Source organism: Dryobates pubescens, chromosome 25 (genome assembly GCF_014839835.1).
Source record: "Dryobates pubescens isolate bDryPub1 chromosome 25, bDryPub1.pri, whole genome shotgun sequence".
Lineage (NCBI taxonomy): Eukaryota > Metazoa > Chordata > Aves > Piciformes > Picidae > Dryobates > Dryobates pubescens.
This window is the reverse complement of record NC_071636.1, coordinates 14,557,494-14,623,167: the sequence shown is the minus strand read 5'-3', so window position 1 is coordinate 14,623,167 and position 65,674 is coordinate 14,557,494. Positions and strand designations below refer to the sequence as shown.

Here is a 65,674-nt window from a genome sequence, read left to right as displayed (position 1 = left end):
AGATGATTTTCCTACTCTATGATTTGATTGTTCAAAGCATTAAGAATTTTCTTCATCTGATTTTGTCTTGGGATGAACAACAGTAGTAAAAAGATTAGGACAAGATTTTGGTCTCCATGTTTCACAGCTCATTTATAAACCCTGTTGTGCTGGAGCTTTCTGAAGTAAGTTACTAGTATGATCTGAAGAGGTTATGCCAACATATCATGACAAAGAACCAGAACTGAAGGTGACCTAAAATACAGAGTATTGTTAACTTTTTAATAATGTAATTTTTGTGAATTATGGGAAGAGTTGACAGCAGAAGTTGACAGTCATCTCTTGTACTGCCAATGCTCCTGCCACTTCTCTGGTTTTCTGAAGGGTAGCTGAGTTGGGCAATGCAGCAGGGACAGTCAACAACCAAGTGAGGAATGCTGTTATTCCACTTATTTTAGAAAAGATCCTTTCCATAAAGCAAATGGGAAGAGCCAGGGGCTGGGAGACAGACCAGTCCAGTGTGGCATCTGTTATTGGATTACTTTCTGTTTCAGCCTGGCTCAGCACTGCTCTGGGTGATTTCCACTGAGCCAGGATGTGCCCTTCCCAGTGGCAGGCAGCCCAGTTCATAGCTAATACTCAGAACAGAGCACAGCTCACTTTCCTGACAGTTGCTGCAAGCTGGTATCTAACCTGTTTTGTGGCTGCTGACCCATGGCTGAGCCAGACTTTTAGGCAGCTGTATGATGCCCTCCCTCCTTCCTAGCAGGTGCTGCTAAACCAGTCAGCTCCTGACATCCCCATGGCTTCCTTACAAATGGCACAGAAGCCACCACCAAGCTGCCTCTGCTACTGCTCCTCCTTTTCTTCACCAAGCCTATATTTGTGACCATTGCTAGCTCTGAAGCACCACATGGTTCCTGTAACTCTTGGTTGTCAAAAAGCCTTTAGAGAATTCTCCAAACCCTTTCTCTGTCGCTTCAGCTCACTATCTTTAGTAAAGATCATGGTGGTAAAAGATGAGGTCTCTACACCTTATTGAGCAATTAGTGCAGTGAGAGTTCAACTTTTTTTTCTGTTGTAATGAAACATACTCTATAGCGGTGGGCTGGCTGCATCAAATAATTTTAAGGATTGGAAACGATCTTTCTAGAGTTTATTTGCTGTAACAAAGAGTTTCAGTGTTGCTTTTAAGTGCCAGTAGTGTTGTCATCTGGCCCCTCTTCCTCTATGCTCAACTTCAGATATTTTGTTGTAACATTCAAAGTACTTCAAAAGCTTGGGGAGTTTGGTGTTTGATCTGTTTCATTGGGGTTTGTTTGTTTGTTTTTAATTAAAGTAACACTTCCGGAATGAAGTGTTTCTAAATATATTTGTCCGAGGAATGATCACTTAACTTTCAAGTTTGGCTCAGAACTGAGCCTTGCTTTTACACAGGCTTTTGCCAGCTGGAGGCAGGTATGAAAATGTGCATCAACCCGGGGCGGGGGGAGAGGGGGTGGGAAGGAAGAAAAATCACTTCTGGTAAAACAGAGATCGGTTACGGTTCTCATCATCGCAGCTGTGAGAAGCCCAAGCCCTGTAACACAAGGACCAGCCCCGCTCATGTCGCAGCCGCTGAGCACCTGCGAGCGCTGGCAGCCCGCGGGTGGCAGCGCAGCCGTGCGCGTTGTGCGGGCTCTGCTGCCACCTCATGGTGTCCCCGGCACCGCTGCGGCCGCCCGCCGCAGGTCCGCCTTCTGCCTGGGCTGCCGGGCTTTGACAGCAGGGTTTCCTTTTGTTTCCTTTTTCTCTTTTTATTCAAGCGGTCTAGCAAAGGACTGAGTGTCAGCGAGCGATACTGATTCTTGTCACGACAGGCAGGGGTTAGGGACAGCTTCTAAGACATCCAGCAGCAAGGAAAGCGGTCGTTTGCCAGTAGTAAGCTTCAGATTGCTGTACTGTCCACCTCCCTGCAAAACTAGCTGTGGCTCACAGATTGAGAGGGTTGACAAAGCATGTTGCAAATTTCTGATAGGTCTTTAGGCAGTCAGACAGGTAGGAGCTTTCTTACCTTTGCTCTCCTCATTCTCTTTCCAGTCCCAGTGGGGAGGGAGAGAATACCTGTGCACTGTTTAGATCCTTGCCAGGATCAACCCTCAGCAATGATGTCTGCAAGCCCTGTGCTCACGAGGGAGAGAACTGGTACAGAGGGTGAGCAGAGGTGGGATGTGCTGGGTGATTAATTAGTCTGGGTAGTGCCTGGGTATGGGAGTCCTGGCACACCCAGATACTAAGTTTACCCCAGCATTGGTGAACTACTGGACGTGCTGTTGTCTCTTTCAACCAAAACAATTCTGTGGTTCTGTGGTTCAATCCAGATAACTGTACTGCTCTTGAGTATTTGTGACTGTGCTGTTATTTAGACATCAACAATTTGTCTGTAAAGTGATTGGTCTGGTGTTTGTTACTGTATCCTGAATTATAACCCAGCAGAGACACCTAAAAGGCTTACATCAACACAGCCCTCCCACCCCAAAACCAGGGCAGGAGAGAGAGCAAGTCCTCAGGCAGTGAGGCCTGCCTCTCTGTACTCAGAGAGGCCTCAAGATATCTACAACAGCATGCAGTCATGTGGTAATCTAGGACATGGCCCACACTTTTCAGCTGTTCTGTTTCTTGGATTACTCTGAGAGGCGTGCACCACTGGCTTCTCAGGCTTTTGCAGTGAGAGGTGCTCTTTTTCAGCGTGATATTCAGAGTGTCTAGTACTGTGGGACCCTATTCCTGCTAGGGCTGATAGACACTAGTGAACTATGAATAGAAAACTTGCAGGGTAAAGTTCACAGTGGAGTTGCTTTAATACCTGATACATTCCCCCTACCATCTGCACATCAGTTTGCAGCATCACACTTAAACAGTTACTGTTGAAACACAGTGTAATTTGGCAATTATCTTCTTAAAGCTATTTTAAAATATTTTTCTACCCAAATCATGTTAGTGCAGTCACATAGCCACGAGAGATTGTGAATTTCTTCCCCTTCCATCCATTTGAAAAACAAAATTAAGAAGGGAAGAAATCAGTCATTAGCTGCATTACCTGTAGTACTTAAAGAGCTTGGGCATCTACTAGTGCTTGTGCAGAGCTAACTTGAACTGGAGTCTATACTGTTGTACAAAAGAGATCAAAAGAATGTCACCAGCCCCCACCCCCTTTATTCTTCTTGGGGGGCAAAAAGGGACTTAGTGTATTTAGTTTTTCATCAACAGTTAAGATCTATTGCACTCAAGAGGAAAGGGGTCTGCACTGGACAGAATCACTCTAACAAAGTGCATGACATGCAAAATGCAGGAGGAAGAAAATTAATTTATCATTCTGTTGTGGATACTTAGCTGACAGAACAAATGTCAGATAACAATCATCATGCATAATTAATGGATTTTAAATGCTTGTCATTAGAGATCCAAGAAACTGACAGGAAAAGAAAACCTACACAAAAACTTTAGTTTGTTGGCAATTTTGTAGGCTGGAAGATTGTCCACACCGAAAAAAAAACAACAAAAAAACAACATATATATATAAATATAAATTAATCTATCTTCAGTTTTAAAAATCCATTTTAGCTGTAACACTGCCACTGGAGAGGCATATCATGGCTTATGGCATTAACTACTTTTGCAGTTTTTTCTGTTACTTGCTCCTGGAGATGAACTTTGCCCTTGTGGATTGTAGGTAGATCCCTTTGATGTTTTTTGAATTAACTAGAATCTGTTTGCAAGCTGAATTCTGTCTATACTCCACAAGCCAGCATATCCAAGGAATCCAAAGGAAGGAGTGTCCTGTTGGACCAGAAGAAAGGTCCAGCTAGCCCACTGCTTTCTCCCTGTCTGTGGCAGCAGAAGACCCAGCATGCAACCCAGGGTCTCTTCCACTCATCCTCCCAAGCATCCATAATTACAACTAGGCATCAATTAAAGATGTTAGTTGATGATTCCATGATTATTTTTTTTTCGGTCTGTTTATAAACCTGTTGCCCAGTCTGAGCAGTTTCTTTCAGAACCTGCTGACTATTGCTTTTACTACAGGCTGTGGTAGGGAGTTGCAGGCGTTAATTACCTGCTGTGAGAAAAGGCTCTGTCTCCTGGCTGTTTGTACTGCCCAATTGGTCTCACTGCATCCACCTGCACTCCAATATTGTCAGATCTGACAGACAACAACTGCATATTCACCTTAGCCACTACTGCCTTTATGATTTCATAAGCTATGATCACACCTTTTTTTAACCTTCTCTGCAGATGGGAGGGCCTCAGCCATTTTAGTCTCCCTTAAAAGAGTACTATTCCACCCTCTTGATCATTGCCTCTGTCCTTCTCTTTACCTTCCCTAATTCTGTTGCATTCTGTGTCCTTATCATATGAAGGACACAGAACTGTTGTAGCAAGTCCAGAGAAGGGCACAAAAATGATCCAAGGGTTGGAACATTTCTGCTATGAGAACAGGCTGAGGGAGCTGGGATTGTTCAGCCTAGAGAAGGCTCGGGGGGGACCTTAGAACTGACTTCTGATAGCTGAAGGGATCCTACAGGAAGGCTGCAGAGGGACTTTTCTTCATAAAGGTGTCCAGCAATAGTTTGAAGCTGAGGGAGAGCAGGGTCAGATGGGATTTTAGGAAGAAGTTCTTCAGTATGAGGGTGGTGAGACTCTGGAATAGGCTGCCCAGGGAGACTGTGGATGCATCCTCCCTGGGGGTGTTCAAGGTCATGCTGGATGAGGCCTTGAACAGCCAAGCCTAGGTGAGAGGTATCCCTGGCCCATGTTAGGGAGATTGGAGTAGATGATCTCTGAGCCAGCCTAAGCCATTCTATGATTCTCGATGTGTATAGACCTGTTGATCTGGTAAGCAACATGTCAGGGTGCCAAGGTTTCATACAGCAATAAAATTATTCTTTCCTCCTCCCCTTCAGTTTTCATGAGACTTTTTTCTTTCAGATGGCCACCTTGTAACAGTAAAGCAACTAAATTATTTTTTTTTTCTGAAAGTTTTAAGAGCTGGGCTGTTGTGGCTCAGAAAGTTTCTTCAGAAGGTCTACTTACACAATTTCTTTTTTGAACACTTCCTTAAAACAGTGAAAATGTGATAGAAAGTTACCTTTGGGAGTGGGCAGGCATAAATATAGTGTCCAGTCTGTTGAAGATATTGCAAGATAAGCACTAAAATCTGTATGTCAGGGTGCTGGAGCCCTGGAGCAGGCTGCCCAGAGAGGTTGTGGAGTCTCCTTCTCTGGAAACTTTCAAAACCTGCTTGGATGTGTTCCTGTATTACCTGCCCTAAGTGGTCCTCCTCTGGCAAGGGAGTTGGACTGAATGATCTTTCAAGGTCCCTTCCAACCCCTAATATTCTGTGATTCTGAACACTCTTAATAGTCAAGTAAAATAGTGGATACAACCTGGAAACTACAAAAATGCAGAAGCATCTGAAACTCAGTCTGACTAATGACCTGGGTATTGTTGCTAACAGGAGGTCACAGAATCACAGAATACATCTGGTTAGAAGAGACCTCAAAGCTCATCCACTCCAACCCTCAACCCAGCACTGAAGGGTCAACACTAAACCATGTACTCAAGCACCAGTTCCACACATTGCTTAAATACTTCCAGGGCTGGTGACTCCAGCACTGTCCTAGGCAGACCATTTCAATTTCTATGAAAAAATATTTCCCAGCATCCAATCTGAACCTCCCCTGCTGTGGCTGATGACATGTCTGAAAGGAAATTCCTCCAAGACTGTATGACAGCATCATGGCCGCCAACAACCAGCATCCAAGAGTGATCCAGAACCAAGAGTTTGTAAACAAGATCAGTGTAGCACTGTGGGATGTGCTCTGCATCCAGTCTGAAGATAGATATTGGCAGGAGGTACATGAAATGTGACCAGTTCTGTGGAAATTTCTCAAACCCCCTGCTGTAATAAAGGATTTCTGCAATTTGTGAGGACAGCTACAGTCAACAATTTCTTCAGAAGTGGCTGGGCTATTGTTAGTGATAGTGTGGGTGGTGATTCTTGTCTTGCCAAAGGAAATGCAGATTATCTTATAATTATCCCAGATACTTCTGACTCTCTCTTACAAGCTCTAGAATCATGGATTAAAATTATAGATAGGAAATGCAGAATCCCTTGTGGCGCTTTAGTATTGTTTCTTGTGTGAAGCAGCTATGTGTCTCTTGGAGGGAGGGAGGGTGGAAACAAACCAGGGGGGGTTAGAAACAAACCACACAACAAAAACCCAAATAAACACGTTTAGAGAATATGATGGTCTTGGAAGATTATGCAATCAAATAAAGATAAGAACAGAATTTTGGCAAATAAAGAAATGAAGACAGTGTCTGAAGCAACTTGGGTTTTGTAGCCACAAAGAAGGTGGTCATAACTCTGGGAAAACTGCTTGTGCCTCCTGGCTCCTGAAGGCTCCCCAGGCTTGCAGGTGCCCAGCAGCAGGCAAAAGCAAAGATCAGAGTTGGGCATTAATCCCATGGGCCTCTTTCTTTTTCCATCGCCACTGGTTTGCTGGCTTTGCAGAAGTGGTTACATCAATTTTGTACCCATGCAGGGTGTTGTGTCTCATCACCAGCCGTGCCACAACATCAGCCATGCCAGAAAAAGCAAAGCTGCATGTGGCCACTGCACTGGGCACCAAACAAGGAGGGAAAAGTGATAGACCAGAGTGATGTTGTGAAGTTTGAAAGCGTTCTCCTTGGCCCATCAGGCTATCCTGTTCCAGCAGCAGCTATGCCATGGAAATGAATTGGTGCTGGTGAAGGTGTCATGACTATGTGGGTCTGGATTTACCTGTGGGATACACGCAACAAGTGACAGCACAAGAGGCAATGGCCTCAAGTTGTGTCAGAGGAGGGTCAGGTTAGATACTAGGACAAATTTCTTCACAGACAGGGTTCTTAAACATTGGAACAGGCCGCCCAGGGAGGTGGTGGAAACAGGGTGGATGTGGTGCTGAGGGATGTGGTTCAGTGGTAGTGCCTTAGCAGTAGTGGTGGGATTGTGAGCTCTAGGCAAGTGGTTGGACTTGATCTCAAAGGTCTCTTCTAACCTCAACAGTTCTATGGTTCTGTATTTGTAGACATCTGGAAAATAAATTGTAAGAACTGTTCTTCCAGGTTTCCATGGTATCAGATTTAGGTATTTCTACATTTCAGAATCATATCTGAACTAGCCCATTTGTCAGATATCAGCATTTTTAAATCATCATACTCTCAAGTACCTGCCTGGCATGTAACTCCACCAGACAGTCAGCACACACCTTTGCTTTAGGTCTCTCTGCTACTTCAGCAGGATGGGCTGCCACTTTCAGTTTCTTCTGACTCCATTTTCCTTGAGAAAATGAATAATCTTTAAGTATCTGATAGAATAAAGTTATGACAATCTTCAAACATGTTTAACATCATAACTGTTAACAAACCATTTCATAATACCCATCTGAAGTAGGTATTAAGTTGGTTGTTGGTGATGCTGTGTAGTTTACTTGATTAACAAATGTTGATTGAATTTTGGAGCAATAAGCACTATATTAATGGAAAATATTGACTATCCTTCAGAGAGCCATTTTAAGGTAAGATACTAAAGTCCTGTGCTTCAGAATTAACAGCTGTTGTTGCACTGTTACAAGCTGTTGAAAGCCTTCTGTAATACTCAAATTATCTTCTTCAGATTGTCTGAGTCTGTAATGCTTACTTTAGAGTTTAGCATTTTTACAGGTGACACGTTCCATAGAGCAAGTGAGGACATAAACCAACAGGAGGCAGAAGGGAAGGGCAAATAAGGCAACACATTATTGGAGTCAATCGTGAGTACACTGACTCAGCTGGGAATGTTTTAGGGAGTCAGGTGCCTGGACACAGATATCTGGTGGCATTTTAGATGTCACATAGTATAGTAACTTATGTCCTGTGCCATATCTGCTAGCCCTGTGTCTTGGATACCTTAGGGCACCTGATGGGACATTGGATGCCTTTGGTTAGACATCTGAACTGCTCCTACAGTGGTTGCTAGAGGCCAGCTGGGGAGGATCAGAGCTGGAAAGGAGTTGCAATTAAAGCACACATGGCAACTTACAGTCTTGATTAAAACTGACAGTGATGTTATCTCCTCTTCCAGATCTTTCTTTTCTCTAAGAGATTCTGGCTGGCCACAGCAGACTAGAAGCTCAGGAGCAAGGCTGAGTTGAACTGGTCTTGGTAAAGCCGGTGATGGAATTTGAGAGGTGGGAGCAGCTCTGGGATGGCTTCTCTGGGCAGGTACCTCTTCTGGAAGCTTGCTCTCTTCCCTTTTCAGAGTATTCTAAGAAACTATGAAACAAAGGTTGTAAAGGCCTCTAAATGGAGTGCGAGCTTGCATGATGAAACCTGCAACTACAGGTGGTTGTCCTTCCCTAGAAGGCAGCCAATGCCGAATTTGGGCTGATGCGCAGTAACTAAAATAATACACACCAGTATTTTAAAGCATTGATGATTTAAAAATGTATTCGGACAGAAGACCGAATATCGAAGGAAGGCCGGCAACTGGTCCTCAGAGAGAGGATGCTGCAGGAGTCTTCGCCGCCTAGGGGCTCGCCAGGCCGCAGCAGGTCCGAGCCTGGTGGGCTGTGGGCCGGCACGGAGCCTTTCCTGCCTTCCCGCCCTACACCGGCACTGCCCAAGCCGCTGTGAGGAACACCGCCTCGCGCTCGCGCCCCCTCCCCGGCTCTGACAGGGACACGGGGCACTGGAGTCGCGCGCGACCCGTCCAGGCGGGGCGGGCCCGAGCCGGCCCTCGCCCGGCGCTGCCGCCCCGCCCCTACCCACCAGCCCCAGGAAGCGCAGGGCTTTAGCGCCCTGCCCGCTGCCGCCATGCATTGTGGGGCGGCAGTAGCAGAGCCAAGATGGCGGCCAGCAGGAGGCTGATGAAGGTAACAGCCAGCGCTGCGTCGGGAAGGGCTGGCGGGCGGTGCCGAGCACCTCCACTCCGACTCGGCGCCCCTCCAGGTGTGGGGAGTCGTCTCCCCACCGCGGCCCAGTGGGGTGGTCTTCTCCGTTACTCTCGGTGGCACCCTGGGCCGGAGCGACCGGAACGAGAACAGCCGGCACCTAGGCCGCGGCCGTGAGGGGCCTTGCTGTTTCCCTCGCCGCCTTCCTGGGCTCCGGCGGCGCCTCGCGGCCCCCTAGCCGTCGCTCGGGGCTGGGTGGGGCGTTCGGCGAGCGCCGCGGGCCGCCGCGTCCCCCTCCCTCGGGGGGCTCCTGCGGTGACTAAGCAAAGAGGAAGGGCTGGGGGGGAAGGAAACGCCGTTGTTGGGACGCCTCGGCTCCTGCCCGGGGCCGGGGCAATCCCCGGGGCGCCGTGAGGGGTCCCGCCGCCGCAGGCGGTGCCGCAGTTGCGGCGCGGTCCTCAGCTGGGCCCGTGGTGAGGGCTCGGCGGGGAAGCGCCCTCTCCCCACTTCCTAGGGGTGGGGGTTCTCCCCTTTCCCCGCACTTCCTTTGGTGAGGAACATTCCCCGAACGCTCTGGGTGAAATAATTTGATTTTCGTTGTTTCGGAGAGTAACTTCTTCCTTGTATGAGTAAGAGGTTTATCACACTGAAATGTGGACTTGGGTTCAGAAGTTTCCTCATTCACTGCAGACGTGATAATGTTTTTGTCTTCATTTTATTTGTGCTAAAGTGCGGGTGATACTTGTAACCTCGGCCTCAGCTGGAAGAGTAGGCATAGTTTATTGCAAAACGCTGTTTGGGATGTGTGTTCCCATCGTTTTGCTTGAGGAGTAAGGTACTTCTTAGAAAACGATGACCACAATCCCCCTCAAAGCATAGAAGTTTATTTTATGTCTTGTATATAATTGCCAATTAAGGTCACAAACTGTACGCAGTAGGGTTTGCCTAGGACGTGCATCCATAGTGGCGTGAAGTTTAGTCATCTGTAAAATGCCACGGCAATACCTTATGGTATTTGCATGCAAAGTGCCTGTAATGTAAATCAATGCACTTGACAGGGCAGTCCTGTGTAATGTAGAGGAAAGGCCCTGTGTATCTGTTGGGTGGTGTTTGAGCCCTGATGAAAACCTGAACCTGTGGGGTGCAGTGTAGCTGTGCACTAGGCTTTGACAGGTGTATGATGATACTATTAAACTTCTTATAGTATCCTGCCTTAAAGGGCGTAGACCCCTCATAGGGCTGGGATTTCACTAGGAGGTGTAGGGCGTGTTTTGAAATTGCATTTCCTTGATTGTGCAGATACATAATTAACTGTTACAACTTGGTTATTTTCTAAGAAACCAGTAGCTCAGCAGTGCTTTCATGAGGCAAGTGCTGGTGTTTTAAGTGTGCTGTGGAGTGATCACAAATGAAATATGGTAGAAAGAAATTCTTCACCATGAAGGTGATGAGACACTGGAACAGGTTGCCCAGGGAGGTGGTGGAAGCCCCATCCCTGGAGGTTTTAAAGGCCAGGCTGGATGTGGCTCTGTACAACCTGATCTAGTGTGAGGGGTGGGAACTAGATGATCCATGTGGTCCCTTCCAACCCTAACAATTCTACGATTCCATGAAATAGTCTCTACAGTCATTCACATATATATTAATTCAGTAGCATAAGCCTTTAGTTCCCCTAAGGATCTTGATGAGCTGGCATTCGTTTGTATTTTTTCCCATTTTTAATATCTGTTGTGTTTTATTACAGCTTTAATATCATAATAGATCTGTTGCTTTATACTCAAATAAAAGTCCTTTTAGCTTCAGATAGTAATCAACTATTTAAATGTCTGGTTTCATAGGGCAGCTTTCCTGCCTGTTCTGAAAAAAAAAATAAGGAGGCATTACTTGTACAAAAGAATATCACTGTTCCTCTGGTAGGGGAAAAATATTTCCAATTATTTCTTCTCTTTAAAACAGAACTTAAGAATCGGAGAGGCAAGAAAATTTGTTCTTGTTATCTGCAGTGCTGCTCACTTTTCAGCCCCCTCCGCAGGTCCCCTTTATTTCTAAAATGTTAGGATTTTAATCTTTCACTAAAATGCCATCAAAATAGTTGTTGATTATGTGACCTTCTTTTCTAGAAGGGTGGTGTGGCAGTTGCCTCTCAGAGGGAGTGGTGTAGGAAGGAGGGAGACATTGATAACTTCCCTCTTACATTTTTACTTTCATTTCTGTGTCCTGATGTTTGTGGGTTGTGCATGTTATGTGTGGTTTCTGTGCTGGTTCCAGAACTGTGAGATGCTGTATCATGAGACTTGTGAAGGCTGTTAAAAAGCAGCCACCTTCCTGCTTTCTGGGAAGTCAAGTCAGCCCCAGTGGCCTTGAGTTTTGCCATTCATCTCAGTAGGAACAGAGTAGAGCTCTCTCCACCAGATGATGTCATCTGAATTGCTGCAGCATGATGTTTTGAGGGTCCAAACTTGCATGTGGACCAACTTGATACAATTAAGTTCTGAATTCACGGATTCACTTTTAAAAGTCTTTCACTTGAAGTTTTGCAATGTAGAAGAGTCTGTGGGTGCCTTTCTCCAGGTCATAAGATAATGAGTGATTATAGCTAAAGGAAATGGACTATTCCAGTATGTCACTCAATTATGTTTAAAATAATTTAGGCTAAGCATTAACTGTCTTTGAGCTAAATATCAAGTGAAAATAAACTTTGAACCTTTTGCAGGTCACATAAAATAAAGCAATTTCCATTTCCTTAAGGTCTTGCCAACGTTTTTAAGTAGAGCATTTTTTCTGCTCTCGTGTCATGCATCATAGTTATTCATATTAATTACAGTGGCTCAAAGTGACTGGATGTAGTTAGTTCATAATAACTGACTGTCTGCCTGTCCCAGGAAACTGGGAGTAGGAGTGTAATTTCCAGCTTCCAGATGGAAATGGGTGTCCTTGTCAGATTGTGGAAGCCACATGTATTGCAAACCTCCTTGTGACAGACTTGCTACATGTTTGCCGTTGTACTTGGACAGTTCGTTTTAAAACACAAAGTCAGGTTATAACCAGAACAATTGTCTTGTTATCTCAGGGTCTCTGTTAGCAAAGCACATCTCCTAGGCCAAAGGCCTTATTTGTGGCCTGTTTCTGCCATCATATGATCTCACTGAAGTTTTCTCTACTGATTTAGAGAAACATCTGTGGAGGTTTGCCCTTCCCAGGAGCACACCTAAGTTAGTGAAATCGTGAAATAAACATGAATCATATTACAGTGACATCTGAGGTGGAGTTTTGATCTATGAGACGCCATTACACCTCTTCAAAGAGCCACAGTTGTTAGCTCTTGACTCCTCATGTAATGTGAGAGGTGAGAATAAAGCAGTCTTTGTCAAGGATATGTTGTTACGGACAATCTACCAGGGTAAAACCAGGCAAACGGAGTAAATATATTTAGGTAAGGGTGGGAGGTTTCTTTTTAAAATACAATTATTTTGCTTCATGACCCTCTCTCATAAAAAAGCGAATTGTCTCCAAATGTGTCTGATTGTGGACACTGATCTCCAGGAGCCATGCCAGAGATGTCAGTTAAATACTTTTCACAGTTGCTACCCACCACCGTAAACCAAGCCGTTCTCTGGGCGAGGTCTGTAGCTACACGCCATGTGGAGAGCTAGTGGCTAGCTGCAAAGAGGCTATTTTGGGGCTGGACAGTCATAGTACAGACTCAGTGTAATGCTACATGCTGCTGAGGTGCATTTTCAGTAGGTGTTTTTAGGTAGTCTTTGAGAAGGCTGTCCTGGCCCCGTGTGCCGATCTGCCACAAGACTGAGTGACTGTACCTGTGAGATCTGTGCTTTTGTTCCCTGATTGCTCCACATCCACAAGTATCTTCAGTGTTAAAAATTGAAATCGGATTTGAAGAGCAAACAACGCTTCACACATCAAGTGAGCCATGTAGAGAATTATTTTAATCTTACTGGTTTTACTCTGCTCCCATAATTGCACAGTCAAACATTTATGCAATTGTTGAAGTCCATGATAAAACATAAAAGACCAGGCCACACCCAGGTACCTGCTGTGGATGGCCTGTGATCTCCAGTTTGCTGTGGTCCTGTCAACTCTCCAGCCCTTCAGATAAAGGGATTTGACATTTGAAAACTAGTTCTGAACTGGCCAAACATTCATTCCCAGTAAGAATGGTAATACAGTTTTTGAGCATTGTGTGTTTGTCATGCAGAAGTGAGAATTCTGATTCATTTTCCCTTTTTGAAACTGGGAATTGACAAAAGGATTTTTAATGAAATGAAAATACTTTGCCAAAACCTAGAATTACTCAGTAAGTAAAAGGCATATGAGTATGCAGGAGTTGTAATGCTGCAAAGGAAAGTTAATAGCCGTTCTTATGAAAGCTAGAAGCTGTTTGGGTTTTTTGAGTTAGTTTTGCCATTTTTCTGTGTGTAAAATTTTCTTCTAAAGTATTTAAACCTCTCTATGCTGTGTGGGATTTCAGAAGTAAAACTGGTTTCTTATCAGTGTCTTGAAGCCTGTTTAGCTTTGTGACACTTGATTTAGAAAAGGTGTTTATAAACAAGGTAAGCATAAACAGCAGGTTTGTGGCTTGGAGTTACTGCTGTAGACTTGTTTTTCTTTGTGCATTTAATAGCATTCTGGGCTCAATACAGAGCTCACTGAAGTCAGTATGAGCTCTTAAGCTTATTCCTGTATTCCTGGGTTGCACTCTTGCAACTCTTCACCCTGTTTCCCCATCTGGTTTGGTTTTTTTTGGAGAAGTCCCAACACTTGAAAGCTGTATGGGCAAAGCAATTGGAGGTGCAGGGCTTTTAAAAGACTTAACTACATTTTAGGCTGATGTCACTTATTTTAATTTCAAGCATTTAAGTTTTGCTTTGAACAGTGGAAATGATTACACAACATTGAAAACAAACATTTTAAATCCTTATTGAGATGTATGAGAGGTAGTAGATACTTCTATAACTACCTTCAGCATTATACTTGAAGATCAGATACTACCTCTGAAACATTTCAAGTGCTGCGTCTAATGCTTCCTCTGAGCATATCCAGACTACAAACATCACCTCTCCAGAGAGCCCTGTGAAATGTGACATTTTTGTTTTACTGATGGGGAATTGAATGCAGCAAGGTTATGTGCAAGGTTGATAACAGAGTGGGGAAGGAAAACTGATTGAAATTTGTACTGCAGTCTGCTAGCCTTTAGTTACACTCCTCCTGCATTCCTTTAACTATGTTACTTGACAAAATTAAGGGGTGGAGGACAAGAAAAGGAATTAATCTGTTTACTGTCTGCATAGGCCCTGAAGTATTATTTTGAAATTAATTTCTGGATGGTATCCTCTTACCTCATAACATAATTTTTGTCCCTTTGGAGTTGCTCAAGATGATGTTAGATGCAGTATTAACTTCTAATCTGTACTGTTTGAAAGTATCCAGTAGCTCATTCACTTTTTTTAACAGTGCGTTTATACTGTAGTTGTGTCTGCCTCTGTACCTCTGAGGCAGTTAGATCTTTATTAAGGGTTGTGGCAGGTGTCAGAGAGAAACCAAAACCACCCCTCCTCACATCCTCAAATTGTGAATGCTAAATCTCTTGCTACTCCTGATGCGCTAGACACAAAACCCCTGAAAGTTTAACTTGAGCATTACATTGCATTTTTGGGAATAACAGTAAGGGAAAAAAGAAAGTACAAAACCAACCCCAAAATGCCAGTAATAACAAAACCCCTCCTGTTTAAAAATAAGAGAATTTATCTCAAACACTTCCAGTATAAAAAAAAAAATCATTTCTTTTACCAATTTGAATCTCTTAAGGGTGTAGTTTGGGCAAGTCCTCTGCTAAGATAGGCTTGATTGTCTATGATCTTCCTGTGTGTGAGAAGAGTTGCCTAGTTTGTTCCCATCTGTCCCATTTTTTTGCTTGTCAGTTACTATCACAGGACTCAAGGCAGCAGAAAGGAAACATGGGATACAGCCCTGATACCTCAGCATAATTCAACACTGGTTTGATTTTGAGAGTGAATTCCTGCAAAGGCTTCATGTGTCAGTTTGAAGAGAAAGATGTCCCAAATAATTTTCAGCTACTGCTTTAGTGTCTTCTAGGCCATTTAATTCCCTCTGTCATGTGGTGGAATTGAGGGGGAAATGGGGAGCAATATGCATATTTGGTTTAAACTTTGCTTTCATACAAAGATTTATCATTTTGTGATCATCTCTGTGCTGGTTTTGTGCATTTCTTAATTCAGCATCCACTTTTTTTTCTAACCTGAATCTAATTATAAACTGTAGGTGTTTAATTTTCCAGTGATGTGAAGCCATGCTCTCCTAATTTGTTTTATTAGCTTAGTAACATACGTGAATTAGAGTTATAGTACTCCCTATTTTCTGTGTCTGGGCAATTGTTCTCTGGGCCAGAAGTGTAATGAACCTGTGAGAAAAGGTGTGTGGAAGCTGCACACCTCCTGGGACATTATGGGGGAAATTTCTGTTGTATGTACTGTGGGTTTAATAACAGTAACAAGAAAATTGTCAAAACCCATTCTCATTTCCTTGTTTTAGAGTGAAGGCACTTGTGGTGCATGTTTATTCGTGCTTAAATACCTACTGGTTAATTAGCTTATTTTGCTTCCAGTGTTTGATGTGCTACATCTAGTGTGGAATGGGATTTATCCCTTTTACAGCCCGTGGGGTAGTGGTTTGCCAGGACTTTGCTCTCCTGCCCTTATCAGGGGACAATTGGTCTGGAGTGGGTCAGGCTCTCCTGAGCTGCTGCTTTGTGTGCACCGAGCATCCAAAGCCAGCTGTAAGGCACTGTGTGGATTTGCAGGTTTAGGGATCATAAAGGATCTCTTATAGCTGTGATAATAAAGGTTATTTGCTTTTGAATAGTATGGTTTTCTCTGTATCCTTACAAATGTGCTTCATGGGATTATTTTTGGTAGGTTTTATGTTTTCCTGCTCTAAGGAAATAAAATAATCCTCTTAGGCTTTTTTAAAAAAGCACCCAACTGTCTGTGATGTTGCATAAATCTAGCAGCAGTGGAATTTGAGGATTAATCCACAGGTCTAGACTAAATAGTCCATTTTAGAGTCGTGAGGATTGTGCTGGGCATCAGTTCAATATTCAAGACTCCAAGGTTAAACTGCTGTGTTCCCAGTGTGCCCTTGCTTTCATAGGTGCAGTGGGTGGGAATGTAAATGTTCATCTGATGTGTGGCTGTCATGTGCTTTGTTTCATGTGCATCTGGAAATCTCATTTTCCCTTTGGGTTTGCATTTTATCATGATGATAAGTTTATGCAAGAGATTACTGCAAGTATTAAATCTCCCGCAGTCAGATGCAGAGGGGTTTGATCTAAGATGAACACAGAGGTTCCCTTGTATTGGGAAAACTGCTGGATTTAGTTTTTCAGTGTGTGGTGCCTTTGCTTGTAGTTGGTGTTTTTATTATCATCATATACAGCCCAGCTTTGCAAATATGCCAGCAGCCAGGGAAGAACTGTGTGCTGGCAGAGGGCACCAAGGTTGCTGTATAAGCAACATTTTTCCTAACCTATGTGGACATGCAGGCGTGTGCTTCAGCTTTGAAAGCACTGGGAAAGTTTTATAGCTCACTGTGGATGACTTTTGAATTTGAATTCAGTTAAATTCTCTTTCAGGCTAACCCTTCTGAATTTAATGCGAAAGGGCTAAAACTGGGGGGGAGGTGTGGAATGAAACAGTGAAACCTTGTTTGGTTTTAGTCCAGGAAGCAGTTGCTGCACTAGGGATTATATATACTTTTAAATATTAAAATGTTTCAATACTTGTTGTGGTGCTTCCTAGATCTCTAACAGATCAAAAATTGTTTGGTGAGGAATTGGTGCAGAAACAGCTTGTGCAAGTGTGATACAGCTACAAAGGTACCTTAATGTGTACTGTTAACATTGAGGTACAAAAGCAGAGATAAAGCTGTGTCTCTTGAGTTCTTGATCTAAATAGGGACTAGTATGGCTTAGATAATTGATGCAAACCCAGAGAAGTGAAGCTGAGCATGCAGGAATTCAATTTTCAGTTGAAATAATGGGCCTGTTCACTGACTTTATCCATGTTTTAAACTGTTACCAAATAATTCTTCCACAACACTAGTTTCCTTCAGGCAAGCCCTATGTTGAACTTTATTCTTATGCTTCATAGTGAATAGGATGCTACCAAAGGCACTAACTTGCACTGGAGGTATAAAAGCATTTTAAATGCACTTTTTAAATACTCCTGTGTCTGTAGTGATCTTAAGAACAAGCAACTTCTGTATTTTCATGACACCGTAAAAAAAAAAGTTGGGTGGTTTGTGTGTTTTTATCAGAGGATTTTAATTTCTCACAGGTACAAAATTCTGTTTCTCATTTGTGTGGATTACCACCACTGCAACCTCCAGCTGCTTTAACAGTAGAGAAACCCGTACTGACCACTAATCATTTTGAAAACTAAATGTGAGCATCTTCACTTCATGCTGTTATTCACTTACCTCTCTGGTTGCTTTCCAGGAGCTTGAAGAAATCCGCAAATGTGGAATGAAAAACTTCCGTAATATCCAGGTTGATGAAGCTAATTTATTGACCTGGCAAGGGCTTATTGTTCCTGTGAGTATAGATTGTTCCTTATTCTAATGAGCTTTAAAATAGACTGAGGACCATTTGTATCTCCTAAATCCAGAGTTTAGTAGCATTGCTGGTGACCAGGAGATCAATTCTGAACCCTGGCAAAAATCTTTTTCTTATTATAAAAACCTGGCTTCCAGAGTTGGGGCTTTGTGCAGAAGGTCATTGTTTATAACTACAAGATGAGTTTTATATAGATTATACTGCAGCACTGGAAACCTTCTCTGAGTGGTGAGATGTGCTCCTGGATTTAATTCTTGCTTCTCTTCAGGCATCTTGTGGAATCTGGAGCAAACACAGTAATCTTCCTGTCACATTTTAGTTAGAAGGAACACCTACTGACATTATCAGACTTTTCTAGAGCAAACCACAGAAGACACTCAACTAAAGAAAAATCCACCTGTGATTGCAAGGAGTTCCAGGCTTCTCTGATCATTTTCTGCACGTGGATGGTTCAAAATTGTAGGCTTGATCTGACACAAAATTGCCACCAGCAAGAGCTGTGGACTCAGTGGTGGCACTGGGTTACTTGGAAGAGGTGTTGGAAGGGGAAGGCAAATTAAGTTTGTAGTTTATTACATTCAAGCTTGAAGTGCAAAATCTACATGAAGTAGCTAACCACTTATATTAGTCAAATAGAGATTTGTTACTAAGGAGAAAGCAGGAAATCTAGCATGCTGAATTCCTTGGTTGAAAGTCACTTGGATTTTCACCTCCTGTTTTTCCACTAACATGGCCCATGCTCTTTGTTACATGAGCTGCTTTGAAGACTGCAGCAAGAGTTGTTGTGCCACTAGGTCATCAGTTCTGCATTTCTTTAGGTGCTACCAAAAAGGATCCCTCAGCTACTGTAAATCTGTCCTTTTATTGCAACACTTTGAAACCCTCTTTAGCAGTGCCTCTTCTTTGTTAGTTGGAAGGTGTTCCTGAATTCTGAGAGAATGGCTGGGCCCTTGCACTTTCAATACAGCAGAAATATCCTTAGTTTTCTGTTTACTTTTATTCCTGCAAGCAGTTCCTTTGAGTGGCTGAGGCTACTCTTGCAAATCAAGCAAGCAGGACTTGACATTAAGATTTGACTGAGCTGAGAAACAATGTGTGTCAATAAACTCTAATAGTTAGAGAGGAACTGTTCTGACTGGGAGTCAAGCAGAAAATGGACATTTTTAAGCCAGGTGAACTGAACATGTTCACAAATTGTAGTATCATCTGGAGGCCAGAACAAGTGAGCTGTGGGGGGAGAGCACACTAACTGCTAAAGTTGTCACCACCACCAAAAGTTGTTGGATTGCTTGGATACAAAGAGATTGTAAAGTGACTCTAGTTAGCTCTTCACTGCTGAAATGGTGCTGCATTTCTTAGAAACACTCAACCATATGGCTGAAACTGAAACTCAATGTTTTCTCTTGAATAGTGTTTTAATAAAATGCTCCCCACCCCCAAATGTTGGTAAGCCTTCTGGAGTGGGTTTGATTGCAGTAAATGGTCTGGTTGGTAATGAATCATAGAATCCTAGAATGGCTTAGGTTGGAAGGGACCTCAGAGATAATCTACTTCAACCTCCTGCCATGGGCAGGGACACTTCTCAACTAGACTCAGCTGCTCAAGGCCTCATCCAGCCTGGCCTTAAATACCTTCAGGGAGGAGGCCTCCGCAACCTCCCTGGGCAGCCTATTCCAGGATCTCAGCACCCTTGTACTGAAGAACTTCTCCTTAAGATCTACTCTGGTCCTACTCTCCCTCAGCTTCAAACCATTCCTGCTTTTCCTACTGCTAGACACCCTTATGAAGGCCCCCCTTCCTGTAGGATCCCTTCAGCTATTGGAAGGCAGTTCTAAGGTTCCCCCAGAGTCGTCATCTCTCCAGGCTGAACACCCTCAGCTCCCTCAGCCTATCCTCACAGCAGAGGTGCTCCAACCCTTGGGTCATCTTTGTGGCCCTCCTCTGGACTCGCGGCAACAGCTCTGTGTCCTTCTTATGCTGGGGACAACAGAACTGGACACAGAATGTGTGATTATACTTCACACCAACTGGGAACTCTTGTCCTCCTTCATGAATCTTCATACTTCATTTTTGTAGGCTTGAAATGCAGAACTGATTTATTCTTCCTCCTGTTTTCTGTGGTTACTGTCTGAAGCAGTTTCAATAGTCTAACAAGTTTTCTAAGTGACATTCTAGGCATTGTTTTTTGTTTCAGCATCAAGAACCACTTTGCTTTACTTCACAGTTCTCTCATCATGCTCCTTCCAAAATGATCTGATAAGAGTGGGTGCTAAAACTGCATACAAATTGAGAATGTTCTCATCAGCAGACAGTGAATGTCTATCTTTAGTACCAATGAATGCTCAGCAGATTTTTGTGTAGTCAGCACAGAAATGTTCTCAGAACATAGAGGGAAATCTGACAAATCCAATTGCTTTGCTGTTTGTGCCACATAAAGGTTGGGAGAAACCTGATTTCCTTGTTGTGCTTCCTGTTTGTGTGTCTCTGAGTTTGTGATGGTTTTTTGAAATACAAAGTTGGGAATACAAATATTTATTAGGCAGGACCTTGAGTGTAGAGTAAATGGGACTGGATGCTTTCTTACCAGCAGAGATGTCAGCCAGCTTTAGAACAATGTTAGTTGTTTTTTTCCAGGGTGAGTACAAAAGCAGAGCTTCTATCTCCTCTTACTAAATAGGATTTGATGTTTCCGGGCACATAGTCGAGGCAGTATGTGTTGGAAGGAAGTCCCTTTAAAAGAGGTCATTTGGTAGATCAAAGGCTTGAAGAATGCTTTTTCTGAATTGTATCCATTAGAACATGGCAGAGTCTTGACATTGTGCTTTCTTGTTGCAGGACAATCCTCCATATGATAAAGGAGCCTTCAGAATCGAAATCAACTTCCCAGCAGAATACCCATTCAAACCTCCTAAGATTACATTTAAAACAAAGATCTATCACCCTAACATCGATGAAAAGGGGCAGGTTTGTCTGCCAGTAATTAGTGCTGAAAACTGGAAGCCAGCAACCAAAACTGACCAAGGTAGGATTGCTCATGGAGAAGGAATTGGATATTGAGAAACTCTGTATTTAAATTCAAAGCTTGTCAGCTGGGCACTGCTCTTCTGGTGCAGTCCTTGTGGTAAGGTTTGTCTCATGAGTCAGGAGTGCAATTCTCTTGGAATCTCATTCTGTTACTGGAGCCTAAGGTGACCCTGACATGTGGCACTTCTACTTCCAGGAAACCTCAAGCTCTTCATGACTGAAGAGTTTATTAAGGTGATGTCCTCACCATGCTTAAAAAAATGTAGTGGTGGTTTGTATGTAGGGGTTTTCTGTTTCTTTTTAAACAATGACTTCATGATCCTTCATAACACCTTCATAAGAAGTGTTCACTCTGTCTGGATGTTTGAAAGAAAGGATCTAAAACCTCAGTGCTTTCCGTCTTTTATAATCTCTATGTGGTTTGGCGATTTGGACATAGGGTTTGAAATATGTAGGGAGTCATAAACAAAACCTGAAATCATCATGCAAATTAGCAGCGATGATCTAAGAACTTAATGCATAGGGTGTCTTTGGATAAGATTTAAATCTTTTAAGGAAAAAAGTGTCACTGGGCTCTGTGGCAGACTGAGTGTGATCTCTGATGTTGTTGGGGTAAGAATTGCCTGTTCTCTGGCAGATAATGATTAGTATGAGATGAAACATTTATTATTGTACATAGAGAAAGAGCAAACATCCTTGGAAAAAAAGTGTATTTTTTTAAGACTAATTCAAATGAGTTGCAGTTTAGTCCAGTGCTAGAGCTTCAGTGCCACTGGAGTGTCTTGCTGTGTAGGAGAATACTTCCTTCCAGATTTCTCTTCAGGTTGTTTTCATTTCATCGGTGTTCCTAATAGTAAACAGCGCTCTACTGGAGGTTTGCTTCTTGGGTACTTCTGTATGCTCATAAAGGACGTAAGCTTGCATCATCTTACCTCAAAGACATAAAAAAGGCTGTAGTTGTTTTGGAAAGATCAGGCAGTTGAATGTTGGGGAAACAGGGGTTGGCAGCAAAAGGAACCTGTTAAATAGGTCAGTGAAGATCTTCTGGTTTGTTGTTGATTTATCCCAGATTTTACAGGATAAAGATCCCTGGGGGAGATGAAATTGAAACAATGTGGAGAAGACTTCTGTTAACACCTTATAAGTTTTCTTAGCCTTATGAGCCTTCTAAGTTAAGGAAGGATCTGTCTCTATGTAGCCTGAAACACAAGCAAGCTTTAGTTGGAACTATTGAAGCAGTAGGATCGTAGAATTGCCTGCTTGGAAAAGACCTTAAGGTCATGGAGTCTGACCGTAACCTGGCATCTCCCTGTACACAGCTGTTGGACCATGTCCCTCGGCTCCTCATCATCCCTTGTATGCAGGAAATGGTGTCTCCCTGAGAAGTAGCAATTCCCTTTTAATCTGAGTCAATAAAAATTACACTAAAGTCAGAATGTGGAACAAATCACGGGTTACCAAAACGTTGCAGATCTCTGGGATTCTGCTGTGTTGTAGTCTTTTGTTTGTCTTTTAAACTCTTTCTTCAAGAAGTCATTTTTGTGTCAGCATCTGTTGTTACAACATCAGTGTCTGAACCTGCAACAGCCTCACTGCTCAAGTGCCTATTCCTTTTTCCTTCCATGCTGGAAAACAAGCTTCAGTCGTTTTGCTTCTTGAGCCTTTGTCAAGAAATAATTCAGCATTATTAGCACAGCATCAAAGCGATGGGTTTGATCAGTCAGCTGTCAGGAAAGTGGAGAGATTAAGTTTATCATAAATCATTAACTCTCCTTTCGTGTACTAAACACACATCTTGCCGCTGTACTTACGAATTTATGCTTAACATGAAAACAGACTGCTGGCGACAGCATAGTTTTAAGATGCTGTGGGTATTAAAGCAACTCCTGTTAGGAGAATCCTCATCTTTTCTGACTTGTGTGTTAAATAGCCTTAACACAGGAACACTTCTTCTCTTGTACTGAGTGAAAGGGGATTGTCATGTGCAGTATTCCGATGCAGTCATCAATATGGCAACAGTCATTGTAAGGCCAGGACTGGTGAGTTCCTGTGCACTAAGCAGATACCAGCTCTGCCTGCCTTAGGTGGCTTGTTTGGTTTTAAACTCTGGTTTGTGGTGTAAGAAATGCTTCTGCTTAGCAGTGTAGCAACAAGCATATTTCTCTGGATTTTGAGAGTTTATTTTGAGATGTTCCCCATTCCTGTCAGGTAAAAATGGGAAAGAGTATGACCATGGAAAAATGGATGCTCTGAAAGAAGCCACTCGGGTATTCTAGCATCTGCTGGAGTGATAAGTATGCTAAGAACTTGTGTTGCAGATCTAGGGAGAATCCAGTTAAACTGCTCAGCAGCAGCTTCAGAACAAAAGACAGACTTTTGAGTGTTCACACAATGTGTAGCTGGGTTGTGGAGCAACCTGCTCTGGGTGGTACAGGTGTCAGTGGTGTAGGTGAGTGCAGAAAGAAGCAGCTGGCTCCAGTGTGCTGTGTATGAAGTTTAGTTACACTTGCTTTAAAAACTGTTGGGATGCTGCTTTGCTTTCCTCTGGGTAGCCCACATCTACTCAATCAGAACATTGTTAATGTAGTTGTACAGTGAAATGCTTTTTCTGTTTATCCACCCAGTGTAGCCTTGCCCAGGCACAAGGACACCTTTAAGTGGGTGGATAGGGGAACTCCTGATTGTTGTTGCTGGTCTGGCTTTAAGTGGTTGGGAGAATGTCTGAGGAAAACACAGCAATAAATGTCATTGTACTGTGTGAGCTTCCCTACATTAATGTCAAGTACAGTTCAGTTATTTTAAGAATGACATTTCCTTTGAATGTGGCAGGTGAGTGTGCATAGACATGGCTGTGAACAGTGAGGTGAAAGGCATCTTGCAGTCCTCATCCATTTGCTTGCCCAGTGTACACTGGAGCAATACCCTGCCTCTGCTGGTGGAGGTATTTGGGATAAAGGGAAGAATTGTCTGTTGCTTACAGGAAAAAATAGAGCTGGGAAAAGGATTTCCAAAAGCAGTCCTGGTTACAACTGCAGCATCATGACAGATGTTGGGGGGAAAAAAGTGTTCTGTGATGGAAAATCCATCTTTACCCAATCCCTTGTGTATGAACTTGTCTGTGAAATTTGCCCTCTTAGTCGTAGGAGAGGTTTTCAGGTAGGATGTTAGGTACATCAGAAATAATTTGTAGTGCATTTTTGTCTCTCCTGAAGTTGATTTCGTTTACAAATACAATTTGCTGGTGTTCATCCACAGTCATGGAACTAAATCTTGGCATATTGTTGTAGCTCGTTCATGCTTTGCTTTGGAAAAGACCCTAGATTTATGGGAACATATTTAAATGCAGATTGAGCTCTTTTCTTAATGGGGAATTTTGCTTACTTTCTGAATTTTAATTTTATTTCTTTTTTTAATTAACCATCTTGGTCTCTGACGGTGTTTATACTTCTCTTAACAGTAATCCAGTCCCTCATAGCTCTGGTGAATGATCCACAGCCCGAGCACCCCCTTCGGGCTGACCTAGCTGAAGAATACTCTAAGGACCGTAAAAAATTCTGTAAGAACGCTGAAGAGTTTACAAAGAAATATGGTGAAAAGCGACCAGTGGACTAAAACCTGACACAGTTGATGTCAGCACCCTGTGATAGAAGATCGGAGCAGTGCATTTGAGACACCCCCGTAAAGCAGGACTCTATGGAAAATTGACAAGTGCCACCTTTTGGTGTTAACTTGTGGCTGTTACTAACTTTCTACAGTTTTCTTAATCAAAAGTGGGCTAGGTAACCTGTAAAGAAAGGATTAAAATTTAAGATGTTCTAGTTCTGCTTTCTTTGTTTAAAAATCACTGCTTCAATATTCTTTAAAGTATGCTGGTTTTTTTTTTTTTCTTTTTCTTGTCAGAATTTATCAAAAATATCTTAGACTTATATTCTGCCCTTAAATTGAAAAGGTTGTGGCTGTCACTTCTTTTTCCATACAGTTCCCACTCTCCTGAGTTCATTTAATTCTTCATTGAATTTTATTCCACTCCCCAAACTCATGTTTTAGGGGGTGGGGGAGGAAAGAAAAGAGAAAAAAAAAAAAATCCCAGTTCTGGCAGAAAATTATTTGAGTGTTTGGCAGTTTTGTTTCCTTTTTAAATGTTGCACTGTGCTTTGTGGGACTTGCTGCAAGTTCCCCTTAACTTCAGTTTGTAACATAATAAACAACAACCAAACCAACCCCACAAAAACACCCAACCACAATCAATCAGAATCTCCAGGTCTTATGTAAATCTGGCTGATGTTACCACAAGATGTTTATTAAACGGGGAAACCCAAGTTTTTGTCTGCGTCCTTGAATTAAAATATGGCTTAGGTCCTGCTTTTGGAAAACTTTGGGGAAAAAAGAATTCTGTAGCAAACAAGTAGTGGAATGTTGATTACAAACTTCTTTCACTTCTCTTCCTAATATCCATGCAGAGTAGCTAGGGAAATGTGCACAGAACAACATTGCCACCCGCTGGGAAAAGTGCCAGAAATTGGGGACCATGAGGTACCAAAGTGATAAATTGGGGTTTGAGTTAAAAACTTGATAGCTTGGAAATGTTAATTTTGAATTTGAATACTAAATCTGACAGCACTGCTGGTCATCCTAGAACACTTTTCCATCAGAATGCGTAAGAACCATCTGTGTTTCTGGGATGGCACTCATGCCCCTTCCCAGCCCAATTCCTGTACAGTTCTTACTGGAGAGGGTATGAGGACAGGATTAAGCAATAACCTGTATGAGAGCGTGCTTCCCTGCTGCTCCTGCTCTAAACCACACAGGTTAGATGATTTATGAGAACTTCAAGTACCATTCTGTCACTCTAAATGCATCGGGCAGAGCTCTTTCCCCACTGCTCCAGGGCACCCCTACGCATGCTGAAGGAAGCCCTTTCTGTTCAGAACTGAGCATCCTTTGCCGTGTCTCTGCTCTTCTCCTGCCTGTCTTTCCTCCCCAGTCAGCAGTGTGATCATAGCTCCACAGGCAAACTGCCGCACAGTCAAACTGCCTCCTCCTCTCTGCCTGGCCAGGCTGGGTGTGCTATTGAGCAAACAGCTTCGTCTTCAGAAATCTGTAGGCATCCAGGAGCACACAGCAGACTGATGTGCAGAAGGCTGAGTTAGAAAATCCCTCACACCCAGCTGGTTCTTTGTACTCCTGAACTCAGTTTTAACACAGCCTCTGCCTTTGCAACCTTTCAGAACTAGTGTGTCAAGCAGTAGGTCTCTTTTGGTTTTAATGTCTTGTATATCTGCTATCTCCTCAGTCATCCCTCTCATCTGGCTTTCATTTCTTAGTGTAAACAATGACAGCCCAGTACCTCACCTCTGATGAAAGTAAAGTTTTTTTATAAGTTAGGGAGCTAAGAAATTTTATGTTTAAGTGTTCTCAGACAGATTCTTTGGCAGGTAAATAAAGTTATACCACGTTCACCTTATTTACGGAAACTTGCATTTCCTAAGTGTTTTCAGGCTTGTGAGAGCACTGTCTAGAACCAGATCTCCACGTCTTTGGTGTCTCCATTTGCAGGAAGTTGGAACTGATTTTGTTTTGTTCACTCTCACTCAGATTCATAATAAAATAATGCCAAATTAGCTGTCAAACTGAAGTGTGTAACTTCTGCACCACCCAAGTCACTGTACCTCTGATCATGTCTGTGGGCATGGAGATTTGCCATTCTCTAAATTTTCTTGTTCAAACCAAAACCTTAGCACTGGTTTGCTGCCCTCGTTCCTGCTCCGTAGTACGCTTCCTGGTTGTAAGCCTCTCAGGGCAAAGACTGCGTTTCTGCCACTTGGTATGACTTGGATGCTGTGGGAAGGGGACTGGAAGGGCTGTGTAACTGGAGGAGCTCCAGGCCTGCAGCAGCGCTATGCCAGCTATTCCAATTTCATCTGCAGAGGTCACATAGAAGACAGATGTTGCTATCACTTCTATTGATGTGTGCTTCATAGCTCAATTCCTAAACTACAAGATGTGTAACCTAAGCGATGGCTTTTGTTTGTAGGCAGCCCTCTGAAAACAAGACAGAGATCAAATGCTGGACTGTATGGTTGAAGCCTGAGGAGAAAAAAATTGAAGTCCGAAGTCCTATTGTTAACTCAGGAAATCACCTTCTTGTTCTCCCTGGTTCACTAAGCCATGCTGAATTCTGAACCTGCAATTTAATATCCAAAATAAAAACAGCATATTGGTGAAACTGCACCCAGGAGTACTGGTACAGGCTTTCTGCAATTCCATTCTGCTACCCTAATAAAAATTGCTCTCAAAGGCTTTGTGGCATGGTTTTATTTTCAGAGAGGTCTGGGATTTAGACTAGTTATGTATCCTGGTAGGGTGACAGTCGTCTCTGTAAATGTGTTTAATGTGAACTCAGTCTTGTCTTTGAAGTTTTTGTAGAACCAAGCTCTTCAGTTGGACCAAAGGGATACAATCACAGAATGTGCCAAACTGTAAGGGACCCCAAAGATCATCTGGTCCAACCTTTCTAGGTCATAGTGTCAGTTAGACCTCTCTCTTAGATTCTAACTCATTTTCTATTGTTTTTTTCTGGGACAAATAGAATTACATGCAAAGGCTGAGTCCTAAAATGTTTTGGTTTAAGGACTTTGATGGATTGTTACAGCTGTGTGATAGGAATTTCAGACTTGATGTGGCCCTGGGCAGCCTGATCTCGTCAGCAGCATCCCTGCTTACTGCAGGGGGCGTTGGACAAGATGACCTTTGAGGATCCCTTCCAACCTGATGCAATCTGGGAATCTGTGAACCACTAAGGAACTTCCTTATCTATGCAGAGCTTCCCTATTTAGAAGTCTTACCTTCCCTATTTAGAAGTCTTTTAGTAGTTCTTTATTCATTTCTTCACATAAAACTCTCTTGCATTTAAAAGGAAATTTGGTGTTTAATGCTGTTCACTGAAAAGTACAAAATTTGCACAATACGTGGTTTTATTGGCAGTACAGAACTTTCCCTGCTCTGGTAAAAACTACCCTGATCTCGTGTTCAGCTGGCAGAAAATGCTTCCTGCAGGCACCAGGTGAGTAACTTGCTGAGGGTTATAAGCATAGTAGTCATTGGATAGAAGATGGAGCGATTAAAACATTAAAAGTAAGGTTAACAAATAGCCACCAAAGCAGCGTGACATTGCACGCAAAGCCTGGCTCTGTTAAATTAAGGGTGCTCTGTCATGTCTCTCCCTGCCGGTGAGGGGGTCGTGGGTCACTAGATGGCACTGGCGGGTCTGGCTGTGCTCTGCAGCCGCCTTCTACAGCTGTGGTGCCTGGGGCGCGCTCTGGTACCACGCAGCAGGAACGCGCGCCAAACGCCTCTGGGAAGGGCTGCAGTCTGGGGTCACTCTGAAAGGTGCCTGCTGCTCTTCTCTGACACTCGGCTGCGGGGTGCAGCGCTTGCACGCCACCGTGCTTGGGCTTTACAACCAACCTGTCAGATACGAAAGTAATTACGTGACAGCAAGTTAGGAAAGAACCTGGGAAAACATTTTGTAAAGCATCCTTGCTTTTCATAGTTGTAGAGAAGAAAAACTTCCTCAGATGGCCTACAGGGAAGGTCAGACAGTTCCCACTACCGACAGAGCAGGAGCTATCATTCCGGCATGCCAAAGGCAGTCGCAGGAGGAGCAGGCAGGTGAGTGATTCCCTTTGCTCTCTAGCTGCAACTAAAACCAAAAGCCTGAAGCATTGCAATAGAAAAAGGCCTGAGTTTATTTATTTTTTCACTTCAAAGAATGACAATCATATAGAAATTTTTGGTATTTTTAAAAAAAAGTTAACCAAAAATCATCGTGTTACACAGATCACTTTTGTGCAGAAAATAAGCATGAACAGCTAAGGTACTTCTTCCCCTGCGAAGGTTATACATGAGTGACAGGGCCAGGGGTCAGTGACAGGGCTACTTCTTAAACACAGTTAAAGGTACCAGCATTCCTAGGGCTTGTTGGCATTTGAATGCCTTGATGACAGCAGTTAAAATGGACATCAGGACCAAACTTGCTCCCGGTTGGTGCACAGCCCTCCCACACGTTGTTCATAGGAGGCAGCACAGGCATAGTTGTTGGTGAGCTCAATATGCAGTAGTTACTGAACCAGCAGATGGGTCAACAGTTGCTGTTCTTCCAAAGTCACCCAGTGGAAAAAAAAAGAAAAAAAAGAAAAAAAAACAACAGAAAAAGCCTCTGTGGAGGAGCTGTGCCTGATGTTCCTTTCCACACAGCATTAAGTGGAAAGAGCCATAACTCCTGTGGCTGAGGCTGCATGTGGGACGTGGCTGCAGACACCACCATGCTAACACCATGATCTGACCACTCTGACCCAACAGACACCCTGAAGGTAACGTGTCCCTGCACTCCTCACCATTGGTGAGCAGGTACCAGTAGAGGGAGAGCAACCAGGACTAAGTGCCTTGAGAAAACCAACTGCTGAAGGTGCCAGCACCCACACCAAGCAGTTGCTCCAAAGCAGTACTTGCTCCCCAGCATGTTCCTCTTTTTGCAGTTCAGTTCAAAAAGAGGAATGCTCAGAGCCCTCTGGGTGCGTGTCGTGATCTCACAGCAGCATGTTGTCTTTGTGCTGCTCACCATCATGGTGGCAGGAGCTGAGCCCAGGGAGGAAGGCTGTGTGCTGGAATGGTGAGTGAGTGGGTGATGCTGAAGAGCTTTGTCACATTCAGAGCAGATGCTGTGGCCTCAAAACTGCCAGTCAGGGCTCTGGGGTACTGCTTGTAGCTGCTTACAGGGTATTGCTCTTCCATGAAACCCCTAGTGCTGTTCCCAGTGTTCACAGCTCCTGTCAGCTGTACCAGGAGGTATTACACTGCTAACAGGGACCTGGCTTCTTGGGGATGTTAGCAACTGCCTGTCACAGTATGTGTGCGTGTGCTTATTTACTTAAAGGTCCTTGAACGAACAAAGCTGGATGCTCCTGGTTTTATAATGGCTCTGTAGCTCTGGCTTCATTAGTGTCTGGAGTTCATGGAGGCGCTCCCAGGACTGTGAGAAATCATCTGGTCCTTCCCCACAGCCACCGACGGGTGGGACGCTCGGGTACCCTGGATGCACCATCAGCTCAATCGTCACTGTGCTGCTCTGTGGCGCCGCGGGCGAGGGCACTCTGGACATGAACTCCGCGATGGCAGAGTCGATGGCACTCCAGATGTTAGCCACAGACATGTTCTTACCCATGGTGCTCAGACCTATGTAAATGTCTGGCCACCTGCAGCCAGAGGAGGGAACACCGATGTTACTGCTAACCAGGGAGTCAGAGAAGGGCTGCAGCCAGTGGATTATTAAGAAAAATGTACCTAAAACTCAAGATAGAAAGCAGGGGGTGTGTGTGTTTAAATTTAAACTTCTAACTGCAGACAAAAGTAAATCCAGAAATACAAGCAGTAAACCTTCTTCTTTTCCTACTGAACCCAGGACACCCATTAAAGCATCAGTTCATCAGTCTAATCCCCAGCTCCAACACTGCTGCTACTGTCATTACACGCACTGCCACAGCACGAGGGTTGCTTGGTACCTGTGAGCTTACAGGTGCACAAAAGGAATGAGCAGAGCTAAATGAAGAAACTTTATCAAAGTAACTTACTAGGCCAATTACAACCCAAAGAAATAACCATCTCCAGAGAATAATTGTCAGCTAAGTGGAAATAAAATGGAAGCCACCCTGCTGACAAAGCATTCTGCTTGAATGTATCAAAGAGCCATAATAAAGAAGAGACAGTGGACAAAATGTTACTACTCAAGACCACACAGCTAAGAGGACACCAGCTAGAGGCTGTTCCAACTCGCTTCTTTGTTCAGTCCTGGCTACAAACCTCATTCTTCTGGCATGGTGTGTCCAAGCCCAGGAGGTCTGTGCAAGCATACGCAAGGGCAGAATGGGAAGTGTTTGGAAAAAGCCAAGACTGGAGTCTTCACCTATATGATCAGGGAAGAGCCCAGCTGAACACTCAGCTCTTGAGAAGAGTTTGCAGGACTTTGGAAAAAGAAGTTTAACTTTTTTTTAAGCTGATGGAATTTGCTGATGTCATGCACAGTCGTGGAGTCTCCAGTGCCAGAAACTGACCTCCAGGGTCTCACCGTGGTAACTCGGCACGGATGCTGAGCTGGGTTTGCTGTGACCTCAGCTGACTGCACTCATTCTCCCAGGTTTCACCGGGTGTTTTTCTGCAAGAGGCTGTCTGGCCCTGCCCCGGCTCCAGCAGCCAGGCAGCTATAAACGCTCAGGTCCCGGAGCTGCCCTGTCACTTCCCTGCTGCGCCGTGGAGAGCTGGGTCCGGGAGCGGTGGCTTCCCGCAGGGACACAGTCCGTCGTCCCCTACCTTCGGTACGGCCCTTGGCCTGCGGGGCTTCCACCGAGCTCTCCCGTGCGGGCCCTGGTGTGAAATTGTCCCGATAGGAGGGTTCCTCACTCCCGATGAGCCCTCCGGAACTGCTGTGCCCTGCAAACACTGCCCATGTGCTGCTCTACGGCGAGCAGCCAGCCTGCTGCCAGCGTTCAGAACAGCTGACACCAAAACAGCATCCCAGAACGTTTTCAGTAGACTCGAGAAGTAATGCCCCAAAGGACAGTTGACTGCAAGGGTCACAGATTAAATGTCTTCAATCCCTAAAATACTGCCTGATTTCAGCTTTTCAGAAAAGTATCCTTATTGGGGAAGAGCTGAGCTTCTGGGGTTTGGCCCTTGAGATGCAGGACACCAGCAAGCCTGTTTGCTCAGAGCAGTGATCACCTGCAAGCCCTCCCAGCTTCTTGCCTCCCTTTAACAACTAACACTTGTTTCTAGTTAGTCCCTTTCCTGCTACTTAAAACCCTCTCTCCACTGTTGCAGAGAGATGAAAATTTATTTCTTGAAAGCTTCCCCCTGAAAATACTTTTTAAATTCTGGTGCTGCTCCAGCACTTCAGCCTCCTGCTGTCCCAGGAGCCAGGATAATGCAGCGCAGCTGGAAAGGCTGAGAAGCACACCCTGAAAAGAACAATCCCCTTCAGGTGAGAAGTGAGGTATCCGTGTTCAAACAAAACTCCTCACTAAGCCCTAGTGCTCCCAGTGCTCTGTACTGCTTCTGAACCTTGTTGTACACCCAAGTGGAAAGAGAAAGGTGGTGTGTTCCAGTCTGAAAAGAGACTATCAGGAACTGATGACACCTGAAAGCTGTACTGCAGGAAGGATGAGTGATGCCTGCCTTACCTTATTCCATGATGTGTAAATACATCCACTGTGTTAAAGGAATCTTCCTCTACTCCCAGATAAAAGTCCATCAGGGCTGGTGGAATCCAGTCACAGTTATGAAGGCCTGGCTCTATGGGGACACGTGTGTACTTAATCCCATACTCCTGCAGCACCTCTGCAAACACATGCCTGACCTCTGCAAGTGAAAAGAGGGATACTGTCATCAGCAACAGGACAACCAGCTCAGCATGTCCCCTGCAAGCTGTTAACACAGAGATGTCTTTCCTTTCCATGGGTAAGAAAATACAGTTCAGTTTGGTTTATCTCCTGCTGAAATGGGTTTTGCCATCTGAATGGGAGTCCCCTTCTGCACTGGAAACATTGCTCTCTCATCATCTGCTATAGGTACCTTGTCTTCCCCTCAGCACTGAGCATTTAGTCCAGCAACCCCTTCTAAATTAGTGACTGTGGTCCTAGAGTGCACCACAGGTGCCTGCACTGTCAGGAACAAGTTCTTCATTGGGTTCTTGTACAGCCATATTCATTGGGAGGGTAAACTGGCAGCAGCAGTGTTGTCCTGAGGCAGCTAGCTGCTTTTGCATCTCTGTACCACAATGATTTTATCTGCAAATCAGGGATGACAGATACTTGCTCATTTCTGTAAAGCATGCAGGCAGAGGTTGGTGTGGAAACACAACTGACAGGATGGGGTTCTTGTGGCACCTAAAAGAGCAACCAGATCTTGCAAGTTCAAGCATTCCAGTTCAAACTGCCCAGCCTGCCTCCTTTGATGCGGGTGGGAGCATGGAATTAGGGTGCTGAGGTGAATTATCTGTCCTTGGAGGCAAAGATGTAACCTGGGCCGTTTGTGCCATTCATCTCCTTGTGTTGCTAGAAGAAGACACAGGCCACCGAGCAGCCAGTTTGGGCCCAGAACTGTCTCCCCAGGACCCAGGTGGGAACAGAGGCTTATTGCCTGAACAGGGAGCTGTGGCAAGGGAGTCCCCTCTGAGATGACTCTCTGACTCTCTCACTGGGTGCTGGCAAAAAAGATAACTCCCTTCTTACCTGGAAGGACATGGATGTGTTGGTGCCCGTCCATGTGAGGAGGTAGGTGACCTGTCAGCTCACGGAACAACTCCACCTGGGCCTTTAGCTCCTGCTTCACCTGTGCAGCAGAGAAGGATCAAAGCAAGATCTGTCAGCAGGCTGGGATCAGGAGAGTGCATGGGAGCTGCTGGAGACTGTGCTGGCCAGTACTTGGGACCTGGCCTTGAGAGGCACAGGATGCTCTGATGTATGGACATGCAATGCTGCTGGCTTCCCCAGAAGCTCCCCTAGCTCTGGCTCTCTTTATGGTACTGGTTGTGTGGATGGTGCTGACACTGGGATTTTCCAAATCACACAGGATATCTGGATACCCATTTCCCTTGGAAATAGATACATGGGTGCTCATACCCCAGAGGCAGTTTTGATCACCTGAACACATTCATGGGGCAAAACCAATAACTTCCTTAAAGACAAAAGCCTCTCCCAAGGTAATGAAAAGCCTACTGCCTGCTTAGCACTCATCTGGCATTTTCCCTTTCCTGATTTCTATGTTCTTTCTAAATATCTGCTCCAATGCCTCTTCTTCTTCCTCAGGTAAGTAGTTAACAGGACATCAGTGTGCACAGGCACTAAAGGAGAGGAATGAGTTCTCAAAGGCTGCAGAGCCTTTGGCAGAATTAAGCCCAGGACCCAGAGAGCCAGCTGCCCAGGCAACACAGTCAACATTGATTTCTAAGTTTACCCACAGCTGGGACCTGGGAAAGATCTTCAGCTGTTCCATGCTGGGATAAATGGAGGCTGATCTGTATCAGGAAAACAAGTGGCATGGGTGTATGTGGCTTTCTCCTACCTCTGACATATTCAGGAGACCTTTTGATAGAGCTGTTCTGAATCCCATTTTCCCATGGAAGAATCCATCTTGGTTGAGCAGAGAAGAGTTTGTCTTGAGTACCTCACATACAGGAGAGCCCTCAGAGAGGTTGGCATGCAGGCCTATTGGGATGTTGTGTCTGTAACAGGAATGAAATATCTGTTAAGCTTTGCAGCTCTACCTCCCTTGCTATGGCCAAAGGGGGTGATTTCAGTGAAAGATCCAGACTGTCCTAAAAAGTGGTGGTACTCACTGGAGTATATCATCATGTCCCTGCACTTCCAGAGAGGAGAAGAGAGTGTCACCACCTAGAGCAAAGTATCTCCAAGTAACAACCCTGTGGAGTCTGTGAAGGGCCAGGCTGTGAGACAGCCCCAACAAAGATGCTACATTTATGAGATGTTTGAGTTTTACTTGACAACTTCTAAAGCTACCCTTAGGCAGACATAAGGAGTGCCCAAGGCAGCTGTTATGGCAAGAGCATAGGCTGCAGGTGTAAATGCTGTGAGTTTAGGCTCTCCTAGTCTAAGAGGTTGCAGCTGAAAATGCCCAGTGGCCAGGTTTCTGTCTGCTGGTGCAGGTGATCACTCGCTGGGTGACAAGGCCAAGCTGTACAGAACAGCATCTCCCTGGCAGAGATGAAGGATTATTGTAGGGAGGCCAGCAGGATACGGGTAGAGCCTTGCTAAGGAATCATGAGGGTACCATTTATTAACTAGCTGTGCTCTGCAACATCCAAAAATAAATAAACTCTAGGGCCAATGTAGGGCTGCTCTCAGCCACAGGGCTTTGCAGAATGCTGGTGTTTCCTTCTTGGTTTGTGCTGTGGATTCCCCTACAGTAAAAGCAGGACCCGTGAATGCTCAGATTTGTGCTGAGTTTCATTAGCACTTCCTCAGAACCAGTGGCCAAAATGATGCTTTGAAACTTTTCCCAAGGCAATAACATCTGGCCTCTGGCTGACCCAGCAAGTGAATGCCAGAGCTGCAGTGTTCCTCCTCTGCTGCCCAGTCTGAGTGATGGTGCACCATTCAGTTCAAGGCATCAGTTCTGTGATGCTTTAAATCCTTCCAGGAACTTCTGCAGGGAGCTGCCAATCTCCATTTAGGCAAAGTGTGCAAAATCCAGATCTTTCCCTTCTGTCTGCTGCCCTGAGCTGACTACTGGAGCACCAAGCTACTGGAGGCAGGACTGTGGATGGATTGGACCAAGTCAGTCTCATTGAAATGCTTCAGGTCCTAAGGCTTTGGCCCTTGCAGGGACTGAAAATCTTTTTCCCTGACTCTGCCTTGTCTTGCACTCCACGCAGATGGTGTAGTCTGTGGCTAGATACCTCTCCTTCTCAAAGACATAAATATCGTTAGTCAGGTTGTAGGGACAGCTCTCTGAAACCAAATTAGTCTGTGTCTTTCCAGCCCACCTTGTGACTGGGGAGCTTGAAAACTTGCTGAGTGGAGCAAAGCAGCTTGTAAAGAGAAAGATGCTCCCTGGCTTTTCTGATTTGCTGATTATGTAACTGATGACAAATGCTCACCCTGTCTGACCACATGATGTGTACACTCAGGCCTGGGTAGTACAAGAACTGGAAGATGCTGTCATTGGGAGTGGGAGCCCTTAAGCAGGCAGCTTGTGGCAGGGGAGGAGGCAGCTCTATTGCAGAAGGGGTGTGTTGGCAGGAGGGCTTCCCCTCCATCCTGTGACCTGCTGTGTACCTTGTTTGAGCCCAATGGCAGAGGGGGAGTCTGTGGTTTGGTTTTGTTGGTTTTGCTTTGGTTTTGTCTTTCTTTCTCACAAGTCCACCCCCAATTCTTTATCCCATCTCTGGGAAACTCTGGCTGCATCAGCTGACAGCATTGTTTGCACCACAGCCACTGCTGTCTGCAAGAAAAAGGCATCATGTGTTACCATGAATCAGCAGATGGAAGACTTTCTGTTTCGCACCCTCCTTCTCTTCTCATGTGGGAGGGCAAGAAATGAACAGCTGAGCCTCTCAGTGTTGTCTCCCAGGAGCATCGAATGAACTACCTCCAGTTGTGCAATGCCTCAAATGCTGCAAGGGAAGCTGTTTGCAGGACGAGGCAAACCCCTCCGACAGGTGTGGGACACCAAGGAGCCAAGTGCTGCGCTGTGTAACGTGAGAGCAGCTCCCCCCCACCCCCGAGCTGAAACCAGCCCCGGAGCTGGGGAATGTGCAGAATGGGGAAGTGCAAAGAGAGCTGCCCTTGTTCTCGCTGCAAGGGGAGCCTCTGACTGTAACATTAGAGCGTGTTTCGGAGCTTTGGCTAACACCAGCTGAACATCTTAATAGTTTTCTTTCAGAGTTAGTCTGGGCTGGTTTGACAGACTGTCCAGGCAGCGGCATCTGCAGAGGAGCTGCTAAAGCTCTGGGACACAGGGTCTGAAACCAAAACTCAAAACGCAGCCTGTGAGGAACTTGTTCAGCAATATTCATCTGTGGGAGATGCACAGAAGCAGACATGCTGGGAAAGCTGTAACGATAGAGGAAGGAGGACAACACAGCAGGGTTCTGCTGCTGGCTGCCATTTTCCTGTACCTAAATGCGTATTTCCTCTGGAAGCAATGAGACAGATGGTGCTCTTATTCAGCACCTACTGCCTGGTGTTCATTCCTGATAGTCCTCACACTTCATGAAATCTTAATTGCAATGAGATGAAAACATGAGCAAAACATAAAGCATTACAGTAAATAGCTGGGCTGTAGCTTGGGAGACAGAGCTCCAGTCATGCTCTGTCCTGAGCAGAGGCCTGAGCTTTCAGAGTGAACCAACAGGCTCTTTTAACCATACTGGAGTAACTCCTGCTCCTGAGTGTCCCTCAGCACTGAAATGTAGCTTCCACAACCAAAGAGAAAATTCCAAGGCATGCTGCTTTGGAAAAAAAAAAAAAGGCAGGTAGGAAAGTCAAGTTGTAGAAATACTGTGGAAGAGTCTCTTATCCAGTGGGTGGATTATTGTTTCTGCTTCACAAACCTACTTTAGAGCTGCCCACATGTTTTCAAAGCCTGTAAAGTACCTGTAGTTTTAGTGGCTGAAATACCAAAGTGGAGACCAACAGCTCAAGCAGCTTTGTAACAGCATGTGATGCCATGCTACGAATAGAGCTCAGCTGTTGGGGGTTTGGCCTCATCCCCACCACTCCTCTGACCAAGTCCTCTATAGATGGGACAGGGTGAGCCCTACTGGTCATTGCCAGTTGAGTCTAACTGATAACTGATTCAAAATCAAAGGACTCGCTTTGAGCTTCAAGCAACAGTTTCACTTCTGCGATAAAAGCACTGCAATTGGCAAAACCAAATGATGCTGAGGAACCTGCTTGGTGTCTCTAAGTAACTCGTTTCAGTGGTTGTTTGAAGCAGCAATGGCCCTTCCACAATCTGTTTGGGGAGGCCCATGTCTAGGTGTTAGCATTTCTGTCCCACTGCCCTAGAAAATGCACAGATGCACAGCAGAATTTAGCACAAGAGTTCACTCCTGATAAAGCCAAATAACAAGTGTGTGCTCCTGTAGCATAAGGTACATTACACTGGGCTGTCTGTAGGTTGAGAGGAGGTTCAGGCCATTGCTTCTGCAGCCACTAAGGTTAATCCATCAGTGAGCTGTTTCCACTAAGAGAAAGTTGGCTGCTAAAGCCAGCTTGGCTCTGTGGTTGTCTGCTCAGCATCCCTTGTAGAGGTGAGAGAGGGGGGAAAAATAAAGGAGATATCTGTACAACAAATGCTGCAAAGGGCAACAAGGAATTCAGGCCGGAAAGATTTCTAAGTCAGCAAGCCCAACCCAGTTATCAAATACAGAGAGGAAACACAATCTGCTAAAGTGCTTCAAGTAGTTTCTTGCTTTCCCATGTGAGAGCTCTGAGCCTCTGCTGAGCCAATGGACTTCTGTGCGGCTGCAGTCCCTGATCATTCATATCCTTAGCAGTAAAGGGTCCCTGGACACTGTTACTGTACTGAGTCACTCTTTAAATTGATTACAAACTGCATGTTTCTGAGCTTGGTGGATGCGTAGCAGTGCCCTGGGTTGGGTCCTGCATGGCCACAGCATGGGCTCTGTGCAGTCCCTGTGTTGCTGGGAGACATTGCAGTGGCTGTGGGAATTACTGGTTGGCTGAAGGCAGCATGCTCTGGCATAAGCATGGCACCCTTTCCCTTCATCACCCACATTCAACATCCTATTCAAGTCCTTATCCAGGTTCATCAGGTGTCAGCCCAAGTCTGATACAATTAAGAGCCTTGTGTAAATAGCTGTGTCTAGATGCCCTGCTTCAGTAATCATCCAAGTGTCTGAAGCCAGACAAAGCAAGGCTGTGCTTTGTGCAATGAAGTACACATCTTAGTTTCTCCAGGTTGGCATTTTCATGCTTTTCCCCACCCACTTTCACCTTTCAGCAAACTGTAAGGTCTAACTTTCATCAAATACCATCTTGTCTTGCTCCATTACTGCTAAGGACTCACACACTCCAAAATCTCTGCAGTGTTAAGAACTCACAGCTTAAAGATGTGACTTTATTTCCATCTTTCTGTCTACTGAAGCTCCTATGTCTGTGACCAGACATCAGCAAAAAATGCTGCTGCCAGTAAAGTTAATATGATCTGGGATTCTAGTTCAAGGCCTCAGATTGGGCTCCACCCCTAATCCAAACACAGTTCAGCAGTGGAACCGTTTGCTATGTGATTAACAGTCAGATAAAAGGGTGATGAGAAGGCATGAGAGACTTCTAGATTAGTCAGATGTTGACTGTGAGGGTCGGGATTAAGTCACAATTTACACACACATTTTGCAATTAGTGTTGATGGGAAAGGAAGTGAAAACATAGACAGCAATTAAATGTGGTTTTGTTGGATTCTTCTGTTAAATGTACCCAGATGTCATGAGGGCTCCAGCTTTTGTGTAGCTGATGTTCATCATTTAAACTGCAAAAAAAGAACCCAACAGGAAGACTGAGGTTGTGGTCCAAAATATATCACTTTTCATCAAGTATTTGGATATAATCACCTTGAAAGGGTCCTAATAGTCAGAGCTGAGCTGGTTGATAAAAGGGGGGGGAATATGGCAGCAAACAATCTTAAGTCTTTATTTCTGCTATCAGCCCAAAAATGAAGGGTCCTATTCATTTCAGGTAACAAAATAACCCAATAACCCTTCCAATCCCTGGAAAGGCTCTGGAACAACCTCCAGAAAGACTGTTTGACTTCAAGGGTGGGGCTTGATAACTAGAAAAATTAGATTGTATCATGAGAATAATCAGGACGTTACACTCAGTCCATGTGCCTTACAGAGAAAGGCTTTGAGCTTCCACCAGTGGAAGTCTGCTCTCACACTTTTTCTGGTTACACACTTCTCTAGCAGTGCCGTCAACAGGTGTGTCATTTGGTGAAGAATCAGACCTCGGCTGAAACTTCTCCTTTGCTTCAAGTGAGTGAGTCCCTTCTTTGAGCCTACTTGTGACAGTGAATGAGAAAAGCCCCAAATCCAGAATCTAGACATTAGGAAAGGTGCATTATTTACTGCTTGCTTTTGCTGCTTTCCAATTAGTTTGTATTAGAGCTGGTACAAAGACTTGCTGACTACCATCACATTTCCGTCAAGGCTTCTAATCAAAACACAGGGCAACAGGTGGTATACCCAGAAGCCTACGGAATTACTGTGAAAAGGAAGAGAAGAATGAAATTCCAGAGGAACTGTGTTCTTTTCTGAAGGATAACAAGTCCTAATACTGTAGGGCAACAGAGCATCCTTCACAAAAGGACACAGTTTCTCTGGAATTAAGAAGGTGCTTAAGGACTATCCTGCAAGAAAAGTTGTGTTGGTACTAAGTAGCTTTGCCTGTCTCCTATTAACTGAAAACCAGGTGAGGAGACAGAGCTCAAGACCTGCAGCAATGACCAGCAGTGGGGCCTGCTTTAGAACATGACCAGCTCTTTTCCCCAGACTTGCAAATGCTTCCCCCATGCTGGGTAGGGCTGAATACAGCTACAGAGACTTAGACATTGCAGTATTGCAGAGCCTGGGCTGTTGATCTTCAGTACTGACACAGGTTGCCAAACTCACCCTGCTTTGTATTCTCAACAATAGATTTAAATCCATTTCATTCATATTTACAGTTCTAAACTACCCACAAAAAAAAAAAGAATGAAATTGTTGCAGATCCTGCTGTCACCTGCCCTCCAACTTGGCTTTTCACACTCCTATCAGCTGTCAGTGCAAGTGTCATGACCTGGATTTAAAGATGCTCTTTAAACCTCTGATTGCATGACCTACTTTCTGGCTATGGAAATGAGGCCAGGTGGATTCTGTATTTAAAAGCTTGCTAAAGATCACAGCTAAAATAGCTAGCAGCACTGCCAGAGCATCCTGCTGGAAGGGTTCTGTGGTGCCTGTGTGTCTGAGAGAAGTGCTGGCTTTATCTCTGTGGTTCACATTTCATTTGTTTAATAACAGGATTTCAGGCAACAGTGTTGTGTCCTTCTGCCTCTCCCCTTATCATCCCAGAGGCAGTTCTTTTGTCTGTGTTCACAGAATCATAGAATCAATAAGGTTGGAAAAGACCTCAGAGATCATCAAGTCCAACCTGTCACCCAACACCTCATGACTAACTAAATCATGGCTTCAAGTGCCATGTCCAATCCCCTCTTGAAAACCTGCAGGGACTGTGACTCCACCACCTCCCTGGGCAGAACATTCCAACGGCAAACAACTCTTTCTGTGAAGAACTTTCTTCTCACCTCAAGCCTAAACTGTTTGTAGGGAATCTCTAACCTTTTTAACAGGAGATCAGTTTGCCACTAAAAACACACTCTGGCTTTCCAGCAACACAATCTACAAGCAGTTACCAAGTACTCCTAAAATCACGGCCAAAATGGGGAGAGATGCTCAAAGAGAACAAGGACAGCATGACTCAAACAAGGACAGCGTGACTCTCATAAAACCATCTCCTGCAACAGCTGTATTTGAAGCATAAGGTCTCTGTTCTCCTTTTCTGCTTTCCTAAATTGCTTCTCAACCCTGCTGCTCTCTCTTTCAGGACATATTCCTGCTTCCAAGTGTCTGCTTACACTGGAGCTGAAGCATTAACTGGGTTTTACCTTCTAAATGCAAGTAATACTTCCTATTAAAGGATTTGCTGGGCTAGCCCACGAGAGCAACACATAGCATTTGATTTCCTACAGAACCAACTGCACCAGCAACCTCTGAAAAGTTCCTGGAAGGAGTAAAGGTGGCAGGTATTGTCCCTCTCTTCATGTATGCATTTTTTAATTTATTAAGCCTATAATTAATAGAAATACTGAGGTGCTTTTTCAAAAAGGCTTCTGGAAGAACCAAGTTTTCCAGAGCTGTAACAGCCCTCACTTTTCCCTGATTGTGCAATGAAACTGGCTCACTCTCTGTTCAGCCTGCCTGAAATGCATCAGAATAAAGAGCTTTGAAGATTTGTACTTCTGTGCTCTAACAGCTTTAGGGGTAGCAGCTTGATGTGGGTATATTAGTATAGACTTTAATTCTGGTGCATCTTTTATAAGTGTGGGAAAGTCCAACAAATCCAAACTCTACTAGTCAAATTGTGTAAGTGGCTTTCTGCTCTGAGGGCGGGGGGGGAGGGGAGGGGGGGAAAGAAAGGTGCAGTGCAGTGGCTGATGCTAGAGAAAGAGCCAAGATGACTATGGAGATCACTGGTTTTACTAGGAAGTGTCTTAGTACCTGGAATCCAGAGTTCTTATGCCAGCCTGGGCTATGATGTAGTGTTAAAACTGGGGCTACAAAATAACAAATATTATGGGCTTGGCTTTCCATAGATAGCCTGTGGAGGCTGTCCACGATGGAGCTAAAGAAAGTAGCTTACCTCCTTGCCAGCTTGGCTGCATCTGCTGCAGCACTTCCGTTGACTAGAAGGGACACGTTAGATACCGCACCAGCCAGGAAACAGTCCACGATGCCTTGGTTTCTCCGAGGACAGTAGCCAAAGTCATCTCCAGTTACTATTAGCTTCACTTGAAGCATCCTTAGAGGTCATCCCTAGCAAAACAAACAAACAAAAAAATAAAAGTAAGGAGTGAAAATCGCCAGAGTCGGCAGTCTGCAGATCACAGGCACATAGGAAAAGATAGGCTCAACGGGGGCGAACCTAACCGTGACTCAGCCCCTGACTAACTCCTCCTGCTCCGCCAGCCTGTCGCTGTCTCGCAGCTCGCTCAGCAGCCGGATTTGCCTGTGGCCGCCCAGCTCACTCCGTACCTGTCGCTTGGGCAGCAGAGCCTCCGTGCGCCAAGGCGGCCGCCCCTTGTGCTTCTGCACAAAAGGGCAGGGATTTCCCCCAGTCGATCGATTGAGCCTGCGTCAGGGGTTCAGATTCCTTCTCCCGCTGCACAGGGCGCTCACAGTGAAATGGCACCGGGTGTGAAGCACTCGAAGCTGACATGACTCTTCGTTATCGGCGATCCCCAGTGCCACCCGGCGCGGCTGGAGCGCGGTGCGGTCCATGGTGCGGCTGAGCCGTGCTCACAGGACGAACCGGGAAGGAGCGGCCTCCGGCAGCGCACCTCAGCTCGGGCTCTGCCCTCCCGCTGCGACGGGGGCCCCAGCAGGCTCCCCGCGGCCCGGGGCGGTGCGTTCCTCTGCTCCTGCCCACTCCTGTACCCTGGGCCGCCGCCAGGTGCGGGCGGCTGCTGGCCCCGCGGTGCTGCTCGCCGCTGCCCCGGCGGCAGGATGCTTGCCCCGGCGGCGGAGCTGTGCACCCCCCCGCTGCGCATCTCGCCGCCCACCCCCCCCCACCCACCCCCCCCAACTCCCCGCCTTCTTCCCCGGTGCTGCCGAGCATCCCCAGTCGAGAGCTCACCCGCGGCGAGCGGCGGTTCTGCCGCCGAGGCCTGCGCTTCCGCAGCGCTGCGAACTCCGGAGCGGCCGCGGCTGGCAGCGCCGCCCGCCCCGGCGGGCTGAAGTCAAGCAGCCGCCAGTGCTGCCGTGCAGGCTGTGTTCTCCCCATAGGCCCTGAAATGGGCACCTCGAAAAAACGTTCTGGATCTAGAGTGGACATCAGCTGTTCATCACTTTCTAGAGATTACTATTTCCTGACACGTAAACGAGCACTGACTACAGGGAAACACGGTGAGAGCTGGAGACAGCCTTCTGCCCCTTTAGCAACTCCTTTTTCTCATATATATATATGTGTATATATATGTGTATATATATATATATATATGAAATTGCAAACAAGCCATAAAAAAATATCTTGAAGAACTTGCTAAAACTTCGTTCTAGCAATGCCTACAAGCATCTCCATCGTGTAATAGTTATGTCTCTGTAAAAGTTTTTGATGCTCTATGTTTTCAGTGCCCTCAGCATTCCAGAGTGGATATTTGTGCAACTGGTCCTTGCCTCCCCTCTGGGAGATGAACCTCACAGCCTGCCCATATTGCCCCAAGGCTTCCCTCACTGATGAGAGCTGTTACTACTACTCTGTAGTAGTGTCATGAATCAAAACCAAGTACCTACTGCCTTTGCCAATGCAAACTGAGGTTTTCTGCCTCTTTCTAGGACTCTTAATGCTGTTTGCTTCTATGCAGGTGAGAAACAGTACATAAGAACCTTAGACAAGGCTTGGCTTCTCAGTCTTCTTAACATTAGTATGTGTTTAATGCTATTAATGGTAACATCCCTCTTAAATATTGACAGCAGTTCCTAGAGGCTGTTCTTTTCTGATTTCATTCTTGTTTATCCAGCTTTTCTTCCTGTGACTGGAAGAAAAAAATATCCAGCAAGCAAATGTTGTCACTGTGCCACATCCCCCTTGGATCCCAGCACAGTGTTTCCTCTGCAGGCCGTGTACCCCAGCTGGCTGCCAAAATAGCCCTTGCAGCCAGCCCCACATAGTCTGGAGGAAAGTCTCTTACAAATTCAGCCTGGAGTTGAAAGGCAAGGCAAGCTTCCTCTGGCTATTCTCTTCTCTACAATGAAGACATGAATGAGAATATTGTCCAACGTTTCTGGTAGAGCTGCATAAGCCAGGACATGTACTAAGCACAAGCTGAATCTTCCATCCTAGCTGAAACAAAACAGCTCTACCTTATCTTAGTCGCAGAGGCCAGCAGGAGCTCTCTCCATTCTCACATGCTTCACTGCTTTTGAGTGTGAACTTCTTTCCCTGAACTTTTGAGTTATTCTGTAGTGGATTTAGAGGTTTCCTGTATTTCACAAAAGCATTTCCTAACAATGAATGCTTCCCACAAGCCATCTGTTGACATTAAAAATATTGTTACTTTTCCTTGTTCCCTTGGCTGCAGTGAGTTACTTCATTTGCGATTACAATGGTAACGCAGTAGGACTTGGTTTGTCTTTTCCTTGCATGAAATTTTGTTGAAAGTGTGAACTGTTAAAGCCGTTTGAATGAGACAATGTAAAATCTATTTTTTTAAAATGAAAGTATGTTAACATTTTCTTCTCTTCCCCAGCCTCAAAGATTTACGAATAATTGAAGTTCAGTGGCTTCTATAGAAATACTTATGTTAAAGACTTTTCATCCCTCTGCTGAGGTCAGTTTTCAGAGGAAACAGTCGGTGCCCATCAGTCTCCTGTCAGTAGCAATGACCAAATTCAACCCGCTTTGTAGCAAAGGTGTTGGCTCTGAGGTTGCAGCCCCCCCAAACTGGCTTATCAGTCAGGCAGGGCAGGAGGTGGCAGGTACTGTGTAGCACAGGAAGGAAGAAAAAATGCACGGGCTTGTGCAGAGGCTGTGGTAGGTGACATGCAGGAGTGCTGAAGGGAAACGAAGAAACGTAGCCACGAGGAGAGCTGCACTGCAGGTGTCAGGCTTCCCGAAGCTGGCAGCTGCGACCAGCCGCGGGTGAGACCAGAGCTGGTTTCCTCCGTCTTTCAGGAAACCTTGCTGTGTGAGGTCCGAGTAGGAAAGAGCATGTTTGCCAGTGCTCTCAGGGCACCGGTCCCAGGGTGAGGGTGGGGATCCACAAGACTCACTGCAGGGCACAGCTCGCCGACGCCGGTGCCCTTCTCCGTGCCCGCCCCGGGGCTGCGCCCGCCGCACTACTGCTCCCGGCGTGCCCCGCGGCGGCCGTGGCGCGGCGCTCGCTGGGTAGGAGGCAGCCAGGCACGTGGGCGCCATTTTGCGGCGGGGGTGGGTGGCTGTCTCGTAGCGCGGGTGGCAAGGACGCTGAAAGAAAGCTCGAGAAAATGCAGGATGTGCCCTTTCTGCTCTTGCCTAGGGGCTGAGCAGTCCTGTAATTGTGCGGGTGTCTCTGCTAGCGTGGGTGTGTTTGACAGCGGCTGAGAAGGTCTGCCCTGGAGGGCCGGGTGGCAGCCTAGGGTAGGAAACGTGGCTGTAGGACAAAGCAGGGACACTTCTGCGCCAGGCCTTGCTTACGACACCCAGGTTAGAAGGCGACCGGAAAGAACACTTCATGGGAAATCTCTGTGTGCACAGTGGCAAAGCATGCCAGAGGGATTGGTTACCCAAATCCTGAATGGGGAGAGGGTAGATAGCTACCCAGAGGTAGCTCTTCTGAACCCCTGGGCACAAGCACTGCTACCTGAGATGAAAGCAAAGAGCACTGTTCCAGACCGATTCAAAACTAATTGCAAGATGCTGGATAAACACACCAAAATCCTCTGCTTAGTCCTTTTACAATATCAGGACTGCTGCATAGAACAGATTATTCCATCTTGCATCAGAAAGATTTCCCCAGGTCGCAAGGTGTATCAGCCAAGGGTGAAAAGGCTCCCCTGCACAGCAGGTGTCAGGTATGCCTGTCATCTTCCTTCTTTTTTTCCTGAAATCATCTGAATTTATACCAGCACAAAATAATGTGAACAGCTAACAAGGTGCATGGTGCTAGGCAGGTGGCTGAAGGGAAAAGGGAATATCCACCATCACGACCTAATTATCTTAACATTTGCATTAAATCCTGGCATAGAGTACTGAACTCAAATCCTCCCTGATGCAGATAGCAGGCCTGTGGTCTTCAGTGAAATTTTCTCATTGATAGTGAATTTTGATCGAGCCACCTTCCTGTTTTTCAGACTGCTGACAGGCCTGATTCTCTGCCATTACACTGTTGATTTCAGTATAGTTCATCCTTTTTGCTGTCAGAGAAAGAACCAGATGCAGAGAAAAGTCAATGGAAGATCCCATGTGGATTATTTTTTTTTTTTGTATCAGGTATTAATATCTTCAGAGCTGTGCCTTACCTATTTTGCCTGAGGAAGAATCCAGGCAAAGTTCCTACAGTATTCTGTATAAATCAAGGGCTGTTAATACTTCAAGATGCACCAGTGCTTTTTGGGGTGCAGATTGAGCCCAGGAGTTTCTGGCTATGCTACCTTGACAGTCACTGCTTTTATCATGCAAAGCAAACAGCTTAAAGCACATTTAACAAAAGCTGGTGTAAAAGAAAAGGAAAATCCTTTTATGTGATATGTTGCTTTGCACCTGCATAGACCCTCTGGGTTGGTTGGTTGATTGCTGGTTTGAGGGTGGGGGTGGGGGTGGGGGTGGGGGTGGGGGTGGGGGGGGTGGTTGTGCCACTTGTTCCTGTATGCTAAAAGTACTTGGCACTGCCAAATCCACTAAACCTGCTTGCCGGGGAGGGCCCAGTTATACCTACAGGTGCACCTTGGTGCATTTTCAAAATCCTGGAAAATCAAGTGTGCACAAGGACTGCAGAGATGATTGAAGGCAGAAGGCATTCCAGTTACATTTTACATTTTCCCCTTTTACAGCACTGTGGATTCTTTTGTTTCTGTGCATAAACAAGAATCATAATGAGATTCCTACCAAAAAAAGCGGATGTTTCCATTACCAGCGTGGACTGTCACTTAATTTCTGAGGCAATTTCACCTGTAACTTACCAGAAACAATAGTGGGCCTTGTAGCAATGAGGTGGCTGTTAATTGCCACGGGTGTTTGGCATTGATGGGGTTCTTTGTTGGCAACCGTTCTAACCCAATTATGTTTCTAAAGTAGGACTGAAAAGCATTGTAGGGAGCACCATGTAAATGGAACTAAATGCACTGAGACTGAGCGACCTCCCAGAAAGACAGACAGGTGCCAGTTAAAGCCCCATATGATTGATTTTCCATGGCTAAAATGGCAACCACAGACATCTGGGTTTGTCCCTTTTATAACAGCAGCAGCAAATTTGAGCTGTTGTCCTAGCTGGAACAGCAAGGCTTCTTGGAATGACATAGAAATACGGCATTTGACTATCAATAGATGATCTTTTCTGTGAGCAATCATTTCTATTTCCAGCATTAGGAAATGAGTTTCTAGACCTCAGAAAAACAGAGAGACTCTGTGTGTCCATGTGCACAAATGTGACTGAGTTTAGTACTTAGGCTTGCTTTAATGCAAACCTGACATGGAAGTCAGAGGTTTTTCCTAGCTACAGGTATAGCTATATAAAATGGGCCAAAGCCAGCATAAAGAAAACTAACCATTCACTTGAGTGCTATCACATGGGTAGGAAAAAGCCTTGCAGGTCCAGACTGGTAGAGGAGACAGAGTCAGCTGAGCATCTTACAATGTTTCCACTAGCCAGCATGACTAAAGTGCCGTGCAGCAGTTCTTTGCTGTTGCACACACATTGTTACAAAGATTTAAGCGTCAAAGCAGGTGCCTTTCTACCTTGCTGCTAAGAAGGCCAAAAGCTTTTTTGATTCCTGAGAGTGTTACACAAGACTCACACCAAACTATCTGTGATGTGATGTAATTGATGGGCCAATCAAATGAGCAATTTCAGAGGCAAAAGCTGTGCAGGAGTTCCTGTTTCTTTTTTTTTTTCTTTTTTTTTTTTTTTATGGTTGCTTCCTGTTGACAAATGAGACTTTTTGGAGGGGGTATGTGGTTCTTCAGTCTGCAGAACTCTTCAGGAAAGGGCAGTATATACGTTAATTTATGCAGCTGTTCTTTCACACATAATAGAGTTTCTTAGTCTCTTAGTTTCTAGAAGAACTTAAGAGACTAAATCACAGAAGGTGAACTTCCAGATCCAAAAGCAAAGATGTGATCTCTACAGCTTGACACTTAATGCTAAAGCCACTATTGTTATTTTCTTGCATAGTATTTATGCCCTGTCATCAGCAGCTCTAATGCAACTCAGAAATTTCTGGACCAGTAGGGTATTGTCATGCAGGACAGTTTGCTACCACGAAATTCCTTTTTCAGTATTGTTTGTCTGTAACCCCCCCCAAAATGGGTACATAATGACATGACTTGGAAGAGCCAGAACTGCAGGGAGGAGCAGACCTTAAATGTGCCACCTAACAGCCCTGAGCTAGATGTGGCCTGAATGAACCAGCAAAAGCTGACTGATTTATTTGTGCCAGTGCTGAATGACAAAGACTATATCTAGACCATTACCCATACCTGGGTTGGTAACCTTCGAGCTGGTTAACATCTGACAGTGCTCTCACTGTGAGCCCATTTGTTCATCTCCAGCTCTGATGAGAACCGATCATCCCTACTGGCAGCATGGTTTCTCCCGAGGCCCTTAACAATCAGTCAGAGTGACGCGGCAGACGGGTGAAAATGCTCCGGGCTCCGGAGCAAAGAGACCCGAGGATGGAGGCAGTGCGGGTCCCGATGGTTGCTGTTCCGGTCCTAGGGCTGGGGGGATCGACACGAACTGGGGACTACCCTGCAGCGCCGCTTAAGTAAAACCGCCTCGGTCTTCCTTCGCGTCCTTCCTTGGGAGGCGCCACGCTGCTTGCTCTGATTGGTTACCTTTCTCCCGTGGCCCAGTGAGCTCCTCCTGTCATAGGGCTCCCGGCGGTGAGGTCAGCCATCCGTGGCCCAGTGAGAAAATGAGGCCGGGTGGAGAGAGGGCGGGGATTGGCCGGCCGCGGTACTGGTGTGGGACGATTGGCTGGGCCCGCGGAGGGCTGCGGAAGCGCGGTTCGCTGAGGGCGGTGGGGAGCAGCGGTACGGGCCGGGGTGCGGCGCGATGAGGAGCGGCTGCCGCCTCATCCCGCTCCTCTTCCTGGCGCTGCTGAGCGGGCTGTGTTACGGCAGGGACGCGGCGCCGGGCGCTGTTACCTGCGGCTCGGTGCTCAAGCTGCTGAACACCCGCCACAGCGTGCGGCTCCACTCGCACGAGGTCAAATACGGCTCCGGTGAGCAGGGCCGGGCCGGGGGCCGCCGCGCAAAGGGACCGGGGGCTAAGAAATGGCGTCGGGGGGGCTGGAAAATGGTGGAAGCTGGGACGGTGAGAGGCGGTGAGAGGGGCAGAGAAATGGCAGGGGCCAGGCTGGGGCGGGGAGGTGGGGTGCGGGACAGGGAAGTGTCTGTGACGGGGGGGAGGTAGTGTCGAGGGGTGAAGCGGTGAGGGAGGTATGAAATTGGCGGGATGACAGTGAAATGGCGGAGGGGGGCAGGCAGGGATGGCAGGAAAGGAAGAGGAGGTTTGAGGTTGCTGAGATTTGAGTCCCTGGTGCAGAGAAAGACGCACGCCAGGGATGGGGTTATAGGGTACACTGGAGACCTGCCAGTCTGGTAGGGAGAGGAGAATGCTGAAGGCCTGGGGTACAGGAAACTCTTGCGGCTGCACTCCGTGGGTCTTGGCAGTTGGGGATGTGACAGGGATACTTCGCCCTCATCCCTGAGGTAAATAATGTTCTGTGTCTGAGGCCTCAGCAGCACCTTCCCAGTGTCTGTTCTGACAAGGAGGATGCTGGTTGGTTTAGGGACACAAAGAATTTGGTAGTATTTCTGAGAATGGCAGGATGCTGTGAGTAGTTTTCATCATGCAAACTTTGACTGTTTACATCTGCTAACACCTGCTGTGTTTAACTTCTTCAGTATGTAAGATTGTTTGGTACCGGCATTCTCACTGCGGTCACTAAATGGACTGTGAGAGTTAAACATCTCTTAAACGTGAAGGCATGAAAGCAACTTTACTTCGTTCTTTCAAGACTTTTTGCCCTGGAGAAGTGGGTTAAGGCTCCTGCTGTTTAATTCTTTTCAAACAGGAAGTGGGCAACAGTCAGTGACAGGAGTTGAAGCTTCAGACGATGCTAACAGTTACTGGCGGATCCGTGGGAAGAGCGATGGCAGTTGTCAGCGTGGGACACCAGTGAAGTGTGGGCAGGCTATACGACTAACCCATGTTAACACAGGGAAAAATTTACACACTCATCACTTCCCATCACCACTCTCCAATAACCAAGTGAGTTGTTTTAAATCTTAAGATTTTATATAAATGGTGGGTGCTATTCACAGCAGTCCCTCTGGTGTCGCCGTGTTTCTGAAGAACTTGGCTTGGTTACCAGCTGCTAGAAACAGTACAACTATGCATATCCAGAATTCAAGTATTTGCTTTTCTGCATCTTGGATAATGTATTGGAGTTTTTGGTGGAGGTATAATTTATTATGTACCAGTATTGGTATTTCACAGTAGCTTAAATAAGTCTGGTTTGGTGTTTTGTTTGTTTGTTTGTTTTTAATTGTCTTCATTTTACACCATTACATCTGGGAAGATTGTTAGGAAATGTTTAGTGCTTTCACAGTGTAGAAGACTGGGAACCTCTCGCAACACCGAGGATTGCTCTAGAGCTAAAAAACAAATCATGTGTTACAACATGCAGTATCCAATTTCCTTGGTGATCCAGTCTGTCAGTCTCAGTCACCATGCTATCTCTGTTCACTATTCTTACTTATCTATCCTCCTTCCACAGGAAAATTTAATCTGCTCTCACAATTGTATTTATTATTTTGTATATACCTCAGAGAGTGTAATTTCTAACTGTAGTTAAATCCCAGCCTTGTCCTTGAACAAATGCTTCTCCAAGACTGAAAATCTCTCATAAAATAACAAAAAGTTGTTGGAAGTTTGTCATTAGTGATCACGTTGGTCTTCCCTCAGGTCATGTAGAGAGGTTTTTACATACAAAGTTGGAAAACCCTACACTTTGTGAAAGAGATTTATCATGAGCAAAATGGCTGAAACACTAAGGTCCAGATTTGTGTGGGGTGTCTAGGTGATCTGGGTGTTAAAACAAAGGAAGTGATGAAAAAAATAGCATTTGAGAAGAATTATTTCAAGAACAGATTGACTCTACAAACTTCCCCCCATTTTCATTTGTCAGTTTAGACAATTCCTACAACATTGTCATTCGTTTTAAAATGTTCGGTGGCTTTGTTGTGTTTCTTTGGTTTTGCTGTGTGTTTGCACACTCTCTCAGCAAAAGGTGAAAGGAAAGTGTGTGTGACTTCCCAGAGGCTGACAGGGCTGTGACTGAAGGCATTATTGAAATATGATGTAGTCATAAACACAAAACTTCATATTCTTAACACAAGTTGGATTCTCAGTTAGTGTGTTACAGTTGGTATTTACGCTTTTTAGACTGAATTAACATGACCCTAAAATTTCAGGGTACTGAGTACACATTATTGCAGTTCAAGTGTTTCATCACTTACAGATTTTAAGAATTAAAGGCTATCTGGAGTCCCAACCAGTTGGAGCTTATCCAGTCTTGCTTCTGGAAATGCTTGGAATTCTTTTTGGTGCATAATGAAATCTAACTTAACTTAAGTTTTATCAGAAACTAATTTGCTTTAATGGTCTTTGTTAATTCTATTACATTGCCATACATCTGTCCGTCTGAAGAAAGAGTGTAAACCAGAATAGCTGTTGACTCAGTTGTAAGCTTATTAAGTATAAAAGAGAAATACAATTACTTAATGAGCTGGATTGGTGGGATGTTGTGCTAAAAACACATGCTGTTAAAAAAAACCTGTTGCAATGGTATTGTGAAGCTACAACCATTTTGGAGTGGTGAAAATTCATATCAGCATTGATGTCTTTTCTTTTGAATTTTCTCAGAAGAGTCATTCTGATCTCTGTGGTCAAGTCTTCATTCATTTCATTTGTAATGCACACTGGGTGTTGCAGGCACTTTTTGCTCAGATTAGGTGTTGGAGATAGTCTACACTTTTGTGTTGGGATTGTAGTGATAGGAAGTTACTGCTTCTGGATGTGGTAACTGTTGACCAAGCAATGCAACAACACTTGTTCTTCCCTTGCCTTTGAACTGTGCTGACTTTGTGATTGATGTTTTTGTTTGTGGAGGTGTTTGCCTACATTTTCACTTCAGGAAGTTTGTGTCTCTTAACAGGAAGTAAGTGCCTTTGGTGATGATGGCGAAGGAGATGACCTTGATATATGGATTGTGCAATGCAGTGGGACTTACTGGGAGCGGGAGGATGCAGTGCGCTTCAAGCACGTAGGAACAGAGGTGTTCCTTTCAATAACAGGGGAGCAGTATGGCCACCCCATTAGAGGCCAACGGGAAGTTCATGGCATGCCCACTGCTAATCATCACAACTATTGGAAAGCAATGGAGGGAGTCTTCATCAAACCCAGTATGGACCCTGCAAAACACGATGAGCTCTGAATTGACAGAGGATCCAAAATGCTTTGGCTTACTCCAATGTTCAGACATCCTAATCCTTGGTCTCTTACAAGTCCTGCCTTGCCTAAGTGACTGACTTTCTGTATTACTGAAGGGCATTAGTTCATTCTAGGAATGCTGCACTTGTGTGGGGAATGGCAACTTCCAGGTTCAGCCATTGAAATTTATTTGACAAAATCCTTTCTGAGTTTTCAAGCTTAATTGGTGAAACTAGTTCATACATCTGTTAATTTATCTTGTTATGTTTTGTTTGTTACTTTTACTCGAATTCAAAGGAAATGGGAAAAGTGAAGTAATACATTTCTGTAGTCCACAATACAGTAAAAGTTTGTGTTTTGTCATCTTTTTCCAATTACAGTCAAATATTTAGAAAAGGATTTCTACTTCTTAGAGAATGAGCAGATGGAGCATGTCTAGAAAGGGAAAAATAATTCCACTAAGGTGTTTTTTGAATGGCTTGAAGTCAGCTATTTGGCCTTCCAGGAAAAAAAAACATGTGGTCCACCTGAACATTGCTTCTGATGTCTTTGGTGAGTTTCATTGTGTACTGGATTGGAAGAGTTGGAAATCTGTTAGAGTAAGAAGACCAAGGTTTAGTTGACTCACTCTCTCCAAATTCAGATTTTCTGGTAATGGTGATACTGGTCATTGTCAAACACTAAGACTGTTCTGCTCTATGAACTTTCTAGTGCAGAAAGCTACTGTTTGTTTAATTAATATTAGACTTTTATAAAAGTCCATGTGGTGCAAAGGAACAGTTGAATTTGGCTTATGGTGGTTGTACTTAAACGTCACTCTGCAAGATCCTTATGAGAATCCAGATGAATAAATAGTGGGATGTATACATATGTGGGGGTTTTTTGTGTTCATGAATCCAGAAGAAAACCAAAAACTACCTTAGACAATGGTTTGGTCCTGGGGTTTTGACAGAAGGGTGTGCTGTGGGATGCAGGCAAGGAATCTTCAGAGAAAGTTAGGAATTTCTGTGTTGCTGTCCCTCTGTGAAAAGCAAGAAAGCCTAATTCTTGAATGTGTGTGTTACATGCTGTTACTGGAAATACTGATTAAAATTCAAAGTACCATCTATTTTCTATTTGATTTATACAGTAAAGCTCATAAAATGAGTGTGAGAAGCCAGAAAATTCAGATGGTCATGTCTCCACATGTAAAGAGTTTACTGATTATGGGTTAACACAGCCCTCGCTCAAAAGCCCCCCTCTCTCCCTACACAGATGGGAAGATAACACAAGAACCAGCTCTGGATTGAGAGAAGGAGCTGGGTTGAGGAGTTTTACTGAAACTGACCCAATGCACAATTACCTTTAGCCTGTTTGCAGAAATGCACAGCAAAATGCAGAAGCAGCAGCAGAAGCCATCGATAAAAAGGTTGCCCCCCACCCAAGCATGCAGAATGTCTCCCAGCAGAAAATAACAACACCCCAAAAATGGGAGACCAGAAGCAGCAACTAGAACAGGAAGCCTCTCATGTTCCAATCTGAATTTCAAGTCCCATGATACTTTGCTCCAGGCAGTACTTTTTATTTTGAAGCTGCCATGACAGCGTCATGGTATTGAACGTTCAGCTCAACCCCTGACAACTTCTGTGTGATGAGTATTTTGGGTTCACTGATATCCCTAATTAGTATTGAAGTTGTAGCTATAAAGGATAACTATTTAAAAACAAACCAAACATTTTGCATAAATAAACGGACTTTAATTTATTAAAAAGGAGGGGGGTTCTTTTGAAGTTGGTTTATGAGTAAACACAAAGATAATGGTAGCATTTGGCAGGAGGGAGAAATAAATTTGGCAATGAGTTCTCTGTTGCTAAGAGCTAAATGCTTTCTGCCTAGACCGTATGTGGTTAGCATTCACAGAATCAACAAGGTTGGAAAAGACCTCAGAGATCAAGTCCAACCTATCACCCAACACCTCATGACTAACTAAACCATGGCTTCAAGTGCCATGTCCAATCCTTTTTTTGAACACCTCCAGGGACAGTGACTCCACCACCTCCCTGGGCAGCACATTCTAATAGCCAATAACTTTCTGTGAAGAACTTTCTCCTCACCTCAAGCGTCAACTTCCCCTGGTGCAGCTTGAGACTATGTCCTCTTGTTCTGGTGCTGGTTGCATGGGAGAAGAGACTGACCCCCACCTGTCTACAATCTCCTTTCAGGTAGTTGCAGAGAGCGATAAGGTCTCCCCTGAGCCTCCTCTTCTCCAGGCTAAACAACCCCAGCTCCCTCAGTCTCTCCTCATAGGGCTTGTGCTCAAGGCCTCTCACCAGCCTCGTTACCCTTCTATGGACACGTTCAAGTCTTTCAATAGCCTTAAATTGAGGGCCCCAAAACTGGACACAGTACTCAAGGTGTGGCCTAACCAGTGCTGAGTACAGGGCCACAATGACCTCCCTGCTTCTGCTGGCCGCACTATTTCTGATGCAGGCCAGGATGCCATTGGCCTTCTTGGCCACCTGGGCACACTGCTGGCTCATGTTCAGCCAGCTGTCAGCCAGTACCCCTAGGTCCCTTTCTGCCTGGCTGTTCTCCAGCCACTCTGACACCAGCCTGTAGCACTGTGTGGGGTTGTTGTAGCCAAAGTGCAGCACCCAGCACTTGGACTTGTTAAAAGACATCATGTTGGACTCTGCCCATCTGTTCAGCCTGTCAAGGTCCCTCTGGAGAGCCCTTCTACACTGAGGTTGGTGGGGCAGGACCTAAATCTATGTTGGCTAGGCCTCATCCCTTGGCCGTCCTGCAGGTGCGCTGTGATTGCCTCCAAGATGATCTGCTCCATAATCTTTCCTGGCACTCAGGTCAGGCTGACAGGCCTGGAGTTTGCAGGTTCCTCCATCTGACCCTTCTTGTGGATGGGCATCACATTGGCCAGCTTCCAGTCATGTGGGACCTCTCTGGTGAGCCAGGACTGGTGGAAAATGGTGGAGGGAGGCTTGGCCAGCTCATCTGCCAGCTCTCTCAGTACCCTAGGATGGATCCCATCTGGTTCCATGAACTTGTGAATATCCAAGTGGCTCAGCAAGTCCCTAACTACTTCTTCATGGATTTCAGGGGGATTATACTGCTCCCTGACCCCATCTGCCAGGAAGGCAGTTGTCCTGAAGTCCTCCTGCCTTGCTGTTGAAAATGGAGGCAAAGAAGGTATTTAGTACCTCAGCCTTTTCCTCATTTTTAGTTAACAATGTTCCCCTGCAGGTCCAATAAAGAGTGGAGGTTCTTCTTGCCCCTCATTTTAGCATTAATATATTTATAAAAATGCTTTTTATTGTCTTTCACAGAAGTGGACAGCTTAAGTTCTAACTGGGCTTTTGCCTCTCTAATTTTTCTCCTACATGATTTAACAACATCCTTAAATGTATCACAAGTTGCCTCCCCCCCTTTCCAAAGGCAATACACCTTCTTTCTTTTTCCCTTAATTCCTTCAAGAGCTGCTTAGCTATCCAGGCTGGTCGCCTTCCCTGGCAGCTCATCTTTCGGCACATAGGCACAGCCTGTTTCTGTGCCTTCAAGAGCTCCTGTTTGAAGTAGGTCCAACTGTCCTGGACCCCTTGGTTCTTAAGGGCTGCTACTCAGGGTACTCTCTGAATTAGTTGCTTAAATAAGCTAAAGCCTGTCCTCCAGAAGTCCAAATTAAGGGTTCTGTTATTGCTCCTCCTTATTTCCCTGCATGTTGAAAACTCCAATATCTCATGATCGCCGCACCCTAGACAGCCTCCTGCCATCACATCTCCCACCAGCCCTTCTCTATTTGAGAACAGCAGGTCAAGCAGGGCCTGACCCCTGTTAGGCTCACTTAACAGCTAACTTAACATTGGATTTTATTGTTACTTGTTTTCCATGTGACTTTTATCATCTGCCTATAGTTGTTTGGTCTGCAGAGTAAAACATGAAATGTTGAGAGATGTAGATATAAAAGCTGGGAACACTCTTTTGCTTCTTTCTTTATTTTAATGTGATTAAATTTTATAATACTTCAAAATTCTTAATATACTTCAAGGTTAGGTGAAAACTAATTTTTTTTGGTGTCTGATGCTGGCAGAAAATTCTTTCTAATAACTGACAGGTGCTTGCCAATATCTTGCTCATTACCACAAGAACTCTTTGAGAAGGTATTCCAGTGTTGTTACTCTTCCTTTAATAAACTGGAAAGGCTTTGAGAAAAATAATTAGAAGGATTCTTACTTACAATTTTTCTCAGTGGGATTAATTGCTAAGGACAATCTGCCTACTTTGAACTCTCTGCTTTGAAAATACCTGTCAAATACTGTGTTTTACACATACACATCTTGTTCAGTGTAAAATAACAAAGTGTCCTTAAACACATTAATTTGGGAGGCAATTGTGTATGTCCACAAACATTTTTACTCTTTATTTCCTGAAGCTTTTTAAGGCTGTGTATAACTGCTCAGTGTCTAAACACTTGCCACATGTTTTGGCTTCTTCGTATGAATGAGAAATGGTTTTAGTTCTTTGAAAGTGCTAAAAGGGATGTGCTGCTCATCGTTTTTTCATTCTGAATGTAGAGGCTAAAGACAACATTATGTTCTTTTTTTTTTTCTTTAATGTTTGGGAATACTAATTGTGTTTGTTCTTACTAATTGAAATTAGCATATTTTAAACAGCAAAACAAAAGAAGAAAATAATTACAATTGAGACAGCCCTGTAGCAATGATGTTTACTCAGCAGTATTTTTAAGTCTGTTAGTTCTGTTGAATCTGCTTTCTCTTCTACTTCCCTTCTCCGGTACTGAAGCACTAGCTGTTGCTATAGATACACCATGTTTCACACCTGAACTGCACAGAGGCTGAACCTTAGAATTATCTCCTTCCAGCAGCAGCATCTTGCTATGTGTCTGACCCTGGCTGGCATGCTTGCTGTCTCTTTGGTTAAGTTCCCTGCTGGCAGCTGGAAAACTGGCCAAGAGCCTGTGAGAAATCTGTACGCAGGGTGCCGTGATGCTTCCTGCCCCTCTTGCCTTGTTTTGAGTTCTCTCATCTGTGCCCTTTGGATTTTGCAGTTCTCTTTTCAAAAACCCTATCATCCATCTCTGGGACACCATTCAAACATCTTCAATAATGAATTGCTTCATAACATGGCTGTTTCATCATCTGCCTTTCAGGAGACTGTGTGGGTGAAAGGTGGGTTTAAAAATAAATAAAAATCACCCTTAAACAGGAATACTCAGAGCTTTCTTCCTATAATCTCCTTCATTTTGTCCCATGGGGTTGGAAGCATGGGGATGATAAAATGTTCAACCTTCCCAATGTGGAGTTGCATTGGAAACACAAAGCAATTCAGCCTTACCTTCGGGTATGTGGCATTTATTGTGTATGCAGGTCACAAACACTAATAAATTTCAGGGTCCTACTTTTTTTTAAGTACTTACAGAAAGAAATATTTTTATATTTTTCCTTTCTTCCCACTGACATGCTAAGTGTCTCAGTGCTTCCATGTTTATAAATATTTTTTCAGGACCTTGAGTACTTGTAACTAATAGCGTTTTTACTTCATGCAAAAGATGAACACCAGGGTTAGCTCCTTCTAATCTGTTTCTTTAATCAGACTTGCAATAATGTCAGCCATATATGGGAACTGATTGAGACATGGTCAGCCAAGTTCTCTGTGGACACCACTGCTACTCTGGGTGTGTATGAGACAGGGAGGAAGCGTAATAAGCACCTTGGAAGTGGACTTTGGCAGTTGCACAATTCAACGCTTCTTCCTCTTTAAATTGCAGCAATTTAAACATAATTAAAATAGTTTACTACATTTCATATTGTACTAATTATAAATTAGCAATGGAGTTCACACTGGAATCCTCCTACAACAGCTCTGATATTGATTCAAGCTGCTGTTCCATGAGGAATTCAGCTGTCTTCAATCCTTTGGGAAAATGGTGTCCTGCTTCATTAGGGTTGGAAGTGTTAGAAGCTCTGTGGCACCTCAGGGGTACCAAACCCTCATGAACACAATACAAATTAATAAGTATGTGTGCAAGCTATAAAGTTAGCTAATTAGTTCTTGTATGCTTTTTAGAAACTATAAAAATATGTAGGTGCTAGATTTGTATGTCTGAAGGACTGTCAAGCTTGGGATTGGATCTAAGGCTCTGTGCTTGATATTCATGATGGTCGTGTGTTTATTTAGCTAAGCTTCATTTTCTGAGACTACTGAGTAGTGGTAAAGGTGGTGTGCTGTGCTGAAAATGGAAGTAACGGGATAAATCTCAACTCAAACCACAGCTAAACATAAAACACGATAAATAAGTACTTGATGCTGTTATTTGTCTTCTACTGATGCCTTCTTCGCCCTGTGGGTCAGCTTTATGAAAACTCGAGTGGCGTAGATGCGACCAGCGCCGGTCTAAGGAAAAAAAAGGACGAGCGCCTTTCTTCTTATCTTGGAGCCCGAAGCCTTGCGGGAACCACCGGGAGCGCCGGGCGGAGAGCGCCGGGCGGAGAGCGCCGGGCGGCCGCTAGTCAGCGCTGCGCCTCCGCTGTCCACGCCGCTCCCCGCCGCCCTGGCGCTGCTAACTCGCCGCTGCCGACCGGCTCTCGGCGAACCGGGCGCCTTTGACAGCCTGGCTTTGATCGCCTGCAAATTTATATTCTTTGAGGACAAACAAATAATATCCGCTTTCCCTCGCTGCGCTGCTAAAGCCATCAACTGCTGTTAGACCTCCTGCGCGGCCGTGCCTCGCCCTTCAGTGCGCTCTGCAAAGCCACATACTGCTCGGTTATTTGAACGGGAAGTTTAAAACGTTAGCAGAGGCTAACGTTTATATAGGATCGATAAAATGCAGACAAGGCTGAAGTCTGTTTGCTTACGGTAGACAATTAAAGCAATTACCTGTATCATAAAATTAAATGCCAGTTTCCTCTCGGTGCGGGGAGGAACGACGCAAAAGGGTCGTTAAACAGGGAGCTCTCCTCCTCCTGTCACCTACAACAATCCCGCTGCATTTTGCGAGATCTTGGAAAGCAAAAGGTAAAATCAAATTATCTGTTTCTAGCTAACGTAATATATGTTGTACGTCAGTGGCAATACCTGAACATATCTTGTCTCTAGCATGACTCACCGTCTCTCTTCCGCTGCTACCTGGACCGCTTCCCCTGGAGCGGATCCTGTGCTATCCTCCGTGGATTGCCTTTGGCTTTAGGATGAAAGCCGAGCTGACATCTCTTACCAAGCCAGTACCGGTTTGCTGGGAGTCGGCACCCATCAGCTCCTCCCCACCATCCCTCGGGGCTGCATCTCCCGCTGGCTGCCCGGGTCGCCAACGTCACGCCTCGCCAGCTGCCCTCAGTGGACATCGCGGACGAGCGGGTCCAGCTCCCCTCCCTGCCGACGCAGTTATTGCCTAGGGCTTTGTTCATTTGCCGGAGAGATTTTTCTGCAAATCTGCCCGGTAGCGCAACTTTGACGTCTCAGCACCAGCAGCCTGCCGATATTCCTTCATCTCTAGCGGAAAGACGATCTTGAATGGGAGCCTTCTGCGATCCCGGGTACCAGTATTTGCGAGGAACCTCTGCTCGCGGCGATCCTCGGGTGGTGGCAGGAGGCATTCTCCCGAAGCCAAAACTGTCCTCATGCCGCACTCTGCCCCCTCCGCACCCCTCTCCTGCCTGCTCCGTCAGACAGGGTTGTCGTGTCTTTATTCAGCCTCGCCCGCTGCAGCGGAGCAGGGAGGGAGGGGCGGATGGGGGGGGGGAGGGGGCAGCGGGGAGGTCCCACCGTGTGTGCGCAGCCCTGCGCCACGTGTGCCGGCGCCGCTGCCAACCTGCTCCAGAGCCCCCCGGATGTGGGCAGAGCACGGTCGGCGCTACGCGACACGGCACCACCCATGGTACCGCTTTTACGCACATGGATATTTTGTCGCAAGGCTGTGGCAGGGCTGAACTGCAGAGATGAGGCTGCTGCCCTTTGCCCGGCGGAAAGCGGAGGTGCCTTCCTGGTCCCTCCGCTGCCTCCATCCGTCTTGTCTGGCCAGGTGTCGAGTTTAAAGCCCAGTAGCTCGAAAGCCCGAAAGGTTACAAACAGAAGCGTCGGGATGGGGAATTACAAGGGAGCGGTGCCTCCTTGTGCCGGGAGAACACAGCGCGTCAGGACCTGCTCGGGAGAGGGAGTCGAGGAGCACACGGGCGCTCCTGGACGCCCTGAGCGCTTGTCCCGCATCTAGGGCGTTAGGAGGACGCCGTGCTTATGGAGACTCTAACAGTGTTTCTGTAGGGCTTGTGAGACAGTTTCTAGCCCTGTCCGGTTGGTGACACTATGAAGGAACACGCCTAAGTGCATCCCGTCCCACTATAAAGTGATCTAGCTCGGTAACTGGCTTCGATGGGCACACGCAGTGTAGTGTGATAAAATAATTGTAGAGGCACTTGTTTAATCAACCGTCTGCTCCACTTGTATCCTCCTCACTTGTTCAAAATTGGAATGCTCATGATTCGTGCCAGCAACCTCTTATACTGTGCTGCTAAAACAGACATCGGGAAGTGCAGAATAGGGGTCTTCTCCTGCAGTTGCACCCAGGGAAGCACCACCAGCTGTCTCTCTTGCAAAAATTATACTTTTGTACTTTTGAGCGTGTTGCCTCAGCCTCCGCGGGTGCGGAGATGATTCCTATCGAGCTGGAGGCAATTTTCTATAAAACTGCACAGCAAAACACGTTTATGTTGTGCTGCTCGTCCTCAGCAATACAAATCCACGGTGGTGAAGCTGGCTCTCAGTCGAGCTGAGAGACTTAAGTTTTCGGGGCGAAATAGCTGAAAGTGTGGAAATCTTTGTTTTTCTATGTGGCCGCTGTGTTCCCTCGTGAGGTGGGGAGGCTGTTTACTGTGAAATCTTGCTATTAAGTCCCGGCAGCCTCGGAGCCCCCCGCTCTTGGCTTCGTGTGGCCAGTTTGGAAACGTGCCTTTCTTGGAGCTAAACCGGGGCGCCGGAGGGCAGGAGGGATGCTGCTCAGCAAGGAGGGGGTGACTGGACCAGCCAGAACAGGTTCATTTGTGCATTCGGGTATAGATGCTCAGGTAGGCGAGCACCACTTCCTTCCCCCTACCCGAAAAAGAGGAAGTAATTGTGATTTTTGGAAGTGGTCGTGAGAATGGAAGGGACACCCTCTTCTGGGAGAGCTGTGGTGGATAGCGGAGAAAACTCTTAAAGACCCTCCCGAGACTAGAGATTTCACACTGCAGTTTATAGAGCTGCTCCCCAGCGCCACCCGAGAGCCCTGCAGGGAAGCAGCCCCGCCGGGGCGTTGTTTCTCCGCAGCACTAAGGGATGGCGACTCCTGTTGTGCGGGGCCGTGGGGAGATTATCAGAACAAAATAAATACGCGTGTCAACGACAGACAACGAGGGTTTCCGAGACCAGAGGTCCCCAGCAGGGCAGGGGCGCAGACCTGAAGACGAGCGGAGGTAGCAGGGGCCGGACAGGCAGGCGGGGGATCCGTGGGGCAGGGCGCACGCGTGGAGGAGCGCGTAGGAGCTGGCTGGAGGAGGGGGGCTCGGCATCCGCAGCCCTTCCCTGCCCGTTGGAGCAGCCTCTGCTCTGCCTGCCTCCTGCTACCTCCGCTCGCTTTCAGGTCTGCGCGGTTGGTGCTCCTCGGCAGAGTCCCAGCTGCGGCAATGGCCTCGCCGCGGGAGAGATGCTGGGGGGCTGGGAAGGCAGGTGCTGAGACGCTACATCAGAAGATGCTTTTGAAGGGAAAACAATAATGCAGAATGGCCCCTCTCTTTCCAGGCTGCTTTCTACCCTCTTTCCTCTCCATAGAAAGTTGCCCGTTCAAGACTGAAGGTTCTTGCCAGAAAGCCACTTTGACACCTTGACAAAATTTTCTTGTATCTAGTGCCTTATGAAACCGAAGGAAAATGATTATTTGTTGTTCACTCTGGGACACTAGATACTGAAAGAATGGCTTAATACTTAATCTAAAAATAGTGTTAGCTGAAGTTGACGGATCTTTTGGTAGGAATAGGTGGAGCTATGCTTAAGGTACTAGACTGGAACTGATGACCAGTACTCGGGTCGTAGCTGCAGAACTGAGTGATCCCAAACATGTGATACCTCTCCATCCCACCTGTAAGAGAAAATTTTAGGTTTACTGTACCTTGTCTGTGAGCAGTGGACTGAGACCCATGTTTGGTGTCCAGGAGACCAGAGGAAGGCTGGGTTACATGCCCGAGATGCCCAGATGAACCCCGTGCCCTCCCCAGTGTCCTTCCCCCGCAGAGCAGTGGATGGTCACCCGTCACCCGCTGCCTCTCTCCCGTGGGCCTGCTCCAAGCAGGTAAAATCTACATCGGCCACCCTGACTCTCGAAGGCATCAGCTTCTGCGTGATTCTGCCACTCCGGAGTGACCAGGCACAGGTGGGAGCCAGGGCACGGCCCGGGGGCTCCTCTGGCTCCTGCTAAGCACTGCGGGATGACGGAGCTACCCCAACCCCTTGTAGCCTTTCTGCTACCGGGATCTATCGTCTGCGGATGGGAGACCCAGCGCACTCGCTTTGTGGGAAACGCGACGAAACCTAGCGCAGCGACGGGGCCGCTTCCGAGCACCCTGGAATGCCCGGGCGGGGTCTCCCGGCGGCACAGCTGGAGCAGCAGCGGACTCCCTCCAGGATGGTCTGTCCAGACATTTATGTCCATCAAGAAGGTTTACAATTGAAAGAGACAGAAAAGGATGTGCTTGGATTCCAGGGCTATTTTAAATTTAAATAATCGGAAATGTGCGAGTGCATAGCCTGAGCAATGCTTACTGAGCACTCTATCCTGCCTCATGGCTCTCCCTCAGTCTGTTTTATTGTGTGCCCCTAAGCTAAGAAAAATACTTTTAAGCATGCATGTCGGGAATTTGCTTCAGTTGATGTCCCGTTCACACCGCCCTGAGCCTCCTCTCCCGTTTCTGCTGGGAAAGGTGGACGGGACGGGATTTTTTGCGTCAGCCTCCCAAGGAGGGGCAGGCGGTGACTTTGGGCACACCTTCCCCCGACGAACGGGGGGCCGCGCTCCACTTCCCTCTAGCGCGATGGCAGGAAGCTCCTCGGGCTTAGCCGCCGTCCCTTTGGAAAGAGCCATGCGAACAAAGCAGCGGGGCCGACTGTCAGCGGGGTCCTTTCAAGAGCCACAAGCCGTGGACCCTCCGAAATCCCCGTGCAATCCGTTTGCGGAGGTCGGTTTCGCTCAGCAGCAGCTGTCGGGGTCCGCTGGCTCCGGTGCACCGGCCCTCGCTGAGCACCACAGATGAGCAGCCTTGGCATTAAAATCCTCCCTCTCGGCGTTACCTGTCCCGCTCGCTGCCCTTTCGGATGCTCGATGTGCCGTCGGGGCAGGCGGAGCGAAGCGGAGCCTTGGGGGAGCCTCCCTCCCAGTATCGCCGGCCCGGGGAGTCGCGCCGCTCCGCGCCCCGTCGGTGCTCTGCTGCAGGGGTGAGGAAGGCTGTCAGCTTCCACCCACCTGCTCAGGGCTTTCCTTCTGTAGTGTCAAGAGCCATTCAGCTGGTCCCTTATCCCACTGTATCCCTTAGAGTTCAAATGGAAAACTGTTCGAATTAACTTTTCCCAATGTAAATATTATCCTGATTCCACCGCCCCTTTTGAAATGTTCTCCTGTCTTTGTTTGTTTGTTTGTTTGTTTGTGTGGTTGGTTGGGGGGTTTTAGTACCAGATTTTGTTGTTGTTGAGATATTGGTGGTTGTTGGTTTGCTGGTTTGGGTCCTTATAAACATTTACTTTTCAGTAGGGTTTTGTCTTGTGTGTGAAGAGGGAAAGGAGGGGAAAGAGGGATCAATTATGATCTGAAAATTTGGTCAGAAATTCAGCAGAGCAACACCAAAATTACTCTTTCACTTGCTCCAAACTCTGTTATAAATGCCTTAAATTAATCACTCGATGTCTGGGATGGGCAGTGATGAATCCTTAGCTTTTCTGTACCTGCCATCTGTAACAGCTTGTAAGTGAAGGTGGCTTCCATGATTCTCTAGGGCTGTTGAGAGATAGCCTCCAGAACATAAAAATCTTTAATTTTCTGTTTCTCTTAGAGCAGAGCCTCACTTTTGTTTGAAATCTTCAAAACAATTTGGAGATGTGTTAAAGGTGCAATCTTGAATCTGTGTAAAAACCAGACTGCTGTCACCCTGAAAGTATTCTGAAATACAATGTGGGTCTACAGTGGAGGAACAAACCAGTTTGTCTTCTAGCAGTATGTGATGATGGCTTTTGTAGTCAGCATTACTGCCTATTGGGCAAACTCCTTGCAAAGATACAGTGACTCCTATCAAAGGTGTTGCTTCTCAGCAGATCAGTGTTTGATGGAGGCAGTGATCTGGTGTTTATTGTAGTAGTAGCAGGGCAACTCTTTAAAATACTTATTACACCCATGCAACATGGTCCATTGAAGTTTGCACTGTGCACAGCAGTTTATCTTTGTCACCTGTTTGCTCCGTGTGTCTAAGGAAGTTTTCAAAACCTAAGGAGGCTTACATGTAAAAGGCTCATCCACCTCCCAGGTGAGTGAACAAGCAGGACTTCTGCTGAGTTGGTGTTTGATGCTGAGCCCAGGCAGCGTACCTAGTTCTGTGCAGCACCATAGACTATTTTGGTTTGCCCCAAGGAACTTTCATCCTCAATTAGCCACCCACCTGCTGTTCTGCTAGCTCCTCGTGGCAGAGATCTCTGCCCGTGGAGCTTCTGGTGACAACACACTACAGAGAAGAGCATGGTTTTAAAGCTCTGAAACTCTTCTTCCCATCTGTTCACTTCTGAGCAAAGGGATGGGTACTTTGCAAGGACACAGTGTTGCTAGATCCAGGCTTTGCCAAGGGAAGCTTACTGTTCCCAGGAAGGGTTTAGCTGGAGTCTCAGAAGTTGTGTACAGATTGAGCCAAGCTTCAGCTGAAAAGCTGGATGGATAATGCTATTGTCAAGCCTCCAGTGGAGCAGTTTGGCCACCTGCTACCCTCTTTGGATGGGAACAAGATGCTTACTGGAGAGCTTACTTATGGGATGCTTTCCTGATAAAGGGAATATACTTTCAGGTACCCCATGTGAATGGGGTTCTCCAGAGGACTTAACAGTGAATACCTTTTTCCTAATGAATTACAGCTAGGATTTAGATGATCCCTCCCCCCCTCAACTATGCCTCATCTTTGGGGTTTTTTTTCATTTAGTTTGTCAAAATTGCCACAACATACTCTGTCTTCAGTCTGCACTGGGATGAACCCTGAGGACTGGCTGTGGAGTAGTGGCAGGATATGACCCTAAACAGCAGCTTGTGCTTCCTGCAGGGAGGTGGCTGTCTATGGCAGCCCTTCTAGTCACTGTGGACACCCTCCATAGCAGTGGAACGAGCACAATGCTGACCAGAAGGTCTAGGGAAAATATTTATTGTGCCTTGGTTGTCAGTAAATATGCTATGAGCTACCTTGTGGTATTAGGTGTAATCATGGGAGTTTTTCCCCTCAAAGCTGTGGCTGGATTT

The 65,674-nt window shown here is 45.7% G+C and overlaps 3 protein-coding genes across 5 annotated transcripts; 2 read left to right on the top strand and 1 right to left on the bottom strand.

Moving 5' to 3' along the window:
- Positions 1-8,847: 8,847 nt before the first annotated feature.
- UBE2L3 (ubiquitin conjugating enzyme E2 L3) lies at positions 8,848-24,665 on the top strand. Its single transcript, XM_054173311.1, has 4 exons — positions 8,848-8,918; positions 17,470-17,565; positions 20,422-20,608; positions 24,068-24,665. Exons 1-4 carry the CDS (start codon positions 8,892-8,894, stop codon positions 24,220-24,222), a joined length of 465 nt encoding a protein of 154 aa, XP_054029286.1. The 5' UTR covers positions 8,848-8,891; the 3' UTR covers positions 24,223-24,665.
- A 23-nt stretch (positions 24,666-24,688) lies between these two features.
- YDJC (YdjC chitooligosaccharide deacetylase homolog) lies at positions 24,689-42,124 on the bottom strand. 3 transcript variants are annotated; one of them, XM_054173309.1, is made up of 6 exons: positions 41,891-42,124; positions 41,604-41,776; positions 33,727-33,886; positions 32,895-32,994; positions 31,845-32,022; positions 24,689-28,077 (listed from the first exon to the last, which is right to left on the bottom strand). In XM_054173309.1, the coding sequence occupies exons 2-6, from the start codon at positions 41,759-41,761 to the stop codon at positions 27,822-27,824; spliced, it is 852 nt and encodes a 283-aa protein (XP_054029284.1). In that variant the 5' UTR covers positions 41,762-41,776; positions 41,891-42,124; the 3' UTR covers positions 24,689-27,821. The 3 variants fall into 3 exon arrangements, with proteins under 3 accessions (XP_054029284.1, XP_054029283.1, XP_009909291.2); XM_054173308.1 differs by lacking the exon at positions 24,689-28,077 and adding an exon at positions 29,212-29,894; XM_009910989.2 differs by lacking the exon at positions 24,689-28,077 and adding an exon at positions 29,212-29,864.
- Positions 42,125-48,629: 6,505 nt separating this feature from the next.
- On the top strand, positions 48,630-53,275 carry SDF2L1 (stromal cell derived factor 2 like 1). The gene is made up of 3 exons (XM_054173310.1): positions 48,630-48,880; positions 49,736-49,932; positions 51,881-53,275. Exons 1-3 carry the CDS (start codon positions 48,712-48,714, stop codon positions 52,157-52,159), a joined length of 645 nt encoding a protein of 214 aa, XP_054029285.1. The 5' UTR covers positions 48,630-48,711; the 3' UTR covers positions 52,160-53,275.
- Positions 53,276-65,674: the final 12,399 nt, after the last annotated feature.

Coding starts and splice junctions, on each gene's coding strand:
- UBE2L3 (XM_054173311.1), top strand. CDS start 8,892: ATGGCGGCCAGCAGGAGGCTGATGAAG. Junction 8,919..17,469: donor CCAGCAGGAGGCTGATGAAG/GTAACAGCCAGC, acceptor GTTGCTTTCCAG/GAGCTTGAAGAAATCCGCAA. Junction 17,566..20,421: donor GGCAAGGGCTTATTGTTCCT/GTGAGTATAGAT, acceptor TTCTTGTTGCAG/GACAATCCTCCATATGATAA.
- YDJC (XM_054173308.1), bottom strand. CDS start 41,761: ATGCTTCAAGTGAAGCTAATAGTAACTGGAGATGACTTTGGCTACTGT. Junction 33,887..41,603: donor GCAGCCAAGCTGGCAAGGAG/GTAAGCTACTTT, acceptor TTCCTGTTACAG/ACACAACATCCCAATAGGCC. Junction 32,023..32,894: donor ACACATCCATGTCCTTCCAG/GTAAGAAGGGAG, acceptor TTTCACTTGCAG/AGGTCAGGCATGTGTTTGCA.
- SDF2L1 (XM_054173310.1), top strand. CDS start 48,712: ATGAGGAGCGGCTGCCGCCTCATCCCGCTCCTCTTCCTGGCGCTGCTG. Junction 48,881..49,735: donor CGAGGTCAAATACGGCTCCG/GTGAGCAGGGCC, acceptor CTTTTCAAACAG/GAAGTGGGCAACAGTCAGTG. Junction 49,933..51,880: donor CACCACTCTCCAATAACCAA/GTGAGTTGTTTT, acceptor GTCTCTTAACAG/GAAGTAAGTGCCTTTGGTGA.